A 61,629-nucleotide genomic window follows, 5' to 3' on the forward strand; every position below is an offset into this window, starting at 1 on the left:
TAAGATATAAAGATAGATAACCTATCTTATTCATTTCTCCAAACACCAGTCTTTAACTCACTTGAAGGAAACCAACATAAAGGGGTATGTTCCTCTATGACATAATAAAGTCAATTGCATACTTTTAAGGTTAACTGTTTTATCTTGGACTAAGTGTGAGTGTTGGACATGGATAAGTGTTCAACACGGGTCTTTAACTGTTTCATCTTGGACTAAAGAAATTAACAGAGTTATTGCAAAACATGATCACAATTAAAAAACAGGATTATATATACAAATATTTTATATATTTGTTCATTATGGTAATGCAGACCTTCTGAATCAGAGTGGATGGTGAAACAGATGGACTAGTCGGAGGATGGCTGATCCCAGCATACTTGCGTAATGCATTATCCATCTTACATACATAACTCCATATGCCCTTTGCAAATGCTAGTTTTGCCATTTCCACATTCAGACCAGCATCTTCTTGGTGAAACATTCTGATCTCAGAGGCATCTCTACCGGGTACTGTACAAATAACATTACAGTTCAGAATCATAAATAGTCAAGCAATAATGGGAACCAAAGAGAGAGAGAGAAAGAAGTATATAGGTACAGCATCCGTTATTCCCTCCCAAAAATTTAATGCTTTCAATGCCTTGGGTAGAAATACTGCGGCATTAAGAAATGCACCGTCATTAATGACACAAACCAGAGTCCAACAAGCCTCAATTTCGGTTACAGGATTCATTATTCATTATTTTTTTCAGTGCAGAGGGGGGGGGGCGGGGAGGGGCTGTCGCTGGCAGGACCACATTGTGCAAGTACATAATTCGACTTTACGAAAACAACTTCCTGACAAATTGCATGGCTCCAACAAGAAACCACCAACTCTTTATGTTTCTTAGTTAGGGTTAGACAAATATATGAGGTACTTGCCTTTCCTGATTTGCCAACCGGATCTAAAATATCCTACGCGGACGTACTTCTTCCGTCTTGGTGCAGATGGATGTTCACATTCCTAGTCAATCATAACAAGAATTACAAAAAATAAAAAATAAAAAAAATTAACCATGATGTGGTAGTAAGCATAAATAGGACTGCTATGGAAAAACATTGAATATTTGTGTGAAGCAATTTTTTATGGTACAGGTATTAGAGTTATAAACTCTGGGTATTTGCAAGAACCAGGTTTAGAAGTTAGAACCCCAAACCTAATGGAGCTCCACCCTACTATCATTCCTGAACAGAATAAAAACTTTCCTCAAATGACAGCATGAGATACAATATTCCATGATCTCTAATTGGGTCAATGATTGTATACCCATGAGCCGTTAATTAGCATGTGCTAGATGTGGATAAATTCCAATATTAATAACTTTCAGCATAAAATACGTACATCTCTTTCACATTAAAGATACTGCCAATCATGTTCTTAATCCTTAATATCAGCCATAGAACTTCCAGTTTCCAGAAGAATATGAATCTGATATGAACTCAATATGATGAAAGAAGTTTCAGCGATAGTCACCTTGATAAAACAGTAGAATGTTCTATCTTTTCCCTCCCACAATCTCCAAGCAAGAACATACTCTCTGGGTGTCAAAAGGGGAAACTTCTTTATTGTGCAGCCAATTTCAATCCCATTTGTTGTGTTCATCTGCAGCTGCACATGATCAATCACCGTCTTATCCCACTGCTTTCTATAATTATTGTCCATATAGAAGTCCCTCAGAAGCTCCGGAGAGCAACCCTCAAATACAGTCGTGCTCAGGTATTTTAGTGGTTTATTCTGCAATTAACAACAAGAAACATAACTTTCAGTTGCTTCACCACTTAAAATTACATACTAGCCTGGTCCTGCTGTACACAGAGATTGTATTTCTAGCTTAAACCCAAGTCCACCAGCAGGTCAAATTAGAGTAACCTTAAGTGCAATGATTTAGCATATACAAGTAAATGGTTGAAAATACTAATTTTATAAAATTTCGCTACACTGTTATTATAGATGAACTAAGCAAATCAAAGTACACAAAACCTTAGGTCTGCAGCATTTTGCCTTGTAGGATAAAGAGTTGGTTTTCTTATCAATTACAGTCTCCCATTTCTCGTCCTCATCGAGCTTCTCATCCAGATTATCAATCAAAAACTTCAAGTCTGAATCAGATACAATCTCTGGGATTCTACAGGTACCAAAAACACAAACTCCAAATCAGTTAAAAGTCAAGGTAACATTGATATCCCCTCCATATTAAGTAAAAAAAAAAAAAAGAATTGTTTAATTTCCCACTGTTAATAGTTGAATTTATTGGAGATTGCCCTAGAGAAAATTTCCCCCACCATAATTAAGGTAAAGGAAAATGTCTAATTAAGAAAACATTATAATATATTCCCGAAAGAGCATGTTGTTCATATTTTGACAATAAATGTTGCAGATAAGAAGATTACAAGAAAATTCAATTAATTTCACTTCAGAAAATCAAAGAAAAAAAAACATATCATACTAGAAAGGGTAATAGAAGAGCAAGCATAAATTTAAGGAATAAATTAATTCAAGAATTGACGAAGAGTGATGCAAAACCCAGAAACATAGATGCAAAATCCAAACAGATTCTTCAACAAAAAAAAAAGGAAGAAGAAGATTTAAAAGAAATTGAACCTCAATTAAGCAACCCAAAAAAAAATTTGAGTGAGAGAGGCGACAAACTGAATGAAATAAGAGGAAGGCAGATTAAATAAAGCATAAAAAAGTTACCTTGATTGAGATTCAGGAAGGGAAGTGGATGAAGAAGGAGAAGGAAGATGAAGAACGGAAGGAGGAGGAAAGAATTTAGAGTAAAGTTTCTTGGAAAGATGAAAAAAGAGAATAAGAAGAAGAGTAATAAGAGTGGCTCTGAGGTTAAGGATGCACCAAAATTCCATTGAAGAAACACTTGCCATCATCCCCATTTCTCAAACACTTGCCTTCCCCTTAATAATAGGTTTCCCCATCTTCACTGTAGTGTTGGGAGAAATGTCTACTTTTTTCTCAAGAAAAAATTAAAAAACTTTAATTAATTAATTAATTATTTATTTATTTTTAAATCTGTCTACTCTTTATATTAAAACTAGATTTTGAGACACACCCTTGTGGTGAGTTTTTTTTTCTTTTAATTTAGTTTTTTTAGAGAAAGAAAAGGTACTAAAATGGCCATATTTTTTTAATTAAAAAATGAGAAATATTTTTTCAGTTGAAAAAGGTAAAATATTGAAGAAAATAAAATTTTGATAATTATTATTTCAAATGTTATTTTGAAAATCAGGATTTCAGAACTTAGATTTAGATTTAAAAAATAGTATAAATTGGGTAGTAAATTATTTAGAAATATAATATTTATTATTATTTATAAATTCATTGATTTGTTAGAAGTTTGTTTAATAATGAATTTGAAATATTTAAAATATTTTTAAATTTGATAAATTCATATTTTTATATTTTTTATAATATCAATTAGTTTGTCAATTTTATTTTTACTATTCACTTAATAATTAAAATTCAAATTCAAATTTTCAAATCCAAGCTCTTAAAGAGAGCATTATTATTTTATATAATTTTATTTCGGTAACGAGTTTTAGAATTTGAATATAGATTTCAAAAATAGTACAACTATTTTAAAATGTAGCATATGTGATAATTTCTTAAATTTATGGATTTGTTAAATCCGTGGTCCGCATGAGTTGCGGAACTGTTCAAAACAAGCCGGAGTCAAAAGAAAGGCAACGTCTGAGCTTGGTGAGTTATCGTAGGGGCTTCCACCCAAAGAAGAGGCGAGTTTGTCATCGGACTTAGAGGAAAAAGTTGCGAATTTAGTAATGAATTTAAAATTTTTAAAAAATATTTTTGAATTTTATAAATTTATGCTTTTAATATCTTTAAAATCTATATTATATTGAATATTAACTAATTTGTAAATATATATATATTCATATTCATTCTTTCCATTTACATCATAAATGAAATCTAAATACAATTTTTCATATTCATATTCTCAAACCATACATAAAATGGTTCTAAAAGTTTCTTTCCATCTGTCTAATACTTTGATTAAATGTGATTTAAATATTATAATTTTACCCAAATAGTTTTAAGGTCTTGCAATATATCCTTATGGATGTTTTAAAAAAAAAGTAAAAAAAATTATTTATTTTTCTTTAAGCAATTCGATCCTTCTCTTTTGTTTTGGCCAATGGTGATCTGAACTTTCGAGTTGGCTATTGTCTGTCTTTTTCTCACTCCTATCAACCCTTTTTTTTTCTCGTTATTCGCTCCATGTGTCTTTTTTATTTTCAATTTACAAGTATATTTTGTGGGTATCTTTGTTGTCTTTGGTTGTGATGGAGAAATAATGGTGTTTGTTGTCGTTGATACTTCACCAAGCATCAACCATTTCTCTTGTGAAGTGGATGACTCTTTGTCCGTTTCTTAATTTGTTTATGCTTTTAGAGTATTTCAGAAGAATAAATGATTTCACAAGTCGATTTGAACTCTTATTTAATAAATATTTCACTTTTAGAAGTTTGTGTCCACTTTTGTAGCACGTTTTTTAACATGCTTATACATGCATTCTTATTTTTATAAGTGATTTTAGGGATGGTTTTGTCGTCGTCCTCTCCAGTTTGGTGAATGCTCAATTCTTTTGTCGATTTTTGCCCGCCGCTTTGGACCATTCGAAGTTGATTTACTTATCGTATTAAATACTTGCAATCAATTCAGATATATTATGCTTGAGTTATAACAAAGCTAATCGTCAGCATATTATAATATTTTATTGATGCTGAGGCTAAAGTCTTTATTATTATATTGATGAAATTTGTCGCTTGTAATTTGTTTTTCCTCTAAATTTACTTTAAAAAAAAGTATATCTTAATTCTGCTTATAAAAAAATTATCTATATATTTTTATTTAAAAAACTAAAATGATCTATATTTAACTATTTCAAAAAGCATAATTGAAAATTAAATGAATTGATTTTAAGTCAAAAACTCTTATCCAAATTCAATGTTGTAAATCTGAAATCAAATAATTCAAATAAAACAAACAGAAATCAATTCAGATCAATCACCACCTTTTCTTTCTCATTTTATTTTTTATATAGAAAATCAGGTTTTTTTTTTCAGAAAATATTACAATCTTTTGAGTTTGAATTAATGCAGTTAATATCCTACCTATTAGTTTATTATTTTTGTTTTGATTTCGATACATACAAGCTTCAGTGTATTATTTCGGATTTACCAATATTTTAAAATTTTTTTCATACATATATTTATAATTTAATTTTTAGTTTGTTGATAAATTATATATACATTTGAAAAATTTTCACATATCTATTTATAGTTTAATTTTTTATTTCTTTATAAATTATATATTATCTATACATGTAAATATATCTTAATTACATCTATATAAATATAAGTTTTAAATTTATAAATTAGGTTTAATAATTTAATTTAATAACTATTAATTTTAAATGTAATTATAGATAAATAAAAATGGTTAAAAAAATTTAAAAATTAATTTAAAATATTACAATTTTATATGGATTGGTGCGCACTAATACAAGTCAGTATTGATTGAAATGGTTGAAACACGCCAAAATTTTAACTCAAATAGAACATATAAGACTTGATATCAGTGAAATAAGAACCAATTCCCAATTTTTAATCTTAAATATAATATAAAAAAAGGGTTGCATGACAGCTCATTGAAGGGAACAAAGCAAAGAATTTGTCAGCATTTGATAATATCGTTAATGTCATATCAAAACAAAAAAGAAGATTCTGAAGTCCAAAGTCTGGGTGGGAGCTAATAATATTTAGAGCCGAGTAAATTTCATTTGGTTGAGAATATTCAACAAAGTAGTTGTCACCATCATATAGTAGATAAGAGGATATGCATCAACGAACAGATACTTGGCCGAGGGAGGGAGGGAGGGAGGGAGGGTCCCACCTACTTCTTGTGGTTCATCCTCTACTCTCTAATAAGGCAGCAACAACACACACCCATATCCAACTCCTTTCCACTTTTTCATTTCAACTAAACCTAATAAGCTGCCTCTTTTCACTTGTTCAAGGCTTCCATCCCTTGGAGCCCAAGTATAAAGTAAATTGATTGCCCAACAAATATATGTCCAAAAATTCTCCTTCATACAACCCCCCCCCCGCCTTTACGTTTGTCTAAATTCGAGTTCAAATAGGTAGAGCAATCTAAACAAGCTACTATCATCGTGTAATCAAATTCAAAGTGATAACATATAGCCTACATAAATATCAGTAACAAAGTACAATTCCTAATAATAACAAATGAAGAATGCTAAGAGCGAAGAGAAAGAAACCAAAAGATTGCATAACAGTAACACCATTTGCTGTATTCTTTATTAAACTGCCTGGAAAGATGAACAACTTTACAAAAAGCATGATATCAGCCAGTATCTTTCACTAATCTCACCCACGAAATCAAAGCAAAAGGTTGAAGGAAAAAGAAAGTAAAAGAAAACTAACAGACTACAGTTACCGTTAAACTCAGAAGCCAAATCTTACATATGAAGCAAATCAGCCCCATACGACTTTGTTCAAATACGGATGCACTCCAACAGAATTTCACCAAATGAGAGATCCAACTTTGCATAATAATTTTTTTTAAAAAAAAAAGAAGCTGAAAAAGATGTTTGTGTCACATACAGTAAACAAAGGCTGCCCGAAACTCCCTGAATGCTTATTCTTAACTTGCCTGAGCAGAAGAGGCTGCTGCTGTGATAACATCTTCAAGTTTAACCCTTGCACCTTTTGACCCATCAGAGGCAGAACTAGTTTTCTCAATAGCAGTGCCTTCCTTATTACCATCATCCAAGCACACAACTTGAGCAAAGCTCTTAGACATCTGCTTTATGAAATCGTTGGATAACGTAACAGTGTTTCTATGCTCACTTTCTCCAACAACCCCTACAGACATGAGGCTAGCTTGTTGTCTAGCCTTACGCTCTTGCATGGCCTTCTGTCTGTCCTCATAAAATTCAAAATCATCCAGGATTGACATATCAGTTTCATAACTTTTAAAGATGCTCAACATCTCAAGTCCTTGCTCCAGTTTCACCTGCAAAATTTGACATTCACACAAGTAAAGAATTGTTGCAAGTGAAATATCTTCAAGCAACATCTTTTAAATCCTCAAAACTAAGTAAGAAGAAGCATGAAGAAATCAAAAGTTGCATAAGACATGTTATCCAATCAATAAAGGAAAAGGAATGGCCTTAGGATTCGTAATACGACAGGAGGACAACAAAATGGTGGGGTAACATCCTCAATTACATCTGAGGGAGAGAGACTGAAGCAGGTGAGGGCCACAGATCATATATAGATCAATGATCCTAACGATTCAGGAAAGAACACTTGATGACTACGGTTTTGTCGATAAAAAGAAGCTTTGGTATCAGAATTAGCACCTCATTCAGAAGGCTAAAAGGATAGGAGACCTGAACAAATTTTTAAAATAAATTTTTCAACAATTTAGTATTCAGAACCAAGATTTTCCCAGACAGAGAAGGAATAGGGAAATTATTCTAAGTAGTTCGAACTTTGAATTTAGCCAGTGATTGCCAGAGCATTAATAAATAAAAAGTTCACTTGAATCTCATGTAGCCATCTAATAAAAAATGCAGTTCAACAATTTGACCAACAAAGCACTATCAAATGAATGAACTCCGTCATTTATAGTAGTCATTTGAAACTGTACCTCCTGAGTATCTCTACTGTTAGTCGCAGGCTTATTATCATTATTTTCCAGTATGATGTGACGCAGCTGACTGTTTGGAACATCTTTGATAATATGCCATTTGACAGGGAATTGCCCACTCCATTTATCTTGCTGCCAGTAATCCACACTCTTGTCAAAATCAACAGGTCCAACCATTTCTGCAACCCCACAGAACTGAGCACTAGCATTCACCTGCAACAATTGAGTAACATATATTTAACTGATATGAACTAGACAAAGTAAACAGTAAATACAATTTTTTTGTCTAAAATGTTAATACCGAAAAGAAGAGAAACACTGGGCAATTGTCTTGATTCTCCACGGCCTCACGGTAGGCAGCATCTAACCTTTTGTTCCCATTAGGTGTACTAGCCCAAACACCGTATTTGATACTCTTGTGAACATTATCTTCACTGTAAGACTTGATTATGAAGAACTTAGCATCCTTGTAATCAGTAGGGAAATCTGGTGTGTTGTAAGAATCATCGTGGATCTTGGCTGAAGATTTGTTGTTTTTATTATCATCGATAGAAGAATTATTATCAGCTGTGATTTGATTCTTAGGTTTTGAGGCCCTTGGCCCTCGGTTTTGCTCGCTAAGGATATCAAGAGCACCATTACAACCACATAGAGAGATGTCACTGTCTCTTCCACATCGTCTTTTACCATCAAAAGATAGCCAGCCCCTGCTATTTGCTCCTAAACTAGGAACTGATGCATTTCCAAAACCAGCACCTTGATTCAGACCACTTTGCAGATAGCCTCTGCTATAGGAGTTCATTCCTGATCCTAACGGATAAAATGACCTTTGCTGCTGAGGTACCTGAAAAGGAAAAAAACAGATTGAATACTAAAATGGTATACTAATTTAAGACAATCAAAATGCTAGCTCGCTGCATATACCATCATTAAATGACTTGTGTACCAAATATTAGTCATTTAAACATTTCTTGAGCTTAAATTTTCACAATTTGAGATAAATGAAAATATTAACCTAAAGGAGAAGAGAAAAACAGGAGTTGAATAAGTCATTATAGGGAGCATTAGGACTTCAATTTAATACGGTATGCTACAAATCATCTAAAAAGAAATCAACCAAGGACCTTGGTTGAATGTCTGATTTCTTCTGAAAGTATGCCACATGCTGCAAGGACTTTCTAGTGTGACAGAACTTGACGGTAAAGGGAAAGAATCAGAGATAATTAGAGAATAGAAAGAAAATTTTGCAGGTTTTAGAGAGGTGAAAACACACAAATACAGAGACACACAAATTCAAGGCTCATCAGGCAAAATGATAATCGAGTGTTCCATGTCTTCTGAGACATACATTGTTAATTCTAAAGTAAAACAATAAAGAATATGTGGTTAACAAATAGCAGAAGGATATAGTTATTTCTTATTTGATATATGATATACATTTTTTCAGTAATAAGGATACAATGAGTCCATTCGCCCCATCTAAACCTCTAATAAATGAAGCACAACATAGCAACCAGCCTCTGTTAAAAGAGCATAATGATTTGACACTAGTTACCAGACAGATAGATATACTAGATTCATCCAACTTGAACTACATGAGAATGAATTTTTTATTTTGACATATTCCACTACATATGAACTTCATATTTGCCATATGCTATTTATTTTGGTTAAGCTGAAGGTAAAAAATGGAATTAGAAGGTGCTCCTCTCTGCCAACTTTGAGAGCAGATGAGAGACCCAGATTCTTAAGACCATACTGACTTGCTAAATCAGAAGCCAAAAAGTTAAAAACCCATAAACCAGAATAATAAATAAACACAAAATAAGACCTCCAAAAGCATTAACAAATATACATACCGTTGGAACATTCTGCCCAATTGGCCCAATAGGCTGGGGAGATACTGCAGGCGATATAGGAGTCAAAGATCTCTGTCTGTCAGAAGGCCTCGACCAATCAGACCAAAGTCCTCCAGACCTGAATCCATCAAAACCTTGCGGTAAATCATTAAATCCTAGGGTACCGGGATTTCCAGGTAAACTGCCTCTACCAAAAGATCCCAATGGAGTGGGATAACTAGGCCTTGGTCCAAAAAGCATGTTATCACCTTGTTGGTCAACATTAACTAATGTGGTTAGCTCTGGTTGTGAAACTGAAGATGGTGAAGAAATATAAGGCATACTCGGAGGAACAAGCTGCTGATAATATGGTGGTCCAGAGAATGGAAATTGATGTGGGGAGTACAACTGTGCATCACCACCTACAGAAGGCAAAGGAGTTGAGACCGGGGAATATGGCCCATACGGCATTTGAGGATTGTAGCCATATCCAGGGTGGAAGACAAGTGATGGATTATCATTGAAGACACCCTAGTTAAGATAAAAATGTCACGCAAAAAGACAGAAAATTTAATCATTCAAAAAAAGCCTACACAGATGAAAGGAGAGATTCTCACCAGAGATCCAAGTTCTAGTCCCTCAGCATTGACATACGGTGGATATTCATCCCATTCACCAGCAGAGTTGTCATAACCTGCTCTCAGATTTAGAAAAATTCCCCCATGTTAATTTCTGTTTCACATATCTACTGATCTCAAACCAGGAAATGCAATGCATTGGAGAAATCAAAAGGTTTCTACACAAATGAGTGGTTCTTTTCCCTGCATAGTTGTCCAAATACAGAAATCTCTCAAAAGTAACATGCACTACTATCTAACCCATTTAGTAAGAATTCAATTAAACAGGATTTACAAAATCAAGATAAATAAAAGAATTAAGCATCTTCATGTTTTCAAGTTTCAACCGTTACAAGTTTTGCCATTCCAATTCAAGAACCTATAGCTTAAGAACATTAAAACCAGAGGAGGAGAAAGATAAACCAAAATCCTGGTTCGTCTTTTACATAGAAAACCAACTTAAAAGCCAATATTTAATTCCCTTTTAGCAATCAATTAAATACAAAACACAGAAGACTTCAGATTTTCGTAATATGATTCTTCTATAACATGATTCACACGGTATAAGCTTTTTCATACATTCTCCTAGCTCAATTAGCATTACATGGATCAGAGAGTGATATCCAAGAACTAGAACGATAAGGGCAGCTGAGCATTGAACAAGAAAAAAACTGCCGTGTTACCAGCCATAAATGCAACCAGAGACTAGATTTTCAACTGGAATTTTTTAATACAAGGTTCAGCCAGACTGGCCCAGATTTAAAATAGACCCAAAAAGAGAGAAGATTAACCTCTGTAATAGAAAGCCTGAGGCTGAGGTGCATAGATTGTAGGTGAGTAGACGTTACGGTCTCCAGCTGACGCAAATGATCCAGATTGACCAGCGCCATCCCTGGGATGAGCTACTGGGGCAGCATCTTGAGAGGAATTAGGAGAAACCAACGTCATACTTTTTGTTGGAAGAGGCTGTTAAAGAGAAAATTAAATGAAGGTCAATAGTGAGAATATTTTCTTTAAACTGACCGACAGAAACAAATGAAAGAAAGTAAAAATAAAAGGAAGAGCATGTCATCAACTCACAACTACCTGCTCCTTCACGTTTTCTGGATCAGCTTGTTGCTCTTCTGCATCCATGATCAGTATGCTCAGTGACTAAGTAGAGTCTTAGAAACACAGGCAGTACAAATTATTGACCAACCAAAGCTAAATTCGAGGATAGGTAAACTTGAAGCTATGAATATGTGCGCGCAAATCCACGCGTGCACACCTATTCACATTATAAACAAAGAACATGAATAATTTTTTAAAGAAAAGAGTGGTTCTTCACATATCAAAAGACTTATATATCTGTAGGATGACAACATCAAAATGATAAGGCCAAATCCCAAACCCTCGTATGCAATAATAACGAACTAGCCAGTCACTCAATATTAAACAGAACCACACACAAGATATATTGGATGAAGCTTCTTTTATGAACACTGTCATGCACATTTCACCTCATTTTCTCCCAGTCTGACAGAGAAACAATATTTTTAAGAAAATTCCACAAGGTCAAGCATACTATATAATAGGATATAAAGACCAAGGATCATTGTAATAAACTACAATTGTTCATTAGATTTCCGGTAAACCGTATATTCTGCAATTTGTTTGTCATTTTGTTGATAAGTATGATTTGAGGAAGTTCACTGTGACACCAGACTACATCTTTTTTCTTCTCAACCTCGATTGGCACTCTTTTCTTTAAAAAAAACAACAAATGAATGAACTAGTCATAGGATTCTTAGCGTTCGTAGCAAAGTATTTAAAAATAAGAGAATTAAAGAACAAAAGAAGAGAATTTTGCAATAATTTCTTTCTGTTAAGAAGACCCAGATCCCAGATCTTAACAAGAGGATCAAGCCCCATATATTTACCTATAGAGAAATAAAAGTGAACCAACACAGCAGATCAGTCAAAGGCCCCAAGATTGAACCACACAACAGACAAACTGACCATCCAATTGCAATTGAATTGTAGTAATAATAATAAATAAAAGCTTGAAACCTCGTGAAATCGAAAGCCACATAAAGGAGAAAGGAAAACCATATAAAAGCAAAAAGTAAAACAGAAAGAAAAAAAATTAAGTGGTAGTAGAGGTACCAGGGTTACGATCTGGGGTTGCCGCCATGAATCTTCTCTGAAACAGAAAGGAAACAAAGAAAAGAAAGAAAGATTGGCCTCAACAGCTACAAACTGAGACAGTGTATTTTCTGTTTCTGCTTCCATATATCATTTACTTATTCATCTATATTATATATTTTGCAAAACCAAAACCAAAACCAAAACCGTCTTTGCCTTTGCCTTCCTTTGCCTTGTCTTCCTTTACTTTTACTGAAATTTATCACCCGCCCCTCAGTAAATAAAATAAATATGGAGATATTTGAAATTAGCGTATTACTTGAATTTGTTATTTACCTAATTAGTACCTGAACTTAAAAATCGTAAGTCAAATTCATACTTTTTTTTAGTGCATGATTAACTCCTTAACTTTATCATCCTCAACCAATCATTTTGCACCACATGTCTAATATTTAATATTTAAATAATTTATTTTTAATTCAAATTTAAAAATAAAGTAATTTGCTCCTTTTTCTTCTCTCCCGAGATCCTTCAAATTCTCTGTAACACTTTAAGAATTCAAGAATGACTGAACCCAAAAAATCTATTAAACAAGTATCACATTTGAACTCATTACCATCCCTATTTCTTGAACAAAGTTGCAATCCACATTAGTGGCAAAAGGAGGATTAATTTTCCCTTTAATATTTTTAAAAGCCCATTCAAGTCTTCTTCTTCACTCCGCACCTCCACCATCTTCATTTTTCATGTTCCGTCTTCAAAACCCATTCAGCCTTTCTTCTCGTGTTCCTTCTTCTTCACACCCTTAACATTTTGTCCTTGTGATTTGAACAAAAACCCAACAGGTGTTCAGTGAGTCCAATGGTGTTGTAGATCGATCGTTAAGACTTATTAAAGAGCAGAACTAGCGCCTATTTACATACAAAGTTCCACCAACTTCCTTAATCAGTACAGAAAGACACCATGAGTTTATCATATATGAGTGAATCTAAAATAGTGTTTTCCCAGTCCTATATTGAGACTTATTTATAAAAAAAAAAAAAACCAACAACAACAACCCAACCAGTTGAGATTTGGAGTTTCTAAAAGGTAGCTTTGAAAGGATTTCCAATAACAATTCATCAAAAAAGAAAAAAAAAGTTTTCAACGGTGAATCTGCTTTTGCCACTAAATCTAAACTCTTATTTCTTATTTTGCCTACTTCACTAAACATCTTTGGATGTTGATTGTGGGTTTTTAGAATCTAAAAGTTGGTTTTTGGTTGAAAATAGGAGAAGAAACCAGTTTGGAGAGAGAATATGAGATAATTAATTAAAAACTTTTTTATAATAAAATTAAGGGTATTGTCACTTAATTATAATAAAATTAATGGTTGAAAATGTTTCCCTTTATTTTACTGAAAATAATTTCTCTAAAATTATTTACTTTTTTAGAAAAATTAATATTTTCCCATATTTGGATATTTTTCATTCTTTAGTAAATTTCTTGAAAATATTTCATAAAAGTTGTTTTCAATGAAACAAACATACATTTGATATTTATGATAAAGAGTTTAAATGAAGTTGTGGATTGATTATAAAGTGATATTAAGGTGAAATTATAGTAAATAATTAATCTTCATGACGTTAATGATTAAATTGTAAACTATGAAATTTATAATTGAAACAAGTATGCATGAAAATTTGTTATGTGAAATAAGATATTATAATGAATTATTTGATTAAAGTGCTTATATGGTGAAAAATAAATTACATGACAATAGGAACTACATTAAAATTTGTATAGAAATTTAAGTATGAAACAAATTAATATGTGAATAAGGAAATCATGATAAAAGTTTAATAAACGTGTTATGAGATGATGAAATATGCATAAAATGTGGTAAAAGTGAAATTGTGAAAAAATATGGAATTTTTTTATGATGGCAAGGACTAAATTGTTAAACTTGAGAAAATATGTGGTTGAAATAATAGAAGTGAAATATATATAAATTTAATATGTGAAACAAGATATTGAGATAAATTATGTGACTAAATTGTAACAAGAAAAAAAATTGATTTAATATGATTAATTAGTAAATATTGAACTTTTATGACAAAAAGGGATTAAGTTGAAAAGTTATGAAAGTTTATAAAAAATATTTGATAAGTGAAGAATGTAGTATAGAATGTTACAGTGAACAAAGTCTTATCAATTTTAAAAATGTCTTATAGAAAAAAATTTGGTAAGACATTTACGGGAATAAACATGTAATTTTACGTTGACCATCCTATTTTACATGAAACAGACATCGAAAAAGGTATAAAATATTTTTTGTAAAAGCTTTTATGTTCAAACAAACGGAGCCTTAGACACTCAAAATAAAAGTTTGTAATTTATTTTGGTCATTTTTGTTAAAATCACAAACGACAAACTGACATGGTAGTTAAAAAAATTGTTATAATAACAAATTTAGGCTTTAATTTTTACATATTATATCAATTTAATCATAACTTAAAAAATTAACCCTCAAAATTTATAAATGTTTTCAAGTTGATCCTAATTCTAAAAAGTTTAAATAAATTATAAAAATGAATAAATACTCATGCAAAATCAAAACATTTGTAAATTTTGAGGGTTAATTTTTTAAAGTTATGATTAAATTGACATAATATGTAAAACTTGAGGGCTAAATTTACTATTATATCGATATTTTAACTGCCATGCAAGCTTGTTGTTTGTGGCTTTAATGGAAGTGAACAAAATTACTAAACTATGTAACGTGGGTGTTAAAATTGCAAACATTTTATTTTAAGTGTCTAAAATAAAAATTGATTATAGTTGGGTGATTATTTGTGCAGTTTACCCTAAAATTTAAAAAAATTAAAAATTTAAACTATATTATTTTTGTTAATACACTTGGCATGATCTGGTTGGTTGAAGATGATAAAGTTTACTAAGTTAACTTACAGTTTTCAAGTTCAATTATAAAGTAGGTCCAAAAAAAACTTTTAAACACCAAATAAATTCAAATTGAGAAGATAGCTCCGTATATATTAAAAATAAAAAAACACCACTTACAGCAACAATAATATAAATGAAGTATTTTACGGTAAAAAAAATGTTTTTTTAATATGTTGATTGATTTGTGTTGTATATAGATTTTGTATATTTCCTCGTCTTTATTAATTTTTGTAGCCTATTTAATATTATTTAAATAATTTCAAAACTTAAGGTATATTTAACTATACATTAAATATTAAATGGTTAATTAAGTTAATATAACTCATCAATTGGATTTTAATTTAATTAAAAATTTTATTAATACGTAACAATTTTATAATATAATAAATGTTGTTACAAAATAAATTAAGTTTTTTAATCTTTTTATATTAAATTTAAAAATATATAAAGGCTATATGACGAAATATTATGATTTATGATATTTTAATTTTATTATTTTAATTAAACCCTCATTTATTAATATGTATTTTTTATAAATATATTTTTTAGATTAATTTTTTAGTTTTATATATAAATTTGATGCGTTTTTTTATTTTATGAATTCATATCATTATCACATAATTTTTTATGTTATGTTATACTTTAACAATATTTCATGTGATATATTGTAAGTGACTTATTATATAATTATTTATCCTTAATATTCTTTTTTTAAAATATACTAATTGCTTGTTTTAATATTATTAAAATAAAATTTATTGTATCTACAAATTAATTAGAAATCTTTTTTTTAATCTAAAATTGAATTAAAAATATAAAAATAATTGTTAAAAGTTACGTAATAAGAGATCGCTTCACCAGAATTTGCCATGTTTGTGTCAATGTTTTAAAAATATATATTATATTCTTCCTTTTTCAAAAATATTTTTATAGGATTTGAAAAATTAGTAAATTATTTATAAAAGAGATCAGTTTTTAACAGGTCAGAATTAAATATGCATTTTTTTAGAGTTAAAATGTAATTTTTTTGTTACATTAGTTCATATATTTATAATTTTTAAAAAGTTAGATTAAAATTTTATCATTTTTAAGGATCACAATGCAATTTAACCATTTAAAGAATGTGATAATTTTGATTTTAGGGGCATGTTATTGTTTTTAGAGAAATGAAAAGAATGTAAAGGAGGAGGGAGAGCATGGAATAATAGAGGTCAAATTGTATTTATCTTTTATTTAAATATTTCAATGTAATAATTTGACGCTACTTCTGTTAGAGAGATAGGAAGGGCGGATTGAAGCCCTGATAAGTTTGAGTGATATACAACTAAACAGGTTGACACTTCTGCTTAACGTCATCACTCAACTTCCGACCTTTGGTCTCTATTGGGATCAGCAAAATGCATACCCCTGATAAAATTATGATCACCTCAAACATCCCTATGGCAGCTGTTTCGTGACATCCCTGCACTAATGCTACTGCTACGTAGGGGCACACCATCCCTCCAATTCTTCCCATCGAGCTTGCCGCTCCAAAGCCCGTTGATCTTACCGCCGTTGGATATATCTACATATTGTTATGAATTCCAACAAATCAACTGCTTGCATTGCAAGTCAGCAGAGAAACTCATTGATTCAAAGTTTTTTTAATTTTTACCTCCGGAGCATATATAAACAATGTGGTGAAGGTTGCAGTGATGCATATTCGAGAGCCGAAGAGAAGCCCCGTTGTTACCATTTCAGACTGCTGGAATACCAAGGGGAATATCAGGACGCAACAGATGAAGAACAAAACTGCCATCGAAAGCCTACGACCCACTCGATCTACTGTCAATGCTACTATGATGAGCCCCGGAAACTCTATGCAACCAAATCAAACCTCAAATTAATTAAACCCAAGTAGATGAAATTAGTATATATATATATGAGTGAGAGTGAGACTTGAAGCACCTGCAAAAGTGGTGATGAAAACATCTTTGTAGTTAACATCCTCGGTTTCTTCGGCTTTCACTTTGTGGCCGGCGCATGCACTGCGTCCGGCGTTTAGCTCGGTTGTGAGCAACACTAGGCCATAGTAGGAAAATGAATTTCCAAAGAAGACAACCCATAAGAGTAGGGTTGGCCTGATTAATTCTCGTGAAAGAAGCTTCAATATGGTTGTCAGGGCTCCTTGTTTATGCCTCTTTGTAGGAGTTGAATCTTGGTCGGACGCAACTACGTCGTCATCAGAAACAAGGGTTCCAGAAGGCACTTCGGTGCCATTGACTTTAGCTATTCTGTCCAGAATAGTCTTGGCCTCCTTTATCTTACCGTTCAAGCAGAGGTATCTCGGTGACTCGGGTGTGCATAAATAGAAGATAAGGAGACCAAATGAAGGGATGGAAGAAAAAGCAAGCAGCCATCTCCAACCCAGTGTTGGCATCACAGCCCATGCGATGGAAGCTTCAAAAACAGCGCCCACAGTCCAAAATGCTTGGAAAACAACCATCCAAGTGCCTCTGTTTGGGGGAGGAATGAACTCTAGCAGCCAAGAGCAAAGCACAGGCCCTCCTCCCAACCCAATACCCACCACACAACGAAGAACCAGCAATGTGGCGTAATTTGGTGAGAAGGAACTCATAAAGCCTGCTGAAGTAGTGACCAGTGCGGTCATAAGGAAACCTTTCCTGAGGTGATACATGTATATCTATATCAAATTCTCGTGCAGCAGTACGTGGGTTTTAAAATGTGGTGTTAAATAGACAATTGAAGCAGAGATTTGAGTGCAGAAAGTGTTCCCACCTTCTTCCATATTTATCTGCGATTACACCCCAAGAATAGGCTCCGACTAGCATACCGATGAATACCACACTAGTTATCAAGCTTTGTTCTTTGGCTGAAAGACGCCATATTCTTTTAAGTACTGGTCCTATAAACGACAAAAGCATCATTTCCATGGCTTCTGAGACCCAAGCCAGTGCAGCATAAGCAAGCACAAAATACTGGTATTTGCCAAACCCCAAGGTCAAAAGTGCATCGTCCACAGTGAATGTGTCTCCTCCTCCTCCTCCTCCTCCTCCCATCTTGCCAACTGCTCCAAATCAGGTTAGACAAATCTAATATATCACCACATTTGCTTCAACATATATACCATTTTATTAATGTTGAACCACTTGACGTATCTAAACATAAATTTTAACACTTGAGCTATTCAATAATATTATCGATCTTCCTACTGCCAAAACCTTCACAAGCATAACCCCAAAAAACATTTACTAGTTTTTTGTTTTTTAAATTACATTACTTTTTATTGAATTCAAACTAAATAATTTAGAATTAACCGTGTTTTTCTTTTGTGTTTAAATATCACTTAACTGGTGAAATTAAGTACTAGTCCTTACATCAAATTTCAAGATTTTCAGAATCATAATATGAAAGAATAGGAGGAAGGTTGATTAGACAATATCATGGAGCAACTAGAAATAAAACGAAAAATAACCTGATTCAGGCTTCAAGGTAAGGAAATGCAAACGTTAAATGAAGTTAAAAATTTTGTTGATGATCAGAATCTTTTCTTTGTTGTTAATAAATCTTCTTCTGTTTTTTTCACGGTTGGATGTTCTATTTTCTTTTCTGTATCGTTTTTTAAGAATAAAAAGGGGGGAAACAATAATACTTTATTGGTTTTTAAAAAATAAAACATTAAAAATAAGTGGGTTTTGTTTGTTGTGCCTGTCCGGATTTTCTCAAGGTGGTTTTGACGAATTCAGTAGTGTATGTCGGACTTCCTTCAAATTAAAATCAGAGTAGATCCATGGTTTTAGGAACATGTTAACTTTTTCCGCTACTTCTTAAACTAGCTTTTCCCTTTCCTTGGTTTTTTTTAGAATATTATTACACCTGGTTTTTTCAAAGCTTCCTTTTTTGAGTGAATGGATTGTATCCAATCCAATCATAGGCCCATTAGTAATCCTTTAACATACGAGCAGGAATGCAGGATGGCTTCGGCTTTGCCCACTATCTTGTTTATACAAAAGAATAAATTTACCATTTTATTTAAAAATAAAATAAGTAAAATTATAATCAAACATACTTTAAGGCCCAACTTAAATTATTTTTAAATGAAGAAAAATATATTATAATTTAATAATATAAATAGTTTGTTTTTTTATATCATTCAATTCAATTCATCTGACTTATTAATTAATTTAGTCATACAAATAGTTGATTGAGTCTTAGCTCAAATCGCATGTTAACATTAATGGGAGACAACATTAATGGCAAACAATACAAAGTGGTGCAAGTTTAGCACCCTAAAGTTGACTTTGAAAAAGTGGCATGGGATAATTTTTTTTTGGTCCTTGAGATAATGGGCTATTTATTGTTTGGTCCTTAAACCTCAACTATAAATAGGCCTTCTCATTTCTCATTTCAATTCATCCCAACCAATCTTTCTCTCTTAGTTTTCTCTCTTCTCCCATTTGAGAATTCTTAAGGAATTCTATTTGTTTGTAATACTTCGGAGATAGTAAAGTTATCATCTGGTGTTAGTGCCCGAGGACGTAGGTATAATTTACCGAACCTCGTTAAATCTCTTGTGTTCTTTCTTGTCCTATTTTTCTTTCAATATTTGAGGGTATAATAGTAGTATTTAATTGTGCTATTAAATTACTATAGAAGGGATATTCTGTCTAAGGAAAGACTTGGTATTTAAGAGATCCATGTGATCCACCTCTCTTCCCTGGGAATTGAACTTTGTGTGATTTTTTTAGTACAATAATTTACACGCTTCCGACCCTATTGGAACAACAAGTGGTATCAGAGCCGAAGGTTAATCGTAGTATGCTCTGTGGTTGCAGTTTGAACTGATCTTCCACATCAGAAAAGATTTCCTTAGGTATATTGAAAGATTATGGAGAAAACGGTCGGTGTAGGAGCTTCAACATCGTCCATGTGGACAAGACCGACAATTGCAAATGCAAGATTGGCCGTGGAGATCTTTGATGGCACGAGCCATTTTGGTATGTGGCAAAGTGAGGTTCTAGATGCCCTTTTTCAGCAGGGTCTAGACATTGCCATTGATGAAGAGAAACCAGATGATGTACAGGAGAAAGATTGGAAGGCGATCAATCGGTTGGCATGTGGCACAATTCGATCATGCCTTTCTCGAGAGCAGAGGTATGCTTTTTCAAAGGAAACTTCTGCAAATAAGTTGTGGGTGGCACTTGAAGAAAATTTTTTGAAGAAAAACAGTCAAAATAAGCTCCACTTGAAGAAAAGACTGTTTCGCTTCACATACGTCCCAAGTACCACAATGAATGATCACATCACCAAATTTAATCAGTTAGTCACTGATTTGCTGAATATGGATGAGACATTCAAAGATGAAGATTTGGCTTTGATGCTGTTGGGGTCACTTCCTGAGGAGTTTGAGTTCCTAGAAACTACTCTACTTCATGGCAGGAGTGATATATCTCTGAGCGAAGTCTGTGCGGCCTTATACAGTTATGAACAGAGAAAGAAGGACAAATAGAAAAACTCAATCGGAGATACAGAAGCTTTAGTAGTCCGAGGTCGTTCATACACTCGGAAGAAAACTCAAAAGGGGAGATCAAAGTCAAAGTCCAGGCTCGGGAAAGATGAATGTGCTTTTTGTCATGAGAAAGGCCACTGGAAGAAAAATTGTCCAAAGCTGAAGAATAAGGGAAAAGCTGCTGTAGATGCTTGTGTTGCTAAGCATGATACTAGTGACTCTGAACTATCACTGGTTGCATCATCATCGTCGTTCCATTCAGATATTGGATTCGGGTTGTACCTATCATATGTCCCCTAACCGGGAGTGGTTCTCTGATTTAGTAGAACTAAATGGAGGAGTTGTTTATATGGGCAATGACAATGCCTGTAAAACTGTTGGGATAGGTTCAATCCAATTAAAGAATAAAGATGGATCAACCAGAGTTCTGACTGATGTTCGGTACGTGCCCAGTTTGAAGAAAAATCTCATCTCATTGGGAGCCTTAGAATCCAATGGTTCAGTTGTTACTATGAGAGATGGGGTTTTGAAAGTGACATCTGGCGCACTTGTGATATTGAAGGGCATCAGGAAAAATAACTTGTATTACTACCAAGGTAATACAGTTATTGGAGCAGTCGCTGCAGCTTCCGGCAATAAAGAATTGGACTCAATACAGTTGTGGCATATGAAGTTGGGACATGCCAGCGAAAAATCCTTGCAAATTCTGGCAAAGCAAGGATTGTTGAAAGGTGCAAAGGCTTGCAAATTAAAATTTTGCGAGCATTGTGTTCTGGGAAAGCAAAAGAGAGTGAAATTCGGTACTGCTATCCATAATACAAAAGGTATTTTGGAATATGTTCACTCAGATGTGTGGGGGCCTTCCAAGACACCTTCATTGGGAGGAAAACACTACTTTGTTACTTTTGTTGATGACTTTTCCAGAAGAGTTTGGGTGTATACCATGAAAACTAAAGATGAAGTGCTTGGAGTTTTTCTTAAATGGAAAACTATGATCGAAAACCAGACTGGCAAGAAAATCAAGCGGCTTAGGACGGACAATGGAGGGGAATATAAAAGTGATCCGTTCTTCGATGTGTGCCAAGAGTATGGTATTGTTCGACACTTCACAGTTAGGGATACACCACAACAGAATGGAGCGGCAGAGCGTATGAATCGAACATTGCTGGAGAAAGTTCGATGTATGTTGTCCAATGCTGGGTTGGGCAAGCAATTTTGGGCTGAGGCTGTGACATACGCTGGCCATCTTGTTAATCGTTTGCCATCATCTGCATTAGAAAGAAAATCTCCTATAGAGGTATGGTCTGGAAAACCGGCTACAGATTATGATTCCTTACATGTGTTTGGATCCACTGCATATTACCATGTGAAGGAGTCAAAGTTAGATCCGAGGGCAAAGAAAGCTCTCTTTATGGGAATCACTTCTGGAGTGAAGGGATTTCGTCTTTGGTGCTTAAGCACAAAGAAAATGATCTGTAGCAGAGATGTTACCTTTGATGAATCTGCCACATTGAAAAAGGTAGCAGATAAAGATATTCAGACGAGCAATACTCCACAGCAGGTGGAGTGTACTCCAAAACAGGTGGAGTTTGAGCAGATGGGGATTTGCCCAGTTAATAAGTCTAATTCTCCAGCCACAATGGAGGAATTAGAGGTTGAAGAGGTTCTGACCCAAGAACCACTAAGTACACCAGAACCAGTTGCAGTTGCAAGGCCACGGAGAGAAATTCGTAAACCTGCTCGATTTACTAATATGGTGGCCTACGCCCTTCCCGTTGTTGATGATATTCCTATCACTTATCAAGAAGCAATGCAAAGCTTAGAAAGTGATAAATGGAAAAGCGCCATGGATGAAGAAATGCAGTCTCTCCGGAAGAACAATACTTGGGAGTTGGCGCAATTACCGAAAGGTAAAAGGGCAATCGGATGCAAGTGGGTATTCGCAAAGAAAGATGGATCTCCTAGCAAGAAGGATATTCGCTACAAGGCAAGATTGGTAGCTAAAGGCTACGCTCAGAAGGAGGGAATTGACTACAATGATGTATTTTCCCCTGTTGTGAAGCATTCCTCCATTAGAATTTTGTTGGCCTTGGTAGCACAGTTGAATTTGGAGCTAGCTCAACTTGATGTTAAGACGGCTTTCTTGCATGGTGAGTTAGAAGAGGAGATCTATATGACTCAGCCCGAAGGATACACAGATGCTGGTGGTAGAAATTGGGTTTGTAAGCTGAACAAATCGCTATATGGATTGAAGAAATCCCTGAGGCAGTGGTACAAGCGATTTGATAGCTTTATGAGAAGGCAGAAGTACACAAGAATCAAATATGACAATTGTGTGTATTTGCAGAAGCTGCATGACGGATCTTTCATTTATCTACTCTTGTATGTTGATGATATGTTAATCGCTTCGAAGAGCCAAAAAGAGATAGATAAGCTGAAGGCTCAGTTGAATCAAGAGTTCGAGATGAAAGATCTAGGTGAGGCCAAGAAGATTCTCGGCATGGAGATAAGTAGAGATAGACAGAGAGGCAAGCTCTGTTTAAATCAGAAGCAATATCTGAAAAAGGTATTACAATGTTTTGGAGTAAATGAAAACACAAAACATGTAAGTACCCCACTTGCTTCTCATTTGAAACTTAGTGCTCAATTATCTCCGAAGACTGAAGATGAAAGAGAATATATGGCGAAAGTCACATATGCTAATGCAGTTGGGAGTTTGATGTATGCGATGGTGTGTACGAAGCCTGACATTTCACAAGCTGTTGGAGTTGTGAGCAGGTATATGCATGATCCTGGAAAAGGACATTGGCAAGCTGTGAAATGGATTCTACGGTATCTTCGAAAAACCGTAGATGTTGGTTTAATTTTTGAACAGGATGAAGCACTTGGTCAGTTTGTAGTTGGATATGTTGATTCCGACTTTGCTGGTGATTTAGATAAACGTCGTTCAACTACGGGGTATCTGTTTACTCTTGCGAAAGCCCCTGTGAGTTGGAAGTCTACCTTACAGTCTACAGTAGCTGTGTCTACTACAGAGGCAGAATATATGGCAGTTACAGAAGCTGTTAAGGAGGCTATTTGGCTTAATGGATTGTTGAAAGACTTAGGACTTGTTCAAAGTCACATAAGTTTATATTGTGACAGTCAGAGCGCTATTCATTTAGCGAAAAATCAAGTCTATCATTCAAGAACCAAGCATATCGACGTAAGATATCACTTTGTGCGGGAAGTCTTTGAAAAAGGAAAAATTCTACTTCAGAAGATTCCGACAGCAGATAATCCCGCAGATATGATGACTAAGGTGGTAACAACAATCAAGTTTAATCATTGTTTGAACTTGATTAACATCCTGAGAATTTGAGCACCTTCAGGTGTATGGCGCTCGAGAGTGCATTTGTAGGCACTACAAAAGATAGCTTTATCGAATTTGGGGAGTTGAAGGAAGTGTGTGAAGATGTGATTATCCTAATCAAATCTTCAAGGTGGAGATTGTTAACATTAATGGGAGACAACATTAATGGCAAACAATACAAAGTGGTGCAAGTTTAGCACCCTAAAGTTGACTTTGAAAAAGTGGCATGGGATAATTTTTTTTGGTCCTTGAGATAATGGGCTATTTATTGTTTGGTCCTTAAACCTCAACTATAAATAGGCCTTCTCATTTCTCATTTCAATTCATCCCAACCAATCTTTCTCTCTTAGTTTTCTCTCTTCTCCCATTTGAGAATTCTTAAGAAATTCTATTTGTTTGTAATACTTTGGAGATAGCAAAGTTATCATCTGGTGTTAGTGCCCGAGGACGTAGGTATAATTTACCGAACCTCGTTAAATCTCTTGTGTTCTTTCTTGTCCTATTTTTCTTTCAATATTTGAGGGTATAATAGTAGTATTTAATTGTGCTATTAAATTACTATAGAAGGGATATTCTGTCTAAGGAAAGACTTGGTATTTAAGAGATCCATGTGATCCACCTCTCTTCCCTGGGAATTGAACTTTGTGTGATTTTTTTAGTACAATAATTTACACGCTTCCGACCCTATTGGAACAACATCGCATGGATATTATTGCTAATACAGGAGGATATAGAAGTGTGCTGAATCGCATTATCCTCTTATTTATGAGTTGGAGAGAGGCTATAGATATTTTTAGACAAAAAAAATTACAGTGATGCCTAATAAATAATTTAATTGATTTCTCAAAATTTTAAAACCAAATTTATCCCACCGATTAAATTATAAGCTTTTTTCTTCAATTCTTTTTGGTTTATTCTATGCAATCTATTAGAAATAAAAACGTATTTCAAATGAACTTATTATGCATTACTTAGTTCATAAAAGAAATTTATTATGTATTAGACTTTATTGCACCGCGAAAATCGTATTTGTAATAAATTATTAATTAGTATTTATTTTTTAGGTGAGTTGTTTTTTAAAGGGTAATATTTTCTTTTAAATAAAGGGCTGCTTACTTTGAATTATTGTAACTTTAATCTAATTTCTATGTTACTTAAATTCAATGAGAGTGTGTGCCTTAGTAGAGGTTGGATGTTGGATTTTTGGATATCCAAATTTTACTCTTACCATGCTTAACTGAGCACATACTAAAGTTTTTCCTTTAGCACTTTTTTTCCTTATATTTTTAAAAATTGCAATACTGCCTCTTAATTTTTTTTTGCAGACTGCAAACCAACCTTTCCATACAAAGAAAAACAATCAAAAGATTATTTTGGAAATTAAAGAAATGATTTTGGTTGATGAAAAACTTCATTTTGTTTTTTTTCCAATACAGCAACCACCTCTTATTTCACATAATTTTCAAAAACTAAACAAGGAAAAAACCACCAATCATGTCTTAATTGAAAATCTAGGTATAAAAAGAAAAGGAAAATTATTTTTATTTGAGAGGACCAATTCTTTTATTGTTCGCATATTTTGCTGTCTCCGTCCCGACAATTTACAAAGCTTACAAAGCTATACTAACATTTCACGTAAATAATTTATAAAGTTGGTAGATAACAATAATTTATTGTTTAGAAAAGTTTAGTGTATGGTACATGGTCGTGTGTTTTGTGTGATTTAAGTTTTAATTAGCACATATGGTCACAGTTTGTTATACAGTCTGAAGGCACGATCATGTGACTTCACTTACACGATTTCTGTCCTTGCATACCATGTGACAACACGATTGTGTGATCCTTGTTTTGTATTTTTTTTCTTTTTTTGAATTGTTTCAAATGAGTCATTGCTTCGTTTTAAACTATTTTAGAGCTTCCCTGAATTCGTTTTAACCTCGATAATATACAAATATCATATTTTTTTATTATAAATCTGATGATCATTGATCTTTTGGAAAAATTTACATTGATATAACATGATTTTGTTTTATTATGCGTGATAGCATCTCGTAACCTTAATTCGACGACAGAAACATATAAAGGATAGTTGTATTATATAAAGACTTTTTTTTTTGTACGTCTTATAAAGACATAAAATCATAACTTTATGTTATATAAAATTATTTTGTAAAATAATATAATCTTATAAAATGATATTTCATTAAAAAATATGTGCTTATGGTATATATCTCGGATGCGCCTATCAAAATTAATAATTTTAATTTTTTATTTATTTCGTAGAGGATTGCTATTGCGCAACATATCAGTGAATCAAGGTACAACTTACTTAACATTAATAGTTTTATATGAAAAATATATATATTCTTTTAAATATATTATATGGTTGATGTTTGTTTTTACAAGGTTAAAAAAATTGTGGGTGAAGCTATAAATCTGAAATGGGAGGGAGCCATCCAAGTTTCTCAATTACTTCAAAATGGGATTTCTTTCTCGTTTCCTACAAATAATTATTCTGTCTTGCTGACTAGACTTCTAGCAATAATATAAAATAAAAGGTATGGTTATAGTTATGTAATTTCATTTGTGTGATTTTATTATTATTTGGTCGAGTTACGTTAAAATTTAGTTAATTTTTAAAACTATTTCCATATCATCAACAAACAGTGTTGTCAAATTGAGTTTAATAATAAGCTTATAAAAGAGCTGAGGGATTAAGATTTACATAAAACAAAATGAAATAATGTGGCTGGTTGAATTGAATTATTAAGGTAAAGAATAATAGGTATTATTGATGTTGATGATGCAAGTCGCATTTTTTAGTGTGAAAGAACAAACTGCCATTTTTGCCCCTGGGTTCCCCATGGTTGTCGTCTGTCCCCACTCAACTAATTATGTGGTTTTCAAACAAAGCAAAACATAAATCAACATTGGGTTAGTTTATAAAAGCTTGGTTTTAGAAGAATTTTGAGTTGGTTAATAGTGTGATTAAAACAGACATGCGATTTAGGAATTTATTAAATTATGACCATTTCTCGTGTGAATAATATATGTAATAAATATATTTATTAATTTTTTTTATAAAAATAAATCATTTTCTATTGGAATGGTAAAGTTAAATATTTAAAATTCATTGTGTCATGACCAATTGAATTTTAGCTCTAGACATTATATAAAAAATAGCAGATGTTATAAATACGTATAATGAGATTAATGTTTTAAAAAAATTCATTGTGTCATGAGTTTGAAATCTCATCATAATTGAGTTTTTATTGATTTTATATAAAAATAAGACAAAAGCATCCTTATAATAATACAAGTAAATTTCCAATTAAATTGTTGCTCCGTTGGCTTTTTTTTTTGTGAACTACAAGAGGGTAAAACCATAACAACAACGAGACTAACGCAACTCGTACCCAAGCCACACTTGAGGCGATGAACATCCTGACCATCAACTTAATGAGATACTTCAATATAAGTATAGATAACTTCCTTTGTATATAGAAAGGTTTTTTTTTGATAATTCTCTACCAACTAAATCAAGAACTTAAATGCAAGTAAAATTAAATGCTTGACTTTTTTGTGGAAAAAAGGACAATATGTAGTAAAAGTTTAAAAATATAATTGAATTTATTTTCCAAAGATGTAAGGTTAATTGACCGAATTAATCGAAATATTCTGACTCAATTAACGATTAAATAATTAAAAAATTTAATTAATTCAATTAATACTAATTTAATTCGATTAACTGTTTAAATACTACTACCAAGAATAACCACTAGGCTTTTAACAAAGGGAAAACAATATATATATTGCATTATGATTTAAGAGAGGGCAAAAGGAGACGATCCCAATCCCAATAGGCAAAGGAGAATAAAAAGATTGGTTGTTTAACCAATGAATGGGTAGAACAGGAATCAACTACCACCACTAGAATTAGCATATCACAATCTTTAATCTATTTTTGTGGTGATTAAGAGGATGTGTCACAACTCACAATCCTTTTTTAGTCTTTCTCACCATAGATTTTTAGTAATCATCTCCACTTTGTTTCCCAACCTGTTTTAAGCAACCCTGACATCATTCAAAGGACCCACACTTGAGGGCCCCATATTTATTCAATCGTTTTGGCAAGGAGTAATTTATTTGAGCACTAGTATTCTGTTTGTCTGATATTTATAAGGACATACAACAAGAATTGCAGATTGAATCGTGCGCCTATTCTTAGTATATATATTTATTTATTGACTAGTGAGGTAACAACGGAATAAGATGTTGGTTTGATGAAAAAAGAGGGAGGACGAAGGTAGGAAGGACTTTTTGGTATTATGAAGATAGTTCAGAAGTGTAACGTGAGAAGTCTTAGAGAATAAATTTATTTGAGATTTTTTTTAACGGGGATAAACTTAGTTACATGTCTGATGTAAATAATAGTGATGTGAAATTTTGAGATATATATATTAGAATCATCAGCAATCAATTATTTTGAATCTTCATGTGATCTTAGCGAAAATTTACAATTTTAAAATTTGTCAAGTTGTGATTTATTAACCAATCAGTGATTCATTAACTAGTTGTAGGTTCAGGACATCATTGGTTTAATTGGAAGACAAATGTGCAGTTTTTTTTATGAGTGTTGTTTGAGGTTTGCAAAGCTCGCTATCCAGCAATATATATATTATAGCAGCTCCTTTGCTAATGGACATTGCCTTCAAAGGCCAAACCAGATGAAACAAACTACTGTTTGATATTAAAATAACTTGGCAACTTGCTAGATAAAACCAATGATGGATAATTGCAATGCTAAACTTGAGAAATGATTAGTATTGTTTCATTAATTAATATTAATTTAAAGGTAAAGGGATGGCCTACTACTTTATCTTTAATTATACGACGTTCTAAGTTACTATTTTACTCTGGCTGTCCCTTATTATTGTTGCAATGGAACGTTTGGGGAGGGAGAAATGAAGGTTTAGCAAATCAGATGAAACAAACTACTGTTTGATATTAAAATAACGTTTGGGAAACATTGCCTTCAAAGGCCAAACCAGATGAAACAAACTACTGTTTGATATTAAAATAACTTGGCAACTTGCTAGATAAAACCAATGATGGATAATTGCAATGCTAAACTTGAGAAATGATTAGTATTGTTTCATTAATTAATATTAATTTAAAGGTAAAGGGATGGCCTACTACTTTATCTTTAATTATACGACGTTCTAAGTTACTATTTTACTCTGGCTGTCCCTTATTATTGTTGCAATGGAACGTTTGGGGAGGGAGAAATGAAGGTTTAGCAAATCCCATCCGAAACTCTACTCAAAGTAAAACAATCTAAATAACTTTTGGTATGTCTTTTTTGTCCATCTTCTTCTACCCATTTTTTAAAATACTTTCTATATGTTGGTTCTGAATCTCAGGGACTTGGTATATCTGGGTTTTTTTTTTTTTGGGGGGGGGTGCGGAATTTCCTCGGCTCTGAGTCTGGGTGGGTTTTCTTTGGTATCTGGGATTTCAATGGCTTACCAAAAGGTGGTGTGTGGTTTATAAGTCTTCCTTTTGTTTTATAAGCATTGTTCAATGTTATCTTTTACCCTTTTCTGTTACCAGCTTTGTGGTTTAGTGTTACATCGCGACTGGTCGCTGATTATGCACAGGGAATTGCTTGTACAATTATAGCCTACCAGCTACTTTTATTTGTGTCTTGATGGTCTAGTTGTGTTTAAGCATTCAAACAACCGTCTAAGCAATGTTCTTTTGAAAATTGACCCCAAGAACCTTTTACTGAAATCTGGGGTTTGAAACAGAAGGTTCATATTCCTTAAGGGGCTTATATGGTCGTTTAACCTTATGAAAGTATGGTAATTGGCAACCAGAGATGTAAGTGAACTCACAGGCCACCTATTTTTTCTTACTTTAATTAGCATTTATTGAAGGGAGTGGTGCTTATAAGTTTGCGATTATGGTGAGTTCAATTGATATTAGACAGCAAATGTTTTACTTTCCTTGTGGCTGTTATGCTGATTGCTTAACTTTTGTTCTGTTTTACAGGTCCTTTTCTGGGAAGACATTGTTTATTGTCTTAAAATGATGATGTACTTTGATCTCAATGTCGGTGGGTTGATTTGATACTTATTTCTTTCCACTTTAAATTGATCAGCGCAACAGATTCAGGTTTGAAGATTTGATTATCTGAAGAATGTAACTTTGGTGATAACAGAGTGCAGTCCTTTCAATTTCATAGACATGCACTGTATCTGACTATTCTGGTGGACATTTATTCAACTTAGCTATAAGCTTAATCTTGAAATAGCCTTGAGTTTCAATCACTGAACTGCTATCGAAGATCTCTGATTCTCATTGTTGACTTCTACATTTCTACAATATTTTGGTACCTGTCCATTAAGGAACAAGATGAAGGTTGGGATATCATCCAAGACCATAAATCACCCTAGCTTTGTATCTGTTACACAGAGCGATCCTAGCTTGGGAATTGTAGAATCATATCCCATTGCAGTATCCCCAATTCATAATTTTCCAAGTAGGGACTTAGAAGGTCCATCTTGGTTGACCGGTGAATGTTCATCTCTATTTCCACTTAAAAAGAATGAGCTAAACTCTGGACCAAGTAGCCCCAGTTCTCCAAGTTCTCATGCTAAGGGTGCTTTTTCACATTCTTCTGTGTTCTGTACCAGTTTATATTTGTCATCTTCGTCTACATCAGAAACTCAGCGACAGCTTGGAAATTTCCCATTTCTTCCACATCCTCCCACATGCCACCAGTTATTTTCTGCTGTTGATTCATCGAAATCTCCCGTGGTTTTTACTGAGGATTTGTGCAATCCATATGACGTGGACCACTCAGAAGTCATAATGAAGGACTTCCTTAATTTTCCAGGAGATGCTCGCGATGATGGTTGCTTTCATGGTATGCATTGTGAAAGGGATAATTTCATCCTCACTGAGCAAGTAGAGCTACATTTCTTGTCTGATGAACTTGACATTGCTATCGATGACCATGGAGAAAATCCCAGAGTTGAGGTAAGTTGTGGCTATCATTGAATTACAGTTTCATAATATCCTATTGTTGATAATAAGTATATTTATGGGTAAGTGAGATACGATATTTGAAGTGAAACCTGAGACTGAAGACATGAGAAGAGCAAAATGATAAGAAAAGGGGTCAGTTTACTCTTATTCTCACCCTTTCTTGCTTTAACTACCGGTTCACATTTAGGAAATATATGAATCACCTCAACCTTCATCAAAGCCAACTGTAGGGTTGACATGCAACCGAAATTCGGCTTCTGCGACACCATCTATGAGTGCTGCTGTAAGTCCTGCTCTGTCCGGACCGGCAGCTGTTCACAAGCCGAGAATGAGATGGACTCCTGAGCTGCACGAGTGCTTTGTAGAGGCTGTCAGCAAGCTTGATGGGCCTGAAAGTAAGTAGGTTATGCTATCTACTAGGAATTAACTTGTGCTAGTTTTTTTTTCTGGTCAATTCAGTCGAATGAAAATAATTCAACACAAATTTCCATAATAAAACTCAATATTTTTATAAAATAAGCTATTTGTATTACACAAAGAAAGAAATAGGAAAAGCTGATTATATTGTACATGATGCAGGGGCAACTCCAAAGGGTGTGCTAAAGCTTATGAATGTTGAAGGTTTGACTATCTACCACGTGAAGAGCCACTTACAAGTACTTGAGTAATTCTATAATATGAATGAAGCATATATTCTTTGTTATGTACTACAGATATTGATCTTACATCTTTATTATCTACGTCTTACCCTTACAGAAATATCGACTTGCCAAATATATGCCTGAGAAGAAAGAAGGTAATAGATTCTTTATAAAAAATAACTTGTTTGTGTGTGTGTGTGTTTGTAAAACTAATATTTCAAGAAATATTGATGACTACTTCAATATTTTCATTTTTACTATTCTTGTGCAGCTCCTAGACCATATTTGAAATGCTGATATTTAACCTCATGTTTCAAAAATCCATTGACATGTTTCTGTCTATTTGAACATCCAGAGAAGAAGACTTGGAGCTCTGGAGAAAAGAAAGCAGCTTTAAGCATTGGTGAGAGTGATGGAAAGAAAAATGGGTAACTGTTGTTTCATTTCTCTAAATGTATTTCTACTTTCTCATTTATTTACAAGAATGTGGGTAAAATGTTTGTTCACCTTTTTGGTTCTAGGGGCATGCAGATCACTGAAGCTCTGCAAATGCAGATTGAAGTGCAGAAACAATTACATGAACAGCTTGAGGTATTTATTATGTTCATAGAGCCAGAGCATTGTGAAATTTTTAATGATTGTTTTATATAAGTAGAAATTATAAGCTAATAGATAACCGGTCCCATACATGCATTCTGAGTCGTGCTATTTCTATATCCAATGCACAGCTACAAAGGTTGCTTCAGTTACGCATAGAAGAACAGGCAAGGTATTTGCAGAAGATTTTGGAAGAACAACAGAAAGCTGGCAGTGCCTTAAATCCTACACTAAGCTTGTCAGCACCAACCGATCCTCCGAGCCAAAACTCAGAATTGCAGCAGCCTTCTTCTCCATCTGCTGTTGTCTCAGCTTCCCAACACTCTGAATCTAAAACCGAATCATCATCAGCATCATCTCTACCATCAAAGCATAAAGCTAACGGTGTCGGTGTCAATGAATGTAAAACTGAATCAAGGCTGAAAAGGTTCCGCTTCGAGGACAAGCCAGAGTCGGCCATAGACGAGGCTGTGGTGTGGAAAATCCTGTGCAATAACAGCTTCACCCAACTCAACTCATGATTTCCTTTTATTGCATCAGATTCTAAATCACCCCAACTTTTGTATACGCATTAATTTAGTGTAAAAGTTATTGAATTTAGATTTGCTTCATTTGTATGCATGACATTTGGGAAATTCGGAGAATTGGATTTTGCCAATGAATCAGCTTAAAGCTTCATTTTCTTTCAATATTTTCTTCCGGTAAATGAAACTTATTTTTAGTTTCTTTGAATTTTAATCCACCACTTAGGCCAGCTGGGTTTGTGCATGATATTATTACATTTTATATTTATTTAAGTCTGGTTTAATTTAAAATAGTGACCTAAAATTTTGTTTAAATTAATTCATATTTGTAAATTATTAATTCAAGTTCATTTATTAAAATCTTATTTATACCTAATTTAATGTTTACATTCTAATATTTTTATTATTATATATTTAATTTTTATAGTATAAATTACATAATATAAAATATTATATTACAAATTTTAAAAATTGGGTGACTCATATTTTAAATGAGTTTAATTTTTTTTTTGTCAAATCTCATTTTTCGAACTTAATATTTTTTTGAACTCTTTTAAATTTTAAACGAGTCTTCCAAATTCAATGGATGCCAGACTCTTAAATAAGTCTACTCTAAGCCTGATCGTGAGTCAAACTAGGCTGGATCTATGCAAAATTTTAAGCTCACTATTTAGACATTGGTCTGGCTTAATCCAACCATCGGTTAAATCGATTAAATGAATTATAATCGAAAAATGCTCTCCCCTATGCACAAGGGAAACAATCCTTATAATGAAATTTAGTGACCATTAATATTTTTCTTTGTAATATTTGTAATTAATAACATATAAATATTATTTTTGGTCTTAATTTATATTACTCATAATATAAACTTTTAATAAAACTAAAAAAATCACTTAAAATTGGAAATTTAGAGCATTGAGTATTGACTCCTTTTTTGAATTATAAACTTTTATTCATAGTTTTTTTTAATTTAAAATTATATTAATGATCAAACATTGAATAAATTGTACAAAATTTTTAATAAATAAAAATAATACATTTTAATAAATACACTCGAATATAATTAAACTGTGCATTTCAAGAATAAAAAATTAGTAATGAATTATTTTGAATATACTTGATTTCATTAATTTATTTATAGTAAATAATTAGTTTCATTCTTATATTTTTACCATTAATTATTTGTTCTTAAAATCAAACTTAAATTAATATTTTTTTATTTCTAGTTAAAAATTGAATTAAACCTACAAATCACATTAAATTACACAGATTCTCAATAACTTGCTACATATATCCAATTCTGAAGATAAGGCCAAGAGAAAGTGTGGGTCCCATTCATTGGTCCACGCAGGGATTCCTTGGCAATTGACCCACTATAAGAAAAATAAATCAATCACACAAATGACAAGACTCGGGAAGTACTATCAAAGCTCTTACCTTTTTCTTACTCCCTGCGCTTCTTTCTTGTGCTTTGTTTTTCCAGCAACTCTTCTTCCCCTTGAAATTCCAAAGTCGGTGAGTTTTGATGTACGATTAGGTATGATGATGTACATTTAGCTTATTTTTTATTTTACATTATAATATTATTATAATATTTAATTTTACTGCTACTATTATTTTTACACTACCCATAAATAAATTTTTTGCCCATTTAAACTCACCCTTTAAGCTTCACTTCTCCCTCAAAGGTATCTCCCTTTCTGTCTAACATTTTTTTTTTACTTTGTTTGTCTTATGATAAAAAAATCGTCTGTGCTATTGTTATATACACCTGAAATTAAGGATTTATCTTTTCTTTTCATTTCAGATTTATGGGGTTTTGTTTCATGAATTCTTTCTTTGTTTGTCGGTGCTTTATGTTTGTTTTGATGGCTTCAACTCAAAACTCAAAAGTCTTTTATATTCAATTTGATTTATTTTTATTTTTATTTTTTAAACGTTCTTTTTTTTTTCATTATGTTTTTTATAATGTCTATGTTCCAGTCAAGTACACTTTTACATTTCATATATTACCCTTCAATTATGATGGATTGTTGTGGCTTAAGAATTAAATCCTAATTTTGGTTGGTCGTTTTTGTTACCTTGGCATCCAAAGATTGGTCAAACTGCTGAACAGATTACTTGGGTGAATCCAGGTTCAAACTTGCAGTGTGGCTTTGAAATAAATAAGATGGCATCAAGTGAAGTCTTCATCAATGTTCGTGATCATGGTAAAACTGTGGACGTAAAAAAGAAGAGAATCAAATGCAACTACTGTGACAAAGAGATGAGTGGGTTTTCCCGTCTCAAGTACCACTTGGGAGGTGTACGTGGGAATGTCCTCCCTTGCGAAAAGGTTCCCCAAGATGTCAAGAAGCTGTTCAGAGACATGGTACAAGGGAGAGAGCATCTCCACAACGATGCTCCTTATCTGTATCGACAACCTTTTCCACAGAAGCGGAACGGATGTCCCCATAACAATGTTGCCAAGAAAACCAGGCATCAAAGTTCTGAATCTTCTGGTGACGAGAGTAGAGAATATGGTAATACAGATTCTATGTCTGAAGATGATTTAGAAGATTCAGTAGCTTCCTGCAAAAGGATGGTTTCACAAAGTGCTGCTGTTATGGTGATCCGAACCAAGAATCGGGTAAGCAAAACAAGAGATGCATTGGTAGATTTTTCTTTGAAACAGGTACCGATTTTAAGCTTGTGAACTCACTAAGCTTCCAAAGGTTGATGAATGATATTCGCGGTCCGGGTCAGGCAGAGTAGAAGATCCCCGATTGTCTGGAACTGAAAGGGTGGATTCTCAAGGATGAAGTGAAGGAAATCCAAGAATATGTGCAGAAGATAAGGCAGTCATGGGGAAACACTGGATGCAGGATCTTGTTGGATGGATGGATCGACTAACAAGGTCGAAACTTTGTTAGTTTTATCGCGGACTGTCCGGAGGGCCCGATTTATCTTCACTCTTGTGATGTTTCAGCTTCGGTTGATGATGTTAACACGCTGCAGTTATTGTTGGATAGGGTTATGTATGAGGTTGGGGCTGAAAACGTAGTTCAAGTCATTGCCTTTTCTACAACAGGTTGGGTGGGAGATGTTGGCAAGCAGTTCATGGAACGGTGGAAGTCTGTGTTTTGGACTGTGAATGCATCTCATTGTATTGAGCTACTGTTGGATGAGGTCGTGAATATGGGTGACGTTCAACGGACATTAGAAAAGGCGAAAACCATCTCGAAGTTCATCCATGATCATGTGACGGTATTAAACCTTTGGCGAGATTACATGGATGGTCATGATCTTATTAAACCTACCAAGATAAAATCGGCCGTGCCTTTTGTGACTCTAGAGAATATTATATCAGAAAAGAGAAACATCACGGCGATGTTCACATCATCCGCGTGGAACAACACAACATGGTCTTCTACAGTGGAGGGAAAGAGGGTAGCGAAGTTGGTAGGCGATGCTTCGTTCTGGAGAGGAGCCGGAATGGTTGTAAAGCTGACACTACCTTTAATACGTGTTCTATGTTTGATGCATGGGGAGGATAAACCGCAAATGGGATATATATACGAAACCATAGATCAAGTGAAGGAAACAATAGAGGGATGCAATAGCAGGAAATCTGAGTATATGCCGTTTTGGAAAGCGATTGATGAGATTTGGGATGGCCATCTCCATAGCCCCCTCCACGCTGCAGGTTACTTTTTTAATCCAAGTTTTTTCTATTCAACTGATTTCCAAAGTGATTTCGAGGTCGGCTTCGGCCTATTATGTTGTATGGTCCGTATGATTCAAAATCAGTCCATTCAAGATAAAATCTTATAACAACTCGATGCTTATCGACATTGTAAAGGTGCTCTCAGACAGGGAAGTACTGTTCAGCAAAGAACCAACTTGTCTCCTGGTAAAGAAATAACCATTATTCTATCCTCTCTCACAATTTCTTTTACATTTTTAGATTGTTTTAAACATAGTTTTGTCATCTGCTAATGTGAATCTAGCTATGTGGTGGTCACCTTAGGGAGGAGAGTATCCAGAGTTGCAGTGATTTGCGACGAGAATATTGAGCCAGACTTGTGTAGGTGCTTCAAAATACAGGCTCAACCGAAGTTTAGCGGAGAAGCTGCTGACAAAAGGAAGGGATCGAACCGAGGAACAACTGTTAAGTGATCTCACATTTGTTCATTACAATCTGCAACTGCAGCAGCAGCACTCTCAGTTGGGTGTGAACTATGACATTGTGGCTGATGAGATAGGTCCGGTGAATGAGTGGATAGTGGACGATACGGCGGAGATCGGGTCCGATAACGGTGATTCGAATTGGAAGGATTTGAAGAGTGCTGTCAATGGAGAAGGACCTTCGTTTGAAGTTAAGGAAGAGCCCAGGTAAAAGGGTAAGGCTTTAAGGGAGCCTATGGCAAATACCATTTTGGCAAAGACAAGGGTTACCATGCATGTCTGTTATTAAACAAACTGACATGAAACCAATCAAAGTAGTTTGTAACGTAAAAGACAGTGATGAATGTCCATGTCGGTAAATGTTCAATATAACAAAATTACAAGTTTGACACGTTGATTTTGATGAAAAACCAGTGGTGTAAGCTAAGCTGCATTGTTTTGGGTCTCACCATATCTGCATTTGTAAGGTCCATGAATAAATTATGAATCCCTTCTGTTTTCTTATTTAATACCAACATAAAAGGGAGTATGGAGATCCAAAAATGCAGAAATTTTGACAGATATCATGATAGGAATCATTTTAAAGAAAAATATCCATGCTATGGTAAAGCATGTATACTAGTAACTTTAAAAGATATCATTTATTTAAAATGAAATTGTCCAAGAAAATGTAAATCTATGATAAAATAATCTAAGCTTTACGATACTGCAAATGCTGGCAGAATATATAAACTGGTTTGTTAGTTGATAAATTAACGGTACATTTCGGAAAATAATTTATTTTTTTAAAAAGTTAATATTTTCTACTGTTTAAATGAGTCTGTGCAAAATATTATTTCTTGTTTGATAAATTTCTTAAAAATATTTCTTAAAAGTTGTTTTTAATGAAACAAACCTACACTTGAAATTTTCTTATCTTTTCATTGTTTAATTGAATTTATTTTATATCTATAAATTTATATTTTACATTATTTTTGCATATATTAAAAATATTTTCTTAAATTCAAGTTCATTACATCCTTATTTTTTACATAACTACCAAGTGGGTATTTTTTTATTTTAAAATATGACATCAACAAAATTGACAAAAAAGAAGAAGTAACAATGTCAACAATTGAACTTGATTTTTAAATTTGAAAAATAGGACTAAATTCTTAAAAATAAAAGTACAAAGACTAAATTACAAATTTGTGGAGATTACATACACTAAACATATTTTAACATTTATGCTAAAAAAATTATTATTAATATATTTATAATTGTAATAAAGATTTGTTATTAAAATATTAATATTGAATATTTTCAATAATATGTGAAGAATATTATTTAAAAATTATTATTAAAATAAAATTGAAATATGAAATAATTTATTAAAATAATAAATTATTTTAATAAATTATTATATCACTAAATATAAATAATTAATTTTTCATCCACAATATAAAAAAATTATTTCATTTAATAATAAATGAATTAATTCGGTTTCAACACTTTCAAAATAAATAAACTTGGAGCTCAAATTCTATGGATGGTATGCCAAAGTAGTACCATAATTCCAAATAGTCCTAAACCACCACTAGTAACCTTCAAGATTCTATATATCAACATCTCTCTAAAATTCTTCAAACATTCCTAAACCACTCTGGATAATTCTTTTAAGAAAAAGATTTACAAGCTCAAGTCTCATATGAAAATATAATCCATACAAGACAATATCCAACAAGCTTGAGGAAGAGCAAACTTCACTTGAATTAGGCTACCATTACCCATAAGGAGAACTCTCACTCGTCTATTGGTGCTGTACTATCAAGGTAGAGAAGCCACCATGATTCATACAACCCTTTCATGCTCTCGCATTTGACAATAGACACATCTTTGCTAACTTGAAACAACAAAGGCAAAAAGCAACCCCAAAATACCTTGCATCGAAAAAGACAAAACCCATCACAACAGCGGGGTTGACCATTAATGCCCTCAATAGCTAACAAATTGAGGTGGACGCATTATTGAAAAGGGCAAAGGGTGGAGAGGAAAGACTGCCAAAATGGAGGCTCTCACTCTCACCCCGCCGGCAAGCAAAGACTATTGCCACTCTCGACATTTTGTGTAGACGTGCTCCAAACTTCTACATCACATCTATATCAACATAAATCAATGTCATGTTCACCCTTGTAAACCTTCAGTGGCGCGTGGGGGAAAAAATCCATGCAATTGATTTAATAAATTCACACAAAATGAGAAAAACAGCATCATCATAATCATAAATTCATAATCTCCATGATTTCTTGCTAATGGATTGGGGTTTCCTCGAAATTTCAAATTTCAAAACCCAAATTCTGAAAATATGGGTCCTATTTATTTTTAATGAAAAAACCCTTCCTTTTCCACAACAAAAGGTATCAGCCAGCTACTTCACTAGCTTCTGCCCACAAGCAGACACGACACAAAACATATAATGTCATACCCATTTTAAATTGACCACATAATCTTGAGTTAGTCATAACTCATAAGACAAAATAATATATCTATATATATTTAACATTTCATGTTTTGGAAGTTGTTATAAGATTCTTTGTACTTTTGTTTTTACTCTGTTTTGAAATCTCTCTTACCAAGTCTTTAGTTAGCTCAACCGTATCTTTGTCAATCATTTATATCCACCCCCACTTTCGATAGATTTGAATTTCAAGCTAATATCGAGAGAATTTAAGTACCCCCAGTTGACCACGAAGTCCATTTTTTTTTCTTCCTCTGAGAAACAAAGCTGAAGAAGCTGAGAAGAAGTTTCAAGTTGGATTTGGGTGTAATTTTTGTTTTTTTGTTCAAGTGTCTAGCAAGCTTGGATTTTTCGGGTTTTTTTTTTGTCAAAGGTCTCTTCTTTTTGTTTTTACTGGAAATGGACTTTTCTGATGTTAATCTTTAGGATTAAAGATATCTTCTTTTTTATGACAAATTTCATTCTTCCCCTTCCATTTCTTTATTTGAAATTATGAAATTGGGTTCTTGTTTATTTCTTTTATCTGCTTTTTTTAGTTTTTTGTGAGGTTTAGAAAGATGCATGTAAGGAAAGGGCACTCATTATGGGTAATGGGTCAGCCTATGAGTTGTATCAGTATGGAAAAAGAAAAACAAAGTCCTTGGAGCACGAAAGGGGACCATTAAGATCTGTCCTTTGGATTGTTATTGTTTTACCTTTTAATTTTACATTGACTCAATTTGTTTCATCATTTAATTGTGGTTTTGAATCTTTTTACTTAGTGGAAACTGAAAAAACCCTTGAATAGCTTTTTCCTTTTTGTCCATTTACTGTTTGCCCCACTACTTTTGAAATCTCAGTTTTGGTTTCACTTATTTTTTTCCATCCATCAATCCACATTTTCATTAGACTTTTCATCCCTTTCAATGGGTATGAAAAGGGCAGAAAAGCAACCAACTTCTCTGCTTTTAAATAAACTTTGATTAACTCTTCAAGGGTTTGTCAAGTTTTCCCTTTGTTTGCTTGTTTTTTTTAGGGTCACAATGGAAGCTGCTTTTGTGTTCCATAATTAGCAGTGGGAGATAACCCCACTTCTTTTTGTTTCTTATAATTGCATATTCGTTGCATCTAGTCATTTTCCTTTCCCTTTTTTTTTGTGTTAATTATATCCTCATAATATTCCCAGCTTTTGCTTTAGCTCTGATTTTCATGAAGTGGGAAAGCAATTCATTAACTCTGAAATGGTTTCAAAGATATTTTGTTTTTCTACAAAATTTCCTTTTTGAAATAATTTCTACTTCAATATCTGTTGGTTGTATGTGATTTAAATCAAAGGTGCCAGGGTGAGTTTATTTTGATTTGTATGGTTGTGTTGAAAATGACTGGTAGCTGTGCATTCATTGACTTCCTTTGTCCTCACCTGCATATTCACAAGCCATATAGTATTCACAAGCCATGTAGTACTCTGTCCAAAAACAACTCATTCTTACAAAAGATCATTGATGACCAAATCTATCTTAAGTTTCCCAAATTTAAAATTCTAGAAAAAATAAAAGTAGTCTTTTGATGTTTGAATTGCAGAATTTATGATGCTTGTTTGCATATGGGGGTGATATAGAAGCCAAGCTATTTTGGAAATTCCAGGGTCCTCTCTATTTGGAAGAAAGCTAAATCCCATGAATACAAGATGTTTGACTCTTCGCTTGTTCAATCTGCTTTAAGCCAGTAAGGATTGCATTTGTTTATTTTCTTTGTTTGATAATTTTCTTATGCTCTTAATAGCTTACGATTAGTTTTTATTTTATTTTATTTCTCATGGTTTTTTTCTTTATTTTCCTTTCCTTTGAATGGGCTTTTTCTGCAGAAATGAAGGTCGGCTAGATATTGTTAGTGAACTTCAAGACAATAACTCATCGATAGAGGTAAGTGATGGTGTTCTTGCCCTTATAATGATTGTTGATTAACACTGAATGAAATATCCATGGAACTATGTCATTGTCGGTCAAAACAATTTGCTATTCTTCTTCCCTCCTTTTTCTATCTGAATGTTGTTGGAGTCCATCTTTATGTAATTTTCTGCGATTTTAGCACACTGGTCATTAGAGTTTCTTTTTTGATGACATATCGAATATCTACAACCTGACCCATAGTTTTGAGTATATTCTACCCATTGCAAAAGAGAGAAACAAGCAGTTCTTTCATGTTGTTTGTTGGCTGACTTCAAGTCCTAAGAATTTTCCTTTGTTCTTTTTCTAGGGGCTATAATAAGATTTTTACTGCAGTACTGGTTATTTCTAAAAATTTCTCTCATTTTAGATTTGATATTCACAATGACTTTGGTGATTTATTCAGGAAACAAGTTATAATGAAGAGACTGGAAGTGTTGAATCATGTTCTAAAAGCAGCGATTTTTATCCTTACAGGTTTCAACTTGAGCAGGATGTAAGCATTACTTAACTGTGATAAACTTTTATTTATTGCATTACCCTAGTTACTTAAGATGGCATTAAGTAGTTGTCCTGCAGCATTGAAGATTGTATATCTTTGGTGAAATTTGTTACTTCTAATAGGCAATGAATTAATCTAACTTTAGTATCGGGATTGGACTTGCTGAGCCCCTGAGGTTTATTGATGGTTTTCTTTTATGGCCTTTCTAAGAGGAGTCTTATATTTTCAGTTTGGTTATAATATGCTGAATGCTTGAGAAAATCTACTTATTTTAGTCCATATGATTCGACTCTAGCAACTATATCTTTTCGAATATTTTGACAGGTACATAGATTGCAACAAAAGCTGCAAGAAGAGATAGACTTGCATTCTGTTTTGGAAAGTGCTATAGAGAAAAATGCTTCAGAATTGTCGAGTCCTTCATGCCTTCCGCACCATGTATGTCAGTTATATTTAATCTTTGCTTGCTGTTGGTAATTTCACCTTATGGTCTTGTCTAGATGTAGCTGCTGCCGGTTTTCATATTTCACGGTGATTGTTTGTGAGCCAAATTTTTGTGGAAGTTCAAAGCAATATGTTATACGAAGGTTGGAAAATGGCACAAGTGTTGTTTTATATGATAAATGACAAGCTTTTATACTCTACTTTCTAACTGAAAGTGTAGATTTTAAAACCTCTTATTCTTGTTAGTTAAGGTTAACTTACTCCTTTATGCAACAACTTTTGGACAACAATTAGGATTTTTTTGTCCCAACAAAGCTGATGTTTGTATCCTTATCTGCACATGTATCATACAGCATTTGTCTGGATGATTCATCAATGTTGACGTTATTGTTTAAGCCAATATCCCATTCCACGCATCACAAGATGAGTCCTCATATTGTAAAATTTTGGGCTTACTGAAAATGTTACTATGCTTTGAACATATCCATAATAAGCAGCCATCTGGTGTTTATATTAACCGCTTCTCTCTGGTTCTTTGTGATTTCTACTTATTAAATTCACCGAAGTGTTCATGAAATCCTTTTTTCTGTACATTCAAATTAGGCATTACCATTAAATTGTGAACTGGTTTCTTTAATAAAGTTTGTTATAATGTTTCCATTGTTCCTATTCTCTTATAGGCTCAGGAGCTTCTATCCCATATTGCTGTATTGGAAGGTACCATCTCAAAACTCGAACAGGAGATGATCTCTTTGCATTTTCAACTTAGTCAAGAGAGAAATGAACGGAGGCTTGCTGAATATCGATTGAGGCATTCAGTTTCTCCATCAGTATGTATCTCTCTTCATTATCAAATTGCTGCTAATTAATGTCATTCTATAAAAACATAAATCCTTCCTAGTTACAATTGCAATTCCTTTCTATTTCTTTAACTTTCTTTTTTTGTAAGTTAAGCTTGCTCTGAAAAATTGTTGAAGCCAATGATTTAAAGGTTATAGTTCTTTGTAGCCTGTAGCTTTGTTGTGGTTAGTTGTGATGATTTTGATCTTATATACTTGTTGTAGTTAACTGACAGGAGTAAGTCATACGAAAACAAATTCATGTGGTTTATAAACCTTGATTTGTGCTCCAAATGATAAACATATATTTTCTGTTAAGAATCGTCTATTGTTGTGAAGATGAGCTGAATGTGCATAACACATTTAATTGTTCTTTGCCTACAGTTCCTATTCTGTAATGGTCAATACTATATTTAACTATAAAATATAAGAATAGATGATATGAAGGTGATATTACAGAAATATTGCATATATTTTTATACATACCTTGGCGGTGAATATGAAAATTTCTTTTGTTATCCAGATGTCACCATCATCAAGGTGTTTGCAGCACTCAGATTCTGTATTGCATCATTCCTCAGATGATAACTCATGTCAAGAGCGTACTGACCACCCCTCAGAATCTACTGGTGATTCATCGTCTTTGGATTTGGTAAGAGAGGTAAATGCCTAGCTTCCTTTGTGCCTCTTTAGAATAGGGCTTTCAGCTTTATAACTATTTTGACAGCTATAGTGCATCATACTGGATAAAACATTGGTCCCATTTTTACAGCTGATTAGCTGAAATTCTTTTACTGAAAGCTTAATAAGTATTTTGTCTATCTACTTCTATAACCAGTTTCTGAGTTCAGAATTGAAGAGAACATGGAAAACTACCTTTTACATGATGTTCACTGAAAGCATGCAATTTCTTGTTAGTATTTCATGTTTTCATGTTTTCATGATTCTCAGAAGAATGCAATGGGCATGATTTTGCATCATGACGGGAAGAAAATATCTGCAAAGACAGATGGCAAATCTCTTCAACCTTTAAGGTTTGAGGAGATTTCACGAGGGATAACGCCTAAAGGCCTTTGGGATCACCCTAACCGGCTATCAGAAGAGATGGTGAGATGCATGAGAAATATATTTATATCTCTTGCAGATTCAGCTGTACCTTCCAAATCATCTGCGTCTAAGAGCCACAGCTCAACTCTATCACCTCGGGGACATCTATCAAATTCATCGTGGTGGACATCATCAGAACGTTCGATGATTCCTTCTTGGGTGCAGAGCCCTCAAGTTGATATCCAAAGCAACTCTGAAGTTTTGGCTTCAGAGAATTCCTTTGATCCGTACAGAGTACGTGGGAAATTAAGCTGGGCTGAAATCGGAAATTATGGATTATCAACTGAAGTATCTTGGATGTCAGTTGGGAAGCAGCAGTTGGAATATGCATCTGGGGCCTTAAGGAAGTTCAGGTATTAAAGCTTGTCAAACCTTTTTGATTAAATGCTTCTAACTCGGCAAATGATTATCAAATCAGGATTTTGGAACCGTAGAGATTTACTTTCATGGGGCCAGATTCACCAGAATAGAGTAATAGCCTAATAGATTTGTAAGTATAGTGATTAGAGCATGAGTAGAATGTCTACATGTTTTGTTTTTATATGGATCATACTCTTTCCTTTTTCCAAAAATGAAAAACTTGTAAGTTAACAACCTTTAAGATACTAAGTTCTTTTTGGATGGTATAACTATTGTATGGGACTATATATGATTCATTACTGTTTTTGCTTTCAATTGTTTGGAGAACAGAACACTTGTGGAGCAACTGGCGAAAGTGAATCCTATACACTTGAGTTGCAACGAGAAGCTTGCCTTTTGGATCAACTTGTATAACGCCCTAATCATGCATGTCAGTTTCTTTATTTCTTTTGCAAGTTTAAATTTTACAATTACATCTCAAGAGTAGTGGAGTTTCATGCATACTAGTTCATCTTGACAATATTGTTCTGTGTGTGGTATCCACATTGTAACAGGCTTACTTAGCATATGGGGTTCCAAGAAGTGACTTGAAGCTCTTCTCCTTGATGCAAAAGGTATAAATTGTTGAATGAGCAACCTGAATCTATATCGGGTTTATTTTCCTTGTTTTACATGTTTATCTTATTATCTTTTAGCATCTCTATCTAGTTTGATATGAGACTTGCCATTTCCCCCTTCAGAAAGGGGGAAAGTGTCGTGGTAACTTTTAGTCAATGATTTTGAATTACTGTTCAACGGACATGTGGGTGCCATTAGTTATGCTGTAGAGTACAAAGACTTAATCACAGTCCAGATTAATTTTTTATAGTTGGCTGTTTAGTGGGGCTCTTTGTGTTAAATTATTTCCAGTACCATGTTTTTTCTCAAGTATTTATGAGTATACAGATTGCAGCTGTCCTAATCACTGTTAAAGAAAGGGTTTATCTCCTAAAAGAAGCAATACTAACGAAAGAGAAGAATTAAGATTAAGCCCTTCGTATATGCCGGCCCTCCAATGTTCAAATCTTGTACTTTGGAGAACTTCCTGGTTCAACAGGCATTGAATAATTTAGTAGTCTCTTCATTCTAGATCTCATTTCATCTACAATTTATGAGCTTCTACGTTATATATTTATATCTAATTTATATATAAGGGGATGACTTCACATGGAGAAATGCAAGATGATTATTGATTTAGTCAAGTTTTAGATTTTTGCAGTTATTTCTGATGAAATGTTTTTACTCTTCCAGGCAGCATATACAGTTGGAGGCTACTCCTTCAGCGCAGCTGCAATCGAATATGTAATTTTGAAGATGAAACCACCATTGCATAGACCGCAAATTGTACGGATTTTCTGTGACATGTTTCTTGCTTCTCGTACTTCACTAACTAAAACTGGTGATAACCAACAAATGTTAAAACTTCTTGTTAGGCTTTGCTTCTTGCCCTTCACAAACTGAAGGTGTCAGATGAGCAACGCAAGTCTGCAATCGATACATACGAACCACTCGTAACTTTTGCACTCAGTTCTGGGATGTACTCATCACCTGCGGTAATCTCCATCGTTTGTTTCCTCTTTATTCACAAGCACACATACACAGTCAATTCGGTTATTTTGAGTTGTAGAATTTATGACAAATGAGGTGCAAATGGCAGGTGAGAATTTACACTGCTAAGAATGTTAGGGAAGAGCTTGAAGAAGCACAACGCGATTTTATACGAGCTTCGGTTGGGGTTAGCAGCAAAGGGAAGCTATTAGTTCCGAAGTTACTGCACTGCTTCACTAAGGGCTTTGTGGATGATTCCAATTTGGCAGTATGGATATCTCTTTACCTGCCGCCAAATCAAGCTGCCTTTGTGGAGCAATGCATATCACAAAGGAGGCAAAGCCTTCTTGGATCTCGAAACTGCGGCATTCTTCCCTTCGATTCACGCTTCCGTTACTTATTCTTGCCAGATAAAAACATTTCAATCCAATGATAATATGTCGATAATAGGTTTTACATCTTCTCCTTGCTTGTTGAGTTGAATCACACAGAGAGTAAGGTACAAAAATTAGTGAATGGTAACATATAATTCCTTGAGAAAGACCAGGGTGATTAGCAGTTTTGGTGTGTCCCCATGCATCAAGAGTGACAATACTTATGTTGTGTGGTGTACATTTTCTTCATGCATGGCTAATGCACCTGCTTTAGCTGTAGTATTTTCTGTATCCAACAGGGTTAGAATAAATACTTCTCGGCCTATAATCAAATCGTCTCGTTTATACTCTAATTCTATAACTTCTCTATGTTGAATCATGGGCCGATCTTTTATTTAGCTTATCTGTTCCCAATCCAGTTTTGGATATTTGCTGTAGTATTCCCATCTCTTATGCAATTCTTATTTTATGGCTAAAGTCATTAAACCAGCAAAAAGTTTATATCCATGGAAACACAAATGAATTATTTATAAATTTAGTATTATTATTATATATTACCAATAACCCCAAAGGGCAGGCGATTAAGGACTGCTCACAACCCAGTGAAGTCGTTAAACTTGCATTAAACTCACCCAACCATTTCTTATCTTCATGTTTAGGTAACAGTAAATGGGTCCTAGCTTGAATGGCGACCCATCGAGTAATTGGATAATAAATCATCGTAATAGCAACCTCTCAAAACATAATCATTATTACAATTTGCAAGGACAGAGTGGTGAGTCAGACATGTTTAGGAATTTGCTCTACTTTATTAAAACCCGACTTTTCTTATTTTGTAAGGATTTTTGCTCAATTTTCTAAAAACTAGATTGGTGTTGAATCTATTAAATTATCAATTTGTTAGTCCGATCAATTTAATTAATTTAATTAAAAATTTAAAAAGTAAAAAAATTCAGTTCAATCGATTCGTATTGATTTTTAACTCAATTAATTTAAATTTTTTTCTAAACTAATACTTCAATCAATTTCTTATCCAACCGGTCATTATGATCTAGCTCGGGTTATACATTAATTATTTGTTCGTTATATATATATATATGATATTATTTTTCAACTTCTGTTTATCCTATTTTATTTTATGCTATCTTTAAAGGAAAACAAAGAGCAAAAGTCCTTACCAAATTAGAAAACCAGGATGGAGCAAAAGTTTTACAATGACAGGTGATAGTGCTTTTTTTTTCCATTATCTTATGATGATAAATATTCAATTTTAATCCTTTATTATCATTTTGAAGATTTAATCATTATATTTTAATTAGACATGATTATTTATTTTTATAATAACATTAATCAATTTAAATAATTATTATCTTTAATTATTTTGATGAAAATATTGAGTGGAATTTTTCTTCAAATTTAACTTTGTTATTTTTCTTTTAAAGTTCAGGCAGCAAGCTCGAAGCAACGATTAGAAAAACATACCTTAGATCCAAATTGATTAGAATGGGATTGAAAAATAAAGTTGTTAGGGTTTTGGTTGTAAATTATAACATTTAAAGCTGTTTCATAAAAAAAAATTGGACCATAGAAGAGGATAAGGAGGAGAGCTTTCGACTGGTATAGGTGGTGTGAATAAAGAAGGCCATATAACAACAATTTTAACAACTTAACGACTTAAATGAAAATTTTGAATAACTCAATAACTATTTTATAACTTTTTAAAGTTCAATGACCAAAACATAAATATACTAACAAATTAGTAACCTTGAATGTAATTTACTTTTTTATATATATAAAAGTTAATTAAATTTCAATAATGTAATTTAAAAAGTGCAAAGACACATATTTGGGTTTTGATTGAAATTAACCACCGGTAAATAGGTACTTTATTTTGCATTTTACAAATTTACATCAAAGTTAAAGAACTCTTTTAAGTAGTAATATCATACAGCACAAACTTCCAAACCAGCTAGCTTTAGTACTCACACGCCACTTTCAAACTTAAGATTTCTGATAGCAATTGTTATTTTTGGACATTGAAAGCAGGTTGAAAAATTTAATCAAGTTCAAGGTAATCTGAAGTAAGGGGCCTCAACACATCGCTAGCTTCCGCCTCGATCAGCTCCAACTGCCTTTTTAAGAGGTGCATGTACACCACCCAATCACCTTCTCTACCAGGACTCGCCATCGGCATGACATATCCGGAATCCCCTCCCCAAGGAAAATGGTATGACCCGAATACAGGCCTACCCCATCCGAAATCCACTTTCGAAACCGGGAAACGCTGCCCCGATGACACTACAAAAGCCGGTCCCTCCTCGCTGCCCTTGCTATATATCTTAGATAGTGCTGGCTCAGGACGATGAGCTTCAACCCAGTCAATCAGGCCCAGAAAGTGTTCCTTTGTCACTGCTTGCTCCAGGAAGTCATGTACGTGATTAGCCACCCACCACAACGGTTTCTCTATCAGTTCACTTACTCTCTGCCCTGCAAACGGAATGGAAAGAACATTTCCGAAATAGCAACTCATTGAACTCGCTTTCTCTTCATCTCCTTCACCTAATCTGACCCTTCCATCCACCACAATCCCCATCTTGGTACAATTGAAACCGTCCTTGGCAGCAAGGACTGCTATCAGTTTCCATAGGAAGGCACTGAAAGACTCAAGCTTGGTCCTTTTGTATCCATTAGTGCAGGCTAGTGATTGAAATTCGTTGAGTTGCTCCGAAGTGATGTAATATATGCGACTAATGAGATGATCAGTGGATTGACGTTGCTGTTTAGGGGGTGGTAATGAGGAGAAGGGCACATACATGTGATCCAAGGAGGGGGCGATGCACCCTGGACGCCTGGGGTTCATCAGAGACCTTTGAAAAGAGGGCACCAAAGAGATTGACTTGAATCGAGCCATTTCAGCCCATGATACAAGAAACATGTTGGCTGAGTAGGCATCTGCTATTCGATGATCAAATGTGCATGCCACCACTATTCCGCCGCATCTAAGTTCTGTTGCCTGTAAGTATTATATACATACAAGTTTAATTCTCGTTTATTTCCAAAAAGAAAAGTAGTTTAGTTCTCACTAAAAATGGCTCAATAGGTAAAAACTAAAATTGAAGCTTTAAATTAACTATTAAAGTTACTAATATTTAGCTACCAACTTCAAATATAGAAAGTAATTAAAGTCAACATGAAGAATATAAAAGGAAAATATTATTTTTTTGTTAATTATCATAGTTAATATATTGTTAATGAATAATTCCTTAGCCTTATTCTATGATTATTAACAAATCCTGACTCTCAGGACAGTCATCATGTATGCTACTACATGATGATATATATTATTATTTGTTTCATATTGATTAAATTGTGGCATAGATGATCTAAAACTTAGACATATTGCAGTATTCTAATAGATTTTTTTTTTTAAATCATTTTGGGTGGTCTAAAAGCAGGTCGGAAAGGAAGTTGTCGGCCCCATCAAATTTGTCGTCGTCTAGTGAAAAGGGTGAATAGAAATATTTCCCAAGTCTTTTGGTTATACTTCAGATATTATAGGTACGAGTTTGCCTTCAATGCTTTCATCAGGGTTATGCAAGTCGAGGTCTCGAAGCTCAACATCAGCATAAGCTTCTACGAAATCCACCCCACGGTTGTTGCAAAGCAGCTCGGGCTCGCCCACATTGTTAGCCACAACCTCACCCGCAAAGGCGTAGTAGTAGACCAGAGCCTGAGCCATGGCTTCCTTCAGAACACTGGCCATGGAAGTGAAGCTCACGATGCTGCTTTCTGGTTTCTTGTAACAAAAAAAAACTCCCACGTTGACGGGAGGCAGAAGCAAGTCAAGGTTAGAGAGTGGTAGCCAGTGTTGTTGCAATGGTAACACTGCTGCCACAGTTTCATGCTTGCTCACCGTCACCGTGAAATCTGCTTTTGCGCCCATGCCTGCCTACCTATTAGCTCTGGGGTTCTCTTTTACTTTTTTGTTCTGTTTCTTGGTGGGATATATCGTAACAGAATGGTAATAATGAGTTTGCATGAGCATCGTAACTTCAATTTATAGGCAAAGAAAGTATTTAAGAGTGTTTCATCTAATCCTAATACTAAACCATTAATAAACTAAAAGCTAAACCATTAATAAACTAAAAGATTTAGGATTTAGAGTTTAAGATATAAATTACACATTTAATTACGTACTCTAAATTGTTATCAACTTATTTTGTGTGGTGTACATTTTCTGTTGTACTTATTTTGTCCACTTATTTTGTGTGGTGTACATTTTCTTCATGCATGGCTAATGCACCTGCTTTAGCTGTTGTATTTTCATTATCCAACAAGGTTAGAAAAAATACTTCTCGGCCTATAATCAATTTGTCTCGTTTATACTCTAATTCTATAACTTCTCTATGTTGAATCATGGGCCTATCTTTTATTTAGCTTATCTGTTCCTAATCCAGTTTTGGATATTTGCTGTAGTATTCCCAGCTCTTATGCAATTCTTATTTTATGGCTAAAGTCATTAAACCAGCAAAAAGTTTATATCCATGGAAACACAAATGAATTATTTATAAATTTATTATTATATATTACCAATAACCCCAAAAAGCAGGCGATGAAGGCATGGTCACAACCCAGAGTAAGGTCATTAAACTTGCATGGCTTCTATCTATGTTCATCTCTGACTTTATTATTCTATTCAATTACAACTGAAAAAATAAAATGCATCTGGAAAGCGAAATTGAGGAATGCTCACACATGAACAGCTTTGGTGAAGTGGTAATGAGTGTGCAAACTTGGGAAAACGGTGTGGAAATTTTATTTCCATATTTAAAAACTCAAGTTGTTTTAAAAAGCATTGAAAGCTGAAAGCATGTCAGATAGTTGTGATAATGATACTATAAAGCAATCCATTCATCCGACAAGTCAACTTTATATGGCTACCATCAAATTCAATTAATGAATGTAGGTTAGCTGTCTTGTAATTTGGTGTCCTTCTCCAAACTTTTTATTTGCATGTGGAATACATGTTTCATATATTTTCTTAAGATTCTTTTATTTAATATATAAAATAGAAAAACTTTTAGCAATACTATTACTTTATATTATTTTTAACAAGAAAATTAAATGAAAGGAAAAAAAAACTATTAAGGTCAAATTTTTAGGATGATAATATTTAAGGTAAAATTTGTTATAAAGTACCGCACACTGGATTATTAACTTAATTTGATTTGTGAAACAGGTGAGGAAATTGAGGGGATACAAAAAGTGAAACAGAAGAATTATTTTGTTAACTTTAAATTTGTGTGCTTGAAAGCAGCAGATGCCTTGCTTTCTCTTGATTTTATTGGTTACAAACTAACTATCCCACAAACATTCTGAATAATGAGGGAATCCAATTTTCAAACAACTAGTAATATCAAATCAACATTTTTCAAGCTTCCCATTAATTTGAATCTCAAAACTGCTTCCAATAATATTCTATATATTAGATTTCTATTTTAAAAAATGAGTTTTGATACAGAATATAGGCCCGAATTTTAAGAACTTCGTTGTTTTTTTTATTACTGTTTTACCACTATTTTTTCATTGTTTTGCTATCATTTCGTAATTATATTGCTACTGTTTTGTTATTATAGTTTGGGCATTGTATAACTCTTATTTTATTATTAATTTTGTTACTAATTTAGCGATATTTACCTACTAAGTTGCACTTATATTACAGTTATTTAAGTATTTTTTTTTTAAATTTTTTTCATTTGTTTGGAAACATTTATTTTAATGTTTTTGTGGATTTGATATATTATATTTTTAAATTTTATTTTTATATAAAAAATTTTAATATAAGCGAGTCAGGCCTTAACCTAGAATTTTTACTTGACCCGACCCGAAATCAACCTGATCCGATCCATGAACAACTCTACAATATACTATGAGTTGCAACTTGCTTCTGTATAGTCTAGTGTAATAAGAGTAGTGTCCATGGTAGTGTCTATTATTAGGGGTTTTTTTCATTAAAAATTTTAATTTCGAATGGAGTAACGCCAAACAAGGAGCGACACCCTTTTTCACATGCACTTTTATATATATATATATTAAACAAATCTTATATTTTTATAGTTTTTATAATTTTATTTTATTTTATTTTATAAAAAAAGCTAAGTTGTTTTATTTTATAATTTTTAATATTTAATATTTAAAATAATGACCAATTTGATAAAATTTTAGTAAAATTGACATAAAAATATTAGGGTAAATTATCTAAATATTCACTCAATTTTTTTAGCAAGTTCTTATTTTAGTCATAAAAATTTTAATATTTATAAAAAAATTGGTTGAGTTGTTTTATTTTTTAATAATTATAATTATAAAATTTTGAATATTTAGAATAATACCGAGTTCATAATGTGTAAACGTTAAGGGCGAAATGTACTAAATTTTTTAAAAATAGAATCAACTTGATAGAATGTGTAAAATATTAGGGATTAAATTTATTATTATACCAATAAAAAGAAAGCTACAATAACATTTGTTGGATGACCCTACATTTTAATGGTGGAGTGGCTAAAATTGAAAATTCACCTAAAGGAGTGACGAAATTAACCAAAAAAAAAAGAGTTGGTAACCAAAATAAAAACTTGTTAAAAAATTTGAGTGATTATTTAAATAATTTATCTTAATTTTTTTATGTCAATTTTATCAAAAAAATTATCATTTTGGACATTATTCTAAATATTAAAAGATTATAATTATAAATTTTATGAAAATAAAACAACGTTACCTTTTTTATTAATATAAAAACTATAAATATGAAATTTGATTAAAAAATACAAAAGAAAAAGTAAAAGTGCATATGAAAAAGGGTGTCACTCCTTGTCCTCGTTCGGAAGCATCCCTTTTGAAATTGAAATATTATTTTATTTATTTTTATAAGTAGTCTCGTTTAATATATCGGTGACATCACCTTTTAATGTTGGAAACAATCCATGCTCATAAACAATCTACTTTCATCCCATTTTGTAACTATTTATTTTTCTTATTATTGATTTTAAAAAATTCCTCTATCATTATTGTAATAGGCCAATTTGCTCAGCCCATTTTGTTAAACCAAATAAAAAAAGAAAAAAAAACAAAATATTAAAGTTTAGCCCAAATGTCCATTTACAAACCCAATACTATATAAACCTAACCCGAATTACCCCAACATACCCCAGCCCAATAGCCAATTCAGCCCAAATGGCCTAATACCAAAATACACAATAGTAAACCCTAGCAGCTTCCTGCCCTCGCGCCGCAATCAAACATAGGCTCTGCCTTCGTGCGTGCGCCACCTCTGAGCCGTTCCTCGCACGCGCTTCCGTACGCTCCAGCTAGTCGTACCTACACACAAGCAAACAAACAGCAAGCAAAGGAAGCAAAATAACGGAAAGGGCCAGCGAATATAGAGATTTTTTATTTACTGTAATTTCATTCGATTTTGGCTATAAAAAGGGCCAAAAGAATATGTACGGAGGATCTTTTTTTTTACACACAGACACGAAATCAATACAAAAATACAAAAAAATTCAAAAACTAGAAAGAATACATCGTTTAGGTGATTCTCCGATTCCGTTTTATTTGATTTGATTTATTTTTCCTTTGTTGTTTTCTTCGATTTGTTCTTATTTTATATACGAAAAGTATAAAGAAAGGTGGGGATCTTACCTCGACGTCGGCGCCAATGAAGCCTTTTTCCCCTCTGTGTGAATCGGAGTGGGATGGGCGGAGGCCTGGGTTTTGGAACGGCAGAGGGTGGTTGCGGATTTGCAGCGTTTGAGAGGCAGAAATGCCCAAAATTTTGTCATGTGGCTAAAATAATTTTAGGGTTTTTTTGAAAATAGTTCTTATAGGGCATTTAAACGACGTCATTTGGGACCTGAATCAGTGGCCCCCAAAACGGCGTCGTATTTGCTCAAACCCGTGCAGTGACCCGATCCGAGGGAAGGATCCGCGCGTTTCATATCATTGGTTTATTTGCGCGATGAGTCCCTATGGGTTCTATATATAGTTTCAATTTGATCTTCTTCAATTTCTTTAATTTGTGCCACATTTTTTATTCTGATTTCATTTTGGTCCAAGATCAAACGGTGGCGTTTTTGTTCTCTGGATTTGAATTCTTGAAGTTGTGCGCTTAATTGTTACTTTAGTCCTTAGTTTTGAATTGATTGTAAATTTAGTCCTTTGAATGTTGTAATTTTAATGCGATTACTTTTTATTATTCTTATTTTTTAGTATTTCATTTAATTATTTTTTTGTACTTTAAATTAAGTTTCAATTCAAATTTAGTTTTTAATAGCATAATTGTAAATTGGATTGGTATCTATTTTAAATTTATTTATAGTATATTTTAACATCCGTTTGACATTTTTTTTAAGTTTATTAATATAATTTTAAGATATATTATTATTTTAAATTTATCATACATTTTTAAAAAAAATCTATTATATACTATTATTTTAAAATTTATTTTGTATTATGTTTTGTTATATATTCATTATCACTTAGATTAATAATTTTTTATGTAAATTCGTTATATCATATATACATTCTTTAATATTTTTATTCTATAATATTTTTTCTTTAATTTCACTCATTATATATTTTTTATTTGTATAAAAGTTTTTTTAAAACGTAATATTATTATATATATGTACATAATTATTTTAAAAAATATATATATATCTTCCTCCATATTTTGTATATTTCAACTTTTACATATTATTATATAGATCATTATTTATATTGAGTTTTCACCTTATGCGTACTACTTGTTAAATTAATAAATGTATATTACTTGTTTCAAATTTATTCTAAATATTATTATTCAATGTTATTATTTTAAGTTCATGTATAAATATTTTTTAAAAAAGAACTTTTGTACATAGGACTTATTAAGTATAATTCTTCCTTCTAGTATCCTGGTATATTTTTGGAAAATTGTTCATTGATTCATTCGATGTTTAATTATTAATATTGATGTATGTATAATATGATTAAAACCATTGCTTGTATTTGCCTATTAATTGCTTGATTGCTTCTAGTTTAAGTTTTGTAACAGCCCGATTTTGGGTCTAGTCGGAACAGTGGTTTCGGGACCACAAACCCGAAGAAATTTTTTTTAAAATTATGACATGGGTTGCATTATGATAGAAATGAATAAAAAAAGGATAATCGACAGAATATAGAAATGATGAAGTTCATGATCAAAATAACACAAGGAAATGTCGAGGACAAAATTTATTTTAAGGGGGAGAGAAATGTAATACCCCGAAAATTTCTACAGTAAGGGAAGAAAGATAATATTTCTGATATAGTAAAATAAGGAAATAAAGTGACAAAAAGGGAAATTTTGAGTTATGGCAACATTAGGATATATATTATGACGTACTAATTCAAGAAAGGATTAAATCGTAAAAGTGAGAAAAGTTTTGTTGCCTAAGAGTAAATATTCAAAAATTGAGGGGCTAAAGCATAAATATGAAAAGTTGGAGGACCAATGGTGTAAATATTTTAAGGGTGGAATGATCTAGAAACTAAGAAAAATGGATGGATTAGGACCAAATTGAAAAAGGTAAAGAATTTTGAGGGACTAAATTACAATTTTACCAAATTAAGTGATGACTTAAGGATGGAATTTTAAAAGATCATAAAGGGCAAAATGGTTAATTAGAAGAGAGATAAATCTAGAAGATAATGATGATGTTGGAGATTTTTTTATTAATTAATTAAATAAATATTAGTTTATTAGTATTTTAATTTAATTTTTAAATGATATTTTATTATTTTATTATTATTCTATTTAGTATATATATGGAAGGAAAGATGAAGAATCATCATCTTCTCCCATGCATTCCAACGTATGAAGAGAAGAGAAAGAAAGAAACTTTCTTTTCTTTACAATTTGGTCATTCCACCAAAAATCTACCATTTTCACCTAGAAATCAAAGGAATTTCTATAGCCATCAAGGGAGAAAGATAACAAGTAGACTATGGGGAGCTAGAATATCAAGTTAGATTCAAGAAATAGAGGCTGGAGGAGAGAGAAAACCAAGTTAAAGATTGAAAACAATTGAGCAAGGTAAGAACATCAAGACTCCAATATATTTTTGCGTTTGATATTATTGAAAAAGTATGAAATTGATGTTAATGTAGGGTTTATTATAAAAGGTTTTATGTTATTGATATGTTAATGAAGAGAAAATAAGAGAAAGTGATGAGAAATAGTGTAGAGAAGGAAATAAGAGTGTTATAAACTTAGTAATCAATATTTTGCACTAATACAGTTTTGGATAGCAGCAGTAGGTTAACTTTGAAAAATCACCATAAATTGTAGAAATCGAATTAGAGGATGAATAAAACATGAAATTAAATCTTATTGAGTCTTGTTTCTTATAGAAGAAACGGTGTAAGCAATATAATTGTAAATCATGAGATATAATAAGTTTTGTGAGACAAGGTCAGAATGAATTCGGTTTCCCCTGTTCTGATTTTGGAAAATCATCAAAAATTGAAGAAAAATAATTATGGGATTTAATTTATATATTTAAAATCCTTGATGAATATATTTTCAATATAAACTAACGGGAACATCATCTGAATCTCGTACGAGGAGATAATTAATTTTTAGTAAAGAAGGGTCAAAACTGTCAGACAGCTGAACAGGGGTGACTTTAAAGAATAAACTGTACTTATTGGCTACACCAAAAATTCTGGAAATTTTATGGTAAGAAGATATGTGTGTCTGTTTCAAGGAAAATTAGCAGATCCTAATTTGAATTTCTTTAGATCAAGATATAAATAATTTAGTGACTATGACTCAGATGGACAACTTTGAATAAATTTACAAGTAAATATTGAAATCATAGATAATGTTACTTATAAGCATGTTATATAAATCAAGGATGTGGAATGGAGCGGAGGAGGAGGAAAATAAATGTATGGATATTCTGCTAGCATGGGTTTACACTATAAATGGCTAATTTGCATGTTTTAGGTTCAGGGGCTAAATTGAATAAAAGTAATATTTTAAGGGTAAACTTGTAAAAATGTCAAAAAGTGACCAAATTGCATGAAATGATTTGTTTTATTATTTAAACTAGTAAATTGAATGAAATATTAATTTATATCAATATTGAATGGAAATTCAAGGAAAATAGAAAATTTTCAAAATGTCCCTAAATTTTGGTATTTCTATAATTTAGCCTGGTAAGTTTGTGTAACTTGAATTATATTCTTAGATGCTTAAAATATATATATTGGATTGAGAAATTGAATTAAATTATGAACATAAGAAATTGTGAATTGAATGAAATGGAAATGAAGCTTTGAATTGCATGAGTAAATATTGAGTCTCGTAGGCCCTATTTGTTATGAATATAATATTTCGAGGATATGTTGTAAAGAATTATAAAAGCACGTTAATAATTTAAAAGTTTTAATTTGGATGAAAGTTTGTAACTCGGTTTAATACGTATGCAAATGTATGTCTTCTAGTAATGCTTCGTACCCTATTCAGGCATCGAATACGGGTAAGGGGTGTTACAATGTGACATCTCCAGATCCGGTCATAACATTTAGACCGGGTTTGGGGTGTTACAAGTTTAGATTGTTATTTATCTTTTACACTATATGTATTGTTATTCAATCATGTTCCAATCGTAAGAGTTGTATTTTATTAAAACACTACAATCATTTTATTTCATAATTTCCAAAAAAGCTTGGTGTTCATAGCTCTCGAGAGAATTGTGCCCTAACTCACTGGGCTTCAATTTTTCTCGACGAATTTAGGTATCCAAGTGTTTATTTTATTTAAAACCATACAATTTTAAAATAAAGCATTTAAGATTTAAAGATGTTGGATCCTAACTTACTGGATATGACATTTTGTTATCTCGATTTTAAAATAAAGGTAATATTTGGTATTTAGGAATTTTAAGAAAATTAAACCCTAACTTACTGGGTTTTGATTTATCGATTGACCCAAATAACCAAATATCCTTCTCAAAATGTATGAATTTTTAAAATTTAAAAAGACGAATCTAACTTCGAAAATTGAATCGTTGCACTCTAACTCACTAAGTGTGACAGTTTATTTCTTTAAAGTGGGTAGGTCTTATTTTCCAATTCGATTATTAAAATTTTCTTTTCAAAGGATCGTATTTTAAAATCTTTTCAAATTCTCGACACTAAGACATTAAACAATTGATTCGGTACCAATTTTGGGCGTCACGAGGGTGCTAACCCTTCCTCATGCGTAACCGACTCCCGAACCTATTTTCTCAAAGTTTGTAGACCTAAAATCATTTTTAAGGTAATCCGATCATACCTCATTAAAATATCGGTGGCGACTCCCATTTTATTTTCAAAGTCGATCCCCGTTTTTTTTTAATAAAAATGATTTCAACAATTATCATTGTGTTCCTAGATTTCAAAAATTGCAATATTAATCCATCTTACAAAATGTTAGGTGGTGAGTACGATGTTGTACAAAAGAGCCCCTCCTCGACTTTGTGGAAGTTCAATGTTTGGACCACGAATTGCTGCATTATTATTTTCTTTCTTTTTTTGGTTATTTACTTTTACCGTGTATAACTATATTAAATTACACATTAAATAAAAAATGATGTGTAATTGGTGATGTCATTTGTACTTTATATTAATCTAATATCACTTTTTAAAAGTATTTTTTGAACACTTTTAAAGAAAAGTTAAAATTTTCTACTTCTATTTTTTATAATAAAAAAAAGTACTTTTTCAATCCATTTTTAGGGACATTTATATAGGAAACATGGAGCACAAATTTTTATATTTATAAGATAATATTTTTGTTACTGGGCTAAGAATTGGTTGACAATATATTAATTATATGCCGAACCTTTTTCATATAAATAACAACAAATTTGTGAATGGGCTAAGAAACCTTTTTCATTTAAATAACAACAGTTTTGAACAAACAAAAACAGCGACATTTGATTACTATTTATTGAGTTCAAAATTGAGGCGATATGGGATGCCGTCATCTGTAATATGAATAACATAAGCATTTGGGAACATAAATTTAAGAAACATTTCATTTGCTATATAAATAATTTAGTTGGGTCTGAATATAAAAAAAAATGAATTTGTTGAATTTTTAAGAATTTTTCACTACCTAATAAACATTCAATAAATTCATATATTGGAAAAATATTCAAGAATGTTATATATATTTATTTATTTAAAAATCCAAAATCAAAATTAAAAAAAAGAAGTAAGTTTTCAAATGTTACCTAACTTAAACTCTTTGAATAAGATGATAAACATCCAGTTTAAAAATTGGTTCGAAATTATATATTGACATAGTAATGCAGATGGTAGCAAAAAAATATTACTATTTTTTCCAACTTTCCAACGCATGGATGACAAATACAACCACAAAATAAGTTGGTGAATGTAAAGTTTACTCCTATTCCCTTAATCACTTACTTGTATTTCTCTATTTTCTCATTTTCTGCCTCATTCTTTTAAATGTAAGAATATAAAAACACTCTTATATTATTATAATTTTTTTTTATAATTTCTCTACTTAAATTAAAATATGGTTGATCAGTAACTTTATTGTTCTAGAAATATAATGAGGATAATTATTTGATAAGTAGGTATCATAGTTCTTTAATTTAATAAGCGGGCTAAAATACTTTTTAAAAATTTTAATGAAACACACGGCAATTTATTAATCATTAAAAAAAATCCTATCACTAATATATTAAATAAAAACCCATATAATAATAAAACGTATACACGTTGTATGATATGTTATTTTAAATAATTTTTAATTCCTTTTTCATTTAAAAAAAATCATCCCTATTTAGAGAAAAAGAATTCATTGAAAATTAAATTGTGACACCCCTATATCCAACCTGATTACCAGATCGAGTATAGAAGTGCCACATTGGTTCAGAAACTCTAATAATAATATCTTAATAAAAAAATATCATTATAATTTATACATATTAGTTTCGTTGTTCTAGTATATTGATTATTGATATTCAAGATAAGCCGAAATAAAAAATTTCAACCATTTTTCCATCTAGAGTAAAGTGAAAGAAGGGCCATTGTCTGACTGTGTGGATTTCAGTAACCATGTTTAAATTTAAAATTCAAGGGATAATTTGCCAAATTATTTCCTAAAGTTTACCTAGTTTAACCCTTGTTCACATCTAACATTTTAAGCCAGTTTAATTCAAATATAAATCGTAATTAAGCATTCTAAAATCTAATTTTCTTCTATCACTTAATTAACATTGAGTATCACATTTAAGTCTGATCACATTCAACCTTAATACACACACCTAGGTACATGCCATTTACTGAAACAACAGAAATTAATACTTTACCCCTTTCTCGGATCCACTGATGTGATGAGATGAGGTGCCATTTAAGTCTGATCACATTTAACCTTAATACACACACCTAGATACATGCCATTTACTGAAACAACAGAAATTAATACTTTACCCCTTTCTCGGATCCACTGATGTGATGAGATGAGGTGCCTTCAATCTTCAAAGATCCATTTTTCCTCTATTTTTAACCTACGCGTATAAACATGCATTAAGCTATTGCTAGCTTAGTAAGTACAACTATTATTTAGACCATAATCTATAAATTATAACTTATTTATTATCACTAGACAGAATCATTTAAATGACATGTTTGTACTCATCATACATAATTTACCAATCAATTAGCTTATTTTTTTACAATTAGGTCCACATTTATTATTTTCTCATTAAACACCAACTAAACATATTGATTTAATTATCATCTATTCAATACTAGAATCACATGATTTATTTTAA

General features: G+C 32.6%; 7 protein-coding genes and 1 long non-coding RNA gene across 22 annotated transcripts in view; 3 read left to right on the top strand and 5 right to left on the bottom strand.

Annotated features, from left to right (window-relative positions):
* The window catches only part of LOC107906374 (uncharacterized), a 4,054-nt gene extending 916 nt beyond the window's left edge, over positions 1 to 3,138 (bottom strand). The window contains exons 1-5 of the mRNA XM_016833354.2: positions 2,738 to 3,138; positions 2,021 to 2,165; positions 1,514 to 1,774; positions 922 to 1,003; positions 314 to 510 (exon numbers count right to left, since the gene is read on the bottom strand). Coding sequence (XP_016688843.2) covers positions 314 to 510; positions 922 to 1,003; positions 1,514 to 1,774; positions 2,021 to 2,165; positions 2,738 to 2,931 — 879 coding nt within the window. The 5' untranslated portion in view covers positions 2,932 to 3,138. The remainder of the gene's footprint in view (positions 1 to 313; positions 511 to 921; positions 1,004 to 1,513; positions 1,775 to 2,020; positions 2,166 to 2,737) is intronic.
* A 3,227-nt stretch (positions 3,139 to 6,365) lies between these two features.
* On the bottom strand, positions 6,366 to 12,654 carry LOC107906375 (YTH domain-containing protein ECT4). 3 transcript variants are annotated; one of them, XM_016833356.2, is made up of 8 exons: positions 12,351 to 12,654; positions 11,292 to 11,329; positions 10,997 to 11,171; positions 10,206 to 10,282; positions 9,610 to 10,119; positions 8,052 to 8,594; positions 7,751 to 7,963; positions 6,366 to 7,111 (listed from the first exon to the last, which is right to left on the bottom strand). In XM_016833356.2, the coding sequence occupies exons 1-8, from the start codon at positions 12,376 to 12,378 to the stop codon at positions 6,740 to 6,742; spliced, it is 1,956 nt and encodes a 651-aa protein (XP_016688845.2). In that variant the 5' UTR covers positions 12,379 to 12,654; the 3' UTR covers positions 6,366 to 6,739. The 3 variants fall into 3 exon arrangements, with proteins under 3 accessions (XP_016688845.2, XP_016688844.2, XP_016688847.2); XM_016833355.2 differs by having other exon boundaries at positions 11,286 to 11,329; positions 12,351 to 12,638; XM_016833358.2 differs by having other exon boundaries at positions 11,286 to 11,368; positions 12,351 to 12,555.
* A 3,825-nt stretch (positions 12,655 to 16,479) lies between these two features.
* LOC107903234 (organic cation/carnitine transporter 7) lies at positions 16,480 to 18,904 on the bottom strand. The gene is made up of 5 exons (XM_016829275.2): positions 18,748 to 18,904; positions 18,051 to 18,339; positions 17,220 to 17,935; positions 16,927 to 17,129; positions 16,480 to 16,836 (listed from the first exon to the last, which is right to left on the bottom strand). The coding sequence occupies exons 2-5, from the start codon at positions 18,329 to 18,331 to the stop codon at positions 16,597 to 16,599; spliced, it is 1,440 nt and encodes a 479-aa protein (XP_016684764.1). The 5' UTR covers positions 18,332 to 18,339; positions 18,748 to 18,904; the 3' UTR covers positions 16,480 to 16,596.
* A 10,272-nt stretch (positions 18,905 to 29,176) lies between these two features.
* On the top strand, positions 29,177 to 33,113 carry LOC107906377 (myb family transcription factor PHL6). 3 transcript variants are annotated; one of them, XM_016833361.2, is made up of 8 exons: positions 29,177 to 29,484; positions 30,188 to 31,177; positions 31,374 to 31,581; positions 31,766 to 31,842; positions 31,943 to 31,982; positions 32,183 to 32,255; positions 32,349 to 32,418; positions 32,556 to 33,113. In XM_016833361.2, the coding sequence occupies exons 2-8, from the start codon at positions 30,551 to 30,553 to the stop codon at positions 32,943 to 32,945; spliced, it is 1,485 nt and encodes a 494-aa protein (XP_016688850.2). In that variant the 5' UTR covers positions 29,177 to 29,484; positions 30,188 to 30,550; the 3' UTR covers positions 32,946 to 33,113. The 3 variants fall into 3 exon arrangements, with proteins under 3 accessions (XP_016688850.2, XP_016688851.2, XP_016688852.2); XM_016833362.2 differs by having other exon boundaries at positions 29,341 to 30,101; XM_016833363.2 differs by having other exon boundaries at positions 29,380 to 30,016.
* A 1,251-nt stretch (positions 33,114 to 34,364) lies between these two features.
* On the top strand, positions 34,365 to 37,507 carry LOC107906378 (uncharacterized). 5 transcript variants are annotated; one of them, XM_041093625.1, is made up of 4 exons: positions 34,365 to 34,466; positions 35,087 to 36,636; positions 36,793 to 36,843; positions 36,961 to 37,507. In XM_041093625.1, the coding sequence occupies exons 2-4, from the start codon at positions 35,967 to 35,969 to the stop codon at positions 37,107 to 37,109; spliced, it is 870 nt and encodes a 289-aa protein (XP_040949559.1). In that variant the 5' UTR covers positions 34,365 to 34,466; positions 35,087 to 35,966; the 3' UTR covers positions 37,110 to 37,507. The 5 variants fall into 5 exon arrangements, with proteins under 5 accessions (XP_040949559.1, XP_040949557.1, XP_040949560.1 ...); XM_041093623.1 differs by having other exon boundaries at positions 34,368 to 34,488; positions 35,047 to 36,636; XM_041093626.1 differs by having other exon boundaries at positions 34,368 to 34,488; positions 36,941 to 37,507.
* A 2,115-nt stretch (positions 37,508 to 39,622) lies between these two features.
* Positions 39,623 to 47,132, top strand: LOC107906381 (uncharacterized). Of its 7 annotated transcripts, none has more exons than XM_041093629.1 (13): positions 39,623 to 39,988; positions 41,176 to 41,319; positions 41,459 to 41,516; positions 41,947 to 42,036; positions 42,367 to 42,480; positions 43,167 to 43,316; positions 43,849 to 43,986; positions 44,277 to 44,785; positions 45,123 to 45,222; positions 45,347 to 45,406; positions 46,083 to 46,175; positions 46,265 to 46,384; positions 46,489 to 47,132. In XM_041093629.1, the coding sequence occupies exons 2-13, from the start codon at positions 41,282 to 41,284 to the stop codon at positions 46,810 to 46,812; spliced, it is 1,794 nt and encodes a 597-aa protein (XP_040949563.1). In that variant the 5' UTR covers positions 39,623 to 39,988; positions 41,176 to 41,281; the 3' UTR covers positions 46,813 to 47,132. The 7 variants fall into 7 exon arrangements, with proteins under 7 accessions (XP_040949563.1, XP_040949565.1, XP_040949566.1 ...); XM_041093631.1 differs by having other exon boundaries at positions 39,688 to 39,988; positions 43,849 to 43,977; XM_041093632.1 differs by lacking the exon at positions 39,623 to 39,988 and adding an exon at positions 40,082 to 40,591 and having other exon boundaries at positions 43,849 to 43,977.
* Positions 47,133 to 48,609: 1,477 nt separating this feature from the next.
* Positions 48,610 to 51,129, bottom strand: LOC107906382 (coniferyl alcohol acyltransferase). Its single transcript, XM_041093633.1, has 2 exons — positions 50,298 to 51,129; positions 48,610 to 49,766 (listed from the first exon to the last, which is right to left on the bottom strand). The coding sequence occupies exons 1-2, from the start codon at positions 50,694 to 50,696 to the stop codon at positions 48,810 to 48,812; spliced, it is 1,356 nt and encodes a 451-aa protein (XP_040949567.1). The 5' UTR covers positions 50,697 to 51,129; the 3' UTR covers positions 48,610 to 48,809.
* Positions 51,130 to 53,871: 2,742 nt separating this feature from the next.
* On the bottom strand, positions 53,872 to 54,735 carry LOC121217685 (uncharacterized). The gene is made up of 2 exons (XR_005913864.1): positions 54,455 to 54,735; positions 53,872 to 54,130 (listed from the first exon to the last, which is right to left on the bottom strand). It is a non-coding gene; the product is annotated as an uncharacterized lncRNA (long non-coding RNA).
* Between the last annotated feature and the right edge of the window lie 6,894 nt (positions 54,736 to 61,629).

Source organism: Gossypium hirsutum, chromosome D05 (genome assembly GCF_007990345.1).
Source record: "Gossypium hirsutum isolate 1008001.06 chromosome D05, Gossypium_hirsutum_v2.1, whole genome shotgun sequence".
Classification (NCBI taxonomy): domain Eukaryota; kingdom Viridiplantae; phylum Streptophyta; class Magnoliopsida; order Malvales; family Malvaceae; genus Gossypium; species Gossypium hirsutum.

Coding starts and splice junctions, on each gene's coding strand:
- LOC107906375 (XM_016833355.2), bottom strand. CDS start 12,378: ATGGCGGCAACCCCAGATCGTAACCCTG. Junction 11,172..11,285: donor ACGTGAAGGAGCAGGTAGTT/GTGAGTTGATGA, acceptor TCTCTTTAACAG/CCTCTTCCAACAAAAAGTAT. Junction 7,112..7,750: donor ACAGTAGAGATACTCAGGAG/GTACAGTTTCAA, acceptor CAAATTTTGCAG/GTGAAACTGGAGCAAGGACT.
- LOC107906382 (XM_041093633.1), bottom strand. CDS start 50,696: ATGGGCGCAAAAGCAGATTTCACGGTGACGGTGAGCAAGCATGAAACT. Junction 49,767..50,297: donor TCGTACCTATAATATCTGAA/GTATAACCAAAA, acceptor TAATACTTACAG/GCAACAGAACTTAGATGCGG.
- LOC107906377 (XM_016833361.2), top strand. CDS start 30,551: ATGAAGGTTGGGATATCATCCAAGACCATAAATCACCCTAGCTTTGTA. Junction 31,178..31,373: donor GAGAAAATCCCAGAGTTGAG/GTAAGTTGTGGC, acceptor GTTCACATTTAG/GAAATATATGAATCACCTCA. Junction 31,843..31,942: donor ACGTGAAGAGCCACTTACAA/GTACTTGAGTAA, acceptor TTACCCTTACAG/AAATATCGACTTGCCAAATA.
- LOC107906378 (XM_041093625.1), top strand. CDS start 35,967: ATGTATGAGGTTGGGGCTGAAAACGTAGTTCAAGTCATTGCCTTTTCT. Junction 36,637..36,792: donor TAGCCCCCTCCACGCTGCAG/GTTACTTTTTTA, acceptor GACATTGTAAAG/GTGCTCTCAGACAGGGAAGT. Junction 36,844..36,960: donor AAGAACCAACTTGTCTCCTG/GTAAAGAAATAA, acceptor TGGTCACCTTAG/GGAGGAGAGTATCCAGAGTT.
- LOC107903234 (XM_016829275.2), bottom strand. CDS start 18,331: ATGGGAGGAGGAGGAGGAGGAGGAGGAGACACATTCACTGTGGACGAT. Junction 17,936..18,050: donor GCAGATAAATATGGAAGAAG/GTGGGAACACTT, acceptor GTATCACCTCAG/GAAAGGTTTCCTTATGACCG. Junction 16,837..16,926: donor TGTTTATATATGCTCCGGAG/GTAAAAATTAAA, acceptor AACAATATGTAG/ATATATCCAACGGCGGTAAG.
- LOC107906381 (XM_041093629.1), top strand. CDS start 41,282: ATGTTTGACTCTTCGCTTGTTCAATCTGCTTTAAGCCA. Junction 44,786..45,122: donor GGGGCCTTAAGGAAGTTCAG/GTATTAAAGCTT, acceptor TTTGGAGAACAG/AACACTTGTGGAGCAACTGG. Junction 45,407..46,082: donor TCTTCTCCTTGATGCAAAAG/GTATAAATTGTT, acceptor TTACTCTTCCAG/GCAGCATATACAGTTGGAGG.